General features: G+C 39.0%; 2 protein-coding genes across 12 annotated transcripts in view; one reads left to right on the top strand and one right to left on the bottom strand.

Moving 5' to 3' along the window:
* The window catches only part of gpr160 (G protein-coupled receptor 160), a 9,284-nt gene extending 204 nt beyond the window's left edge, over positions 1-9,080 (top strand). For 2 of the 6 annotated variants that reach the window (XM_031901611.1, XM_031901610.1), the window contains exon 2: positions 7,431-9,080. In XM_031901611.1, the coding sequence (XP_031757471.1) occupies positions 7,467-8,525 (1,059 nt within the window). In that variant the 5' untranslated portion in view covers positions 7,431-7,466 and the 3' untranslated portion in view covers positions 8,526-9,080. 6 annotated transcript variants of the gene reach the window in all.
* A 5,411-nt stretch (positions 9,081-14,491) lies between these two features.
* phc3 (polyhomeotic homolog 3) lies at positions 14,492-65,077 on the bottom strand. Of its 6 annotated transcripts, none has more exons than XM_031902334.1 (15): positions 64,755-65,077; positions 61,201-61,340; positions 60,626-60,784; positions 59,501-59,575; positions 58,118-58,276; positions 53,731-53,832; positions 52,616-52,853; positions 50,697-51,565; positions 49,463-49,616; positions 47,787-48,028; positions 36,168-36,327; positions 29,660-29,777; positions 19,152-19,296; positions 18,842-19,067; positions 14,492-17,992 (listed from the first exon to the last, which is right to left on the bottom strand). In XM_031902334.1, the coding sequence occupies exons 2-15, from the start codon at positions 61,315-61,317 to the stop codon at positions 17,838-17,840; spliced, it is 2,919 nt and encodes a 972-aa protein (XP_031758194.1). In that variant the 5' UTR covers positions 61,318-61,340; positions 64,755-65,077; the 3' UTR covers positions 14,492-17,837. The 6 variants fall into 6 exon arrangements, with proteins under 6 accessions (XP_031758194.1, XP_031758195.1, XP_004914480.1 ...); XM_031902335.1 differs by having other exon boundaries at positions 29,660-29,774; XM_004914423.4 differs by having other exon boundaries at positions 18,842-19,070; positions 64,755-65,076.
* Between the last annotated feature and the right edge of the window lie 7,012 nt (positions 65,078-72,089).

Genomic DNA, 72,089 nt, shown 5'->3' with positions numbered 1-72,089 from the left:
ATTTCTTAGTAGCTTAAATGCACCGAATGTCTTAATGTTCTATATATTGATAATGGGTGAGTGCAGAGGATCTCTTGTTGTTGTTTCTATATATATATATATATATATATATATATATATATATATATATATATATATATAGCGATGCACTGTTTTCTCCTGTTTTTTTCTTGGTATTTTTTAATTTGTGCTTTATCCTTTAAATACTGGATCTTTGCATGACATGTTGAGCCTATAATTAAGTGCCATGTGGGCACAAACTGCGTAAGACTGCTGTTTTTGATGGTATAAAGATGTTTGTACTTTTTATCACATTTTTTTCTGATGGCCTGTTTGTCGACTTATGTTACGCATTTCCTTCAACTTTATAAAGGAGAATTAAACCCTAAAAATGAATATGGCTAGAAAGGCTATATTTTATACACTGCACCAAACTTAAGTATCAGCATCTCTATAGCAGCCATATACAAATATTTTTCCCCCTGCCTTTGTGGGGAAAATCAGAGGCAGCTTCAGCTGGCTGGGCCTGCCTCTAAATTAACTAATACACAGGATTTAACTCGGACAAAAGGATGAAGTTAATGGACCTGTCTTTTATCAACCTTAACTTCATGGAAAACACTGATGAATTACAAACAAAAAGGAAAGAATGCAAATCTTGTGTAAAGGAGCAACCAAGGAGTTGCCTTTTCAACAAAAACATTTCCGGGAATGGATAAACCTGAAGAACTTGTCTGACCATGTTCGCTCCTATGAAAAAAATGGTAACCTTTATACTAAATATATACATCTGTAACCTGATACAATATTCTTTGTACTCTCTATGTTTAATGCAATTTTTATTTCTTAAAAATGTATAAAAAATTAAGATTAACCACTTGTATGTGAGGCAAGGCATTATTATCGCCCTTTTGTGTTGATCAATCCAGCAGTCCAGAGACCATGAAACTGAAATCGGGTGTATTGCTAAATACTTGCAGCTACAGATAATTAGGTTTAGTGCATGGAGATACACTAACAAATGTAGCTCAATGAGACGTTTACTTTAACTTGTAATTCTATACCACAGCTCTGTATACAATCTGTCCTACAGTATAAATATAAAATAAATAGCAGGAATTAGTGCCCGAATGCCCCTTCTGGGCTGTTTTCATGGCACATTAGTGTTCAAGTGACTGGCATATATTGCCTCACAGCAGTCCCCTCTGTAACACCGCAGCCCAAAGGGCAACTACTGCCTTACATACGGAGCCCACCCTGAGTGACTGATATGACGCAGTTTGTGACTTAGAAGTTAAAAGGTGGCTTTGCCTCTGCCAGTGTGTGTGTGTGTGTGTGTGTCGCTACTGCCCCTGTCAGGTGCACTACAAGCAGGAAACAGAGGATGAGTTTCACCTGAGTCCTAAGTCCCTTCTTCCTCCTCCCCCCGGAGCCGCCCCGTAGCTGTCTCTTGGTCTCTACCTGCTACGCCTTTCCCAGGAGTAGTTCCGTGGCGTTCGGTAGCGTCGCCGTTTGGTTAGTTGGCGCTGTGCTACTCATGCCGGGCCGACACCGTCTTCTAATGCGCTTGGGAATCTGTCAGAATGTGAAGTCCTGAGGAGACTTACAGGTCAGTGCGCTTAGGATGAGGTTGAAGCTATAGACAGGCGAAGGGCGCCGGGGAAGTCGAAAGAGAGGAAGGGAGGGGGTGGTTTGTCTGACACTTTTTTATTTCCCAAGAACCGTCTGTGCTGTAGCAGCTAAGGCTGCAGGGCGCAGGGCGCTGGGGTCCGGCCACAGGCGATGAGCCAACGTGCACGGCTGCAGGGGGTTCTCTGAGTTCTACATCAGCAGTCAGTCAGGCAGATAGTGCTTTGCTTTTGATTTTCATGAAATCTTAAATTAATACCTCAGAGAAGATTGCGTTATCCAAGGGTAAGTGAAGTTCTGAAGAAAATCAGTTGCTGATCTGCAACCCCCATTATTGTGTCCCACATGTGCTATTTTTCTACAGGACCCTAATGCCTCAGTTTTGGATGAAGCTTCTGTAAGTAGAAAGCAGGGGAGAGAGTTCCACATTGCCAGCATTGAGGCAGGATCTAAAGGCTTTTCAGTAAGGATGCACCAAATGCTGGAGTTGGTTTGGGATTTGGACTTTTTCAGCAGGATTTGGATTCGGCTGAACCTAATATCACGTGACCTTTTTGTTACATACACACGGAGGTTTAAGAATTTTCTCCATTTTGTGTCCTAATTTTCATATGTAAATTAGAATCAGTTCAGAGTTTTGCCGAATCCAAAAATAGTAGATTTGGTGCAACTCTAGTTTTCAGTTGGACTGACCATAAGGCTAGTGCCAGACGTGGCGTTTGGCGTATATTTTCAGCAAGCCGAAAATTGCTTGCAGAAAATAGCACCATATCCTCCTACCTGTGCCTGCACCCGAATGAATGGAATACGCTCGGGTGTAGCCGCCAAAACAAAAGGCTTCATATCTTCGGTGGATATTGGTTACATGTGCCTGCATCTGAACGTATTTCATTTATTCGGGTGCAGGCACAGGTAGGAGCATATGGTGCTATTTTCTGCAAGCGATTTTCGGCTTGCTGAAAATATACGCCAAACGCCACGTCTGGCATTAGCTTTAGGCTGTATCTGACAGCCCATCAAGTGACTAAATACCTAATTAAAGGTGCGTTTGCCCAGGTGCACTAACCCCCTAGCCACCAGCAAGACCAGTAAATGCTATCAACTGGTTATAGGTGATTCACATTTAATTACATGACATTAGGGTTTGCAGCTGCTATTTCCCATTGCCCAGCAAGTGGTAACAGTGCAGGGGGATACATGGAGTACACAGGTGGGAGGGAGTCTTCACATGTACGAAACATGTTTACTCCATCATTGTGCCATAAAGAGGAGGAAGAGCACATTCCTGATGGGTTTTGTTGGCTTCAAGTGGATCTGTCGTCAAGAAGTGCTCTCATTTATACACACGTTACCTTGTAAGGATCTGAGAGATGGAAGTATGAGTAGTGGCTGGGCTCCTTGGAGCAGCACTTTGCACATTTAACATTACATGCTTCTGTAAGGGTAAATTAGTTCTAAAGAGATCATTTTGAGAACTTTTTTGACTGCCAGTAAAAGCAGAAAATTAATATATATACATGCACTTCTAGTAGCTGTACATTTGCAGTGACTGCTGTGGCAGTATGACTGGAGATCAGTTGATCAGTGAGTGAGACTAATTATGGGAGTGTAGGCTTGTGTACGTAATGGTGGTAAACGTTGCACCCACATTAACAATAAAGCTTTTCACCCACATCAGTTGTCCAGCTTGGTGGATTGCAACCCTTCTCATGGTTTCCTACAGCAGTCGCATAACGGTGTCTCTCTTGTTATTAGGCGGAAGGGCTGGAAGGTGCTTAGAGTAATCACGTTCACAGTTAAATCCATGGCTTTGTGCACCTGATATACAAGTATGTAACTATATTTAATAAAAATTGACTATGTATGTTTCTTGTAAAATCTGATATAATTCGATCAGCAGTATTTGTGCTTTTTGGTGATGCTCTTTTGGTGCTATTGGAGTGCTGGGAAGCCAATGTCGCTTGCTATACCATGACAGTACGTTACACTGCTACACTTTCCCACAGCAGTTGCCTATTACACTAGCTATGCCAATGCCAGGTGCAGAGCCTGCGGCATCTCATAGGGCCACACTGTGTGACTACCTCTATGTTTAGCTGTGATTAGAGTTTAAGCCTGTAACCTGCTTGCTTTGTTGCATCTAATCATCGTGTAAATTTCAGACTTGTTTTCCACATTTCTGAATTATATTTAGTATTTATGTGTCACCCTGTGCTGCAGTTGCAGCCACTGTCAGGTGATTGGAGCATTAATATTCATGTTCATATTGATGTTCTCTTCAGACTTCTGTGCAATTAAGAGACTGCACTGTTTATTTGGTGGGCAAACAGCAGGCATGTATAATATGTGTATTCCTATATGCACAGCTTGATCCATTCCAATTTAAAGGCAGAAATGCTAATTAATTCCTTGTGAGAAAGGGTTGAATGCAGAAATGGAAAATGTACACTTCAGCCCAGGGCTCAGCTACCTGTTGCACAATTCCATACATACAATGGCTGTCAGAGACTGTTGGGGCTGTAGTTGTTAGCTACCTTAAGTAGATTTAAATCAACATGATATATAGTGCCTGTGGAGCTTCTCCATCTTTTTAAAATGTTGTGTATGCTGTTCTGGGGGACGAATACAAATTAAGTTTCAACCAGACTCCCCATAAATTGCTGCTTGAAACATGGGGTAATGTAATAAAAAATCTTAAGTTTGCCCACATATAGAAACACATAACATACTTTTCCTGACCTCTGCTGAGTTTACAGTATTAAGAGCAAAATGTGGCTACAGGTAGGAACCAGGGGTACTGCATTTCATCTTTATTTTCAGCTAGGGGCAATAACCTTGGGTGCAGTGGGAGTGATCAAAGAGGGTGGCGCACCATAGCTACACCACTGTGCTTGACCAATTTGTGGCTAGCAACATGTAGGCTTGTTTTTACTAAGAGGCATAAACCCCAGCTTTTCATCCATGCACAATAGTAAACAAAATCTATTCTAGCCAACAAAACCTGGTTTATATAGTAACTGGAAATGTAGTTTAGCCATCAGGGACCGGAAGAGCCAGCTGCCAGTGTCACAGCCATTCATCTAAAAGAACAACCAAAAGTGCTTTGGAACGGCAAGCATTTTTTTCATAAAAGTAGAAGGGCTATATTGAAATGAGATCCCTGATTAGAAATGCATTAGTGACTATTGACTCATGTTTGGCCAATCGTACAGTTTACTCTAGAATCTGATTAACAAAAGGATGTTTTAAATAAATTCTCTTTAATATTAATTTGTCATAGGAAATAAAATCTGTATTACTTTGTTATATGAAAGTAGTATGTTGGACTTTGTTGGTAGTGGTGGCACCAGCATCGGGCATGAAAACATGCTGTGTGCAGTGCTAATTCTATACTCAGTTTGGAAATTTAACTCTGGCCAACTATAGGGCAATAGGAGGTATGCCCAGACTTTAAAGTGTCAGTGTGTATAGATAGTATAATGCTAGGAATGAGTGGAATATGCCTGCAGGACTGTTCCTCTGCATAAATGCATGCCAAACTTACAGGAAGTTCTTTTGTGATTATTAAGGGAGGCATCAGAAATTTTGACACTTTTTTTTTTTTAGCAGCACTGTTTTCATAGGGGGCAAGACGCATGTAGGCATATCCTCCCTAATTTTCACGTCATTTAAACTTTATAAGTTAGGCAGTGGGATTGATGTAACGCGGCCCTGTACTTACCATTGATGCTTCACATTGCGAGCTGGATAGTGCAGAGTTCAGCAAAACACAGGCAGAATCTCTCTGTGCCTAGACACTGAGGCTAATGCCACAGGTAGTGTATTCTCGGCAAGCCAAAAAATGTTTGCCGAGGATACGCCCCTACTCTTGAAAAGACATAACTTGTGCCTGCACCGGGAATCATTGAATATGCTTGGGTGCAAGCACATGCATCCGCGGGACTTCACATTTTCGGAGGATATCAGCTACAAGCATTTTTTGCCTTGCTGAGAATACGCTACTTGTGGCATTAGCCTAAGCGTTGTGCTCTTGCACCTCTGCCCAGGGTAATAGTAAATGATCCCTATGGTGTTCCATAAAATAGCACTGACAGCAATATACGTATATGCCAGCTTATATGAGATATCTGCGGTGATTCCACAGATTTTGTAAAGCAATTTTCTGTTATTCTACACTTTCTTTACAAGGAGTGTCAGGAGTGTGAGGAAAAGCTGTTCATACAATGGCAGATGGGACACACCCATTTAATCTCCGGTGGTAAAACATATGCATCTCATATACATTCTGTCACCCTGTGAATATTATTGTATTTTGAATGCACAACAAACACGCCCAACTGAAGCATGTTGTGCCTGATAGATGCATGGAATCACTTTGGTCATGCATTAGGTGCTCTAAAAACTGCATGTCAGATGCATGAAGAAAATACTGATGTTTAAGGGCCACAGAATCTTGTCCCCCTAGCAGGAAAATGCAAGTTGCCACTTGGGTTGCCTGCTATTGAAGGTTCTGGCAACCATCTGATGCCAGGCTGTTGCCATTAAAGTCTCTGGCAGGCAGCTCAAATGGTGAGGGTGTTTCTCCGCTGGCGAACCCATACTGAATGTATTGTCATTGTTTCTTTTGTTTTGTGGAATGTGCATCTTTGTGGTGTTTGGGCGCCTCAAGGTGATCCTACCCTCAGTGACATCACTCTGCACCGCTTGACCTCTAGGCCTCACCCTCTTCTAGCTGATTGTCAGGGAATATTCCATTACAACAGGTTATGGGGAGGGGATAGAGTTAAAGAAACCAGATATCTGTGGAAATTATGCACAGTTTTTTCTGGGGTAGGTTTGGTGGCAGACAGGAAAGCATTGGCTTGTGTGAGCCACTTGCACTCTGCACACACACCCACACATAGAAACCTGCAGCTGAAAGACATTCTTATTTGCTCGGGAATAGGTGACTTAAGATAACTGACAAAGAGACATATTTATCAAAAGGTGAAATATAGCTTGCTAGAGGGAAATTCCACACTATAAATGGAGTTGTATGGGATTGTTAGGTACATATTTATCAAAGGGTGAAATTGAGACTTCTACCCTTTGCTAAATGTTCTACTAAAAACCCTATACATGTGAATATAGAACTGTGGTAAGCTTTATTTCACCTCTTGATAAATATCCAAGTGCCACCACCCAGCTACCGCAATATGTTGCCACCTTCTCTTTCCCCTAATGCTAATGCAATAGGACATTTTTCTGTTTCCGTCTCTGTTTTACAATGCTTTAACTTTTTTATAATTAACTGCTTGCCCCATAAGGTTCCCCCGTCTGGATTAGGGGGCCTCGGACTCCCCTCCTGGACTACTGTAAACACAGAGATAGGCAGCAGTGGGTACAAAGCATCAGCTAGGCCAGCATGGCACTGCACATGTCCCATCCCTGTATCACTCATTTGCACAAATACCATTAATACTATTGTCAGTCAGTAGCTTGAATGCAGTGCAAGTGAGTGCGGACAATGAGCACACGTACAGTAGCACCCTTTATCTGATTTACTTATCTATAAATAGTACTTGGTAACACCTTGTCAAGGAAATACCCTTAACAAATATATATTTATTATATGAAATGATGAAATGTTATCGGTTATATGCCAGCGTTTGTAACTCCACCAGGTGCATTAGTCAGGTACATCTCAAGCCTATAATCCTGCTTTATATTGTCTATCCCCTGCAGTCTCCTACCATACAAACTATAAATATATATTTAAAAAAAAAAAACAAATGAAACCGTATCCATCTTTGAATTTTCAGGAGGAAGAAAAGAGGTTGAAATGCTGTTGCCTCCTCATGGCCTACAAGATCCAAGAGATTAGTCTGACTTCTACTGAGAGCATGCCAGAGCTGGATGCAGGGGAGGGGCCTGTGGCCCTGGAGCCACACATGGATGTACATCTTCTTGAGCCCAGCTGTATGCTGATACTGATCATCACTGGCAAGATCATATTGAACATTTTCATTTTTGGGGCCAGACATAGGAAAGTCCACACAAGCTTCCTGGGATGCTTCTGTGTCTCATTGGGTGTTTTGGACTTTGCCCTGTTGCTTACCATTTCGGTAATCCATTATTTTGAGGATTTTGCTATTCATGGCATAAGGTTCACTAACTATCACATCTGCCTGTTAACTCAAATCATATCCCATGCATATGGCATTTTGCACTATCCAGTGTTATTGACAGCAGGGCTAGATTATTACATTACTGTTGTCAAATCCGTTCATCTCCCTAGGTTTTGTCTCAGCTTCCTCCATGTCATACTTACCTTGCTCCTGTGGATGGCAGCACTGGCTTTTGCCCTTTATTCTTCTGTTCCTCCTCCAGCCCCAGAACTGTCCTCATTCCAGTGTACTTTTTACGTCAGCAGCCAGACTTACTATCTATCAGCCGGTGTGGTATTTGCCATTGTTCTGATTTTGGGAATCTGTTGCTTTGAAGTGGTGGCTTTTATAAAATCCATGAAGTTCATCTCCTTCACCAACAAGACTGTTTTGCTGTTTTCCTGTGGAGACGAGTGGCCAGTCCAAGGAACCAAACGTCTCTTTACTGCTCTTTTGTTCTCATTTCTGGGCACTTGGGCACCATTTGTCCTCCTTCAAATAATTCTCCTCATTTTGCATGCTCCGATCCCAGGGTACATGGACATGAATGTGGCTTGGCTTTATTTTATGAACAGCTTCCTTGTGGGAATGGCCTATGGCCTTAAGTATCCTTGCATTCACCTGACCAGAGAGACACTTTCCATAGACCCTTTCATCAGCTGGAAGTATTGCATTCTGCCTTTTATTGACATTGACTACAAAGTGGAGGATTTTTTAAAGGAGCAGTTACATCCAGTTATGATTGTTTAAATCACTGTGCGTTCCAGGCTACAGACTGTCAGTTTTATGTGAAACAATAAAACTCCTCTCAGGTTCTTTTGTTTACTAAATGTTTATAAGCATGGTGTCTGTACTTAGGTATATTGTTTATGCCATACAGAGGAAACTTTCTTTTGCTCTTTCCATTGCCATTTGTTTTTCTTTAGGGGAAATAAAGGCTCAGTAAAAAAAAAACAATGTAAATAGGCACAAGACATCCCCTGAGCATCTTTGCTGTTTTTGTTTAAGGAGTCTGCAACTTCTGATCAGAAGCCCTTTGCATAGGGTGCCCATGAAACAGCATCCCTGTGCCCAGCGCAGTGTTTCTCACCTGTGCACTTTCTAAATGGGCATGATTAATTTGCTTCTCTAATCATGCCAATTTGTTTTGTTTTTTTCCCAATAATGTTATTGCCTATTTAAAAAAAAAAAAAAAAACACTGTTGCCACTAGGAAGCAATGACAGGGTATTTTGTTATATTTTATAGGTGTGTCATGAACTATTGTTTCATACAAAATGCTATAAAATTAACTTACTTAAAAGATGCCAACGAGTCTTTTTACACCTATTGTTATTGCAAGTGATACTGAGGCTTGTACACTGACACTGTAAATGAAGTTTCTATACTGTGACTAAAGGAGGTATGAAATGACGTTTTACGAAACCATGCAAAAGTGGAAAGCACTTCCCTCTGCTGATAATAGCTCATGTATTGTTTGTAGTACAGTAACACACATACAAAATGATGCAATATTAACGCACCCATCTTATTTAATAGATACAATATTGTAAAGAAAACTTGAAAATTGGTTTACATTTATTTCTTATTTTTTTTAATCTGTCTTGAGTTATTTGCCTCCCTTTTGTGTCTCTTTTCAGTTTCCAGGGTCTCTGTAAGGCTTCCATTCTGACTTTCCAAATTGCTAGGGTAACTGGGACTCTAGCAACCAGATAGCAATTAAAGGGATGGTTCACCTTTATGGTAACTTTTAGTATGTTATAGAATGCCTTATTCCTAGCAACTTCGCAATTGGTTTTCATTATTTTTTTATAGTTTTAAAATTATTTGCCTTCCACTTCTAAATTTTCCAGCTTTCAAATGGGGGTCACTGACCCTGACAGCCAAAAACTATTGCTCTCTGGGCTTACAAATTTATTAATATTGTTACTTTTTTTTTTTTTTTTTTTTTAACTTCTCACTAGTCAGGCTCTCTCCTATTCACATTTCAGTCTTTTATTTAACCCATTGCCTGGTTGCTATGGTAAACACGGCCCTAGCAACAAGATAGCTACTGAATTTCCAAACTGAAACTAAAAGCTAAATAACTGAAAAACTAGAATAAAAATCAATTGCAAATTTCTTTAGAACAGTGCTGTCCAACTTCTGCGGTGCCAAGGGACGGAATTTCTCTCGCATACATGGTGGAGGGCCGCTAATGGAAGCCACTTTTGACCACTCCCCTTTTTTAAACCACACCCACTTCAAACCACACCTATTTTATCACAATGGTGGTAGTGCAGCAAAAAACCCAAATGCTTGGTCCTTACTACGGGAATATCTACCGTCATTCATATTTAAAAGAATTATATTATGTCATATTAAGATATACCCTTAAATCCATATGCCTCCTTCTCCCCTGTGGATAGCACAGCAACCCCCAGCACATAATTACACACCTTAGGGACCATTTAATGGCAATTTCCAAGTGCTAACAAACTCCCAGAACAAACCCCTGCCATGTTCACCTCCCACAGGCAGCATAGGGCAGGCAGAGTAAGGCACACACAGGCAGCACTCTGTCTGCCCTACCCTTCCTGTGTGTGCCATACTCTGCCTGCCCTACCCTGCCTGGGTGTGCTATACTTTACCTGCCCTATGCTGCCTGTGTGTGCCATACTCTAAATGCCGTGCTGCCTGTGTGTGCCATACCCTCCCTGCCCTATGCTGCCTGTGTCTGCCATACCCTCCCTGCCCTATGCTGCCTATGTGCCATAATCTGTTTACCCTATGCTCCCTGTGTGTGCCATACACACAGGCAGCATAGTCCAGGCAGTACCTACAATGTCTGAGGTGTGAACAATGAGGGTGATTACAGTCTGAGCCTGAGGTGTGAACGCTGCAGGGGGTGAACAATGCAAGGATTAAAAGGTGTGAACAACACAGGGGATTACATGTTTAAACAACACAGAGGGATTACAGCCTGAATCTGAGGTGAGAACCATGCAGGGGGCCAGTTAATCTCAGTACTGATACCATTTAAAGCTTACTCAAAGGTAAGCCATCAAAGCAGCCAGACAGGTGGGGGGGCCACACAGAGGGGAGTCGCGGGCCTCCAGTTGGACAGCACTGCTTTAGAATATTAATGTCTACATCATATTAAAAGTTAAAGGTGAACAACCTCTTTAAAGCTCCAAACTAAACAGCTGCAGAAGAAAATATGTAATTGTTTACATTTTTAAAATAAAAAAGGAATACTAATATATATTTGAATTAGAATATATTGTCAACACGGTGCTAAGTTTAAGACACAATAGGGTTGATTCACTAAAGTGCGATAACGTTTATCACATGCTTTTTTGTGTTAAAATAGACACGAAAAAACGTGCAATTCGCTAAAGTATTATCGCATGCGCTAAGTCGCATGCATTAATTTTACCGCATTGCATTAATTAGCGCACAGAAATAATACTAACGCATGATTCACAAACACTTAGACGCGCTAAATATTGCATTAGTCTGTGCGAAAATTAACACCTACTTGGGGCAGGCGGTAATTATAGAAAAGTACAGTTCATGAGCTTTTGGCAACACAATATGGACTTAGCAGTGGGATTCATTCAAGTCTGTGTTGGCCCTAGAGTGATGCAGCCTCCAGTTTGCAGGGAAATGGTCATTTTCCAAAAAAAAAAGTAGTTTTACGAACGTAATGCTGTGTATGGCTAATATGGTGTGCGCACGATAAGTAGCACACGTGCGTCAATTAGTGCGCGCAACAAGTAGCGTGCTGCTTTAATTATCATGCGTTGCGTCAAATACCACATGAAAATAGTCTTTTAGTGAATTGTGCGTTAAGACGCAAAAAATTAGACGTGATAACATTTTTAACGCATTCTATAAATAGTGCTCGTTTTAACGCACTTTAGTGAATCAGCCCTAATGATTCTATTTTTAAGTGTTTGTTTGCCTTTGTCTCTATGAAACGGGGGCCTGAAACAAAGACATGAAAAGCACTGGCATAAAGAGCAGTCTCGAAGAAATACCGGTGCGACAGGTGGCTGTCAGGTTAACGGTTGTTTTGCATAATGTCATATTTCAAGTAGGTATATCCTTGCTGGTTAAGTGGCCCCTGAGGACTACATAAAAAAATAGGCTCTAAAGCGTATTTAGCTGACCACTTCTCAAGATTACTTACTGCTACCAACTAAAGCCTTTGAAGGTGCTTGGGAGTAGTGGGGGCATAAAGGGGACCCTGCCACCTACACATAAGATTATTATTATTATTTTTTAATAAACAATCCATACTTGTTATAAAGGTATTTAAAAATCTCAGCTGTCAGTCAAATAACACCTGCCATACTTTGTTTTTACACTTCCTAGATATTACTGCACTCTTCACATTCCCCCTTCCCTCCTTATGGTCTATAATTGTGTAGCCTGTGCATAGGAACAGACATAAGGTCCCCCATTCTGGTATATATACACCATTTTGGCATGATGCAAAGCTTGTCTTAAATGAGAAGGAAAGGTAAAAACTAAGTAAGCTTTATCAGAAAGGTCTATGTAAATACAGCCATAAGCACTCACAGAAACGCTGCACTGCAAACAGGATTTGTTGTCTCTTTGTTTTCCTAAAACATGCAGCTCTCTCCTCTCCTGCTCCCCCCCCTTAGGAATGTGTGATCTGCGCCAATCAGTAAGAAGCTTCCTCATAGTCTAACACACTGCGCATGTACACTATGGGGCGTATTTATTATGCTGTGTAAAACTAATTTGCCGAAAAAAACGGAGTAAAAAGCTGTGTAAAATAATAGAAAAGATCGCCATCTGAACGCCGGATATTACGCCATTATTTTCCATAAGTTCCGGTGGAAGAAAAGACGCGTAAAACAATTACGCCGATTTTACATGACGAAGCTTCTCGCCGTTTTTTATACAGCATAATAAATATGCCCCTAAGGTCTTGGTGCAGGAGCAAGGCATTATGGGAACTTTCTTTACAGAGCTCAGCATTTATTTTTCCTATGAGGCTTCTGATCATCTGAACGGGAGAAATATGGGGAGACTTAAGGGCACTATTGAGAGAACTGAAGGTATGCCTGTAGCTTGAGATGAACTCTTTACTAGCCTTTCCTTCTCCTTTAATAACAGTGCTCACATAAAGGGTGCATATCTGCTTGCTGTGATTGTGTAATTCCATGACTGAAGGGAACATGATTCATATAATTTAGTGTAAGTAAAGTTTATTTTGCTTGACAAACTATAGAAAAGTATTTTGAATCATTTCTTAGGGTGACATGTCCCCTTTAAGTTTCCAGGCCTGATATAATGTGTCTCTTTGGGCATAGAAGTACACAAGTGCCCCACCCCGACTTCACCAGTCCATGCAACTCATAACACTATGATTGAAAATGTCAGTTTATATGTGATTTGCTACCACCTCAAGTAGTCAGCTAATATTTTCATATAAAATATGGATTTATGCATTATGAGTGACCCCACCAAGAGAAAGGCATGACTTGGGGGCTTTGGCCACCCTTTGCTGTATTACTAATTCAGAACCACTTTGGCCACTGGGCAACTGGGTTTAAATGTTTCCTTCTCTCTGGTTTTGAAATTCTTTTTTTTCCAATTGTGAAAAGAGGAAGTGAGTGCAGAGAGAGAGATGGAGACAACCTGCGCAACCTGTTAGTGTTCCAGGGCTTTCAGCTCACAAACAGACAAGGGGGTAATGTAATAAAAGGTGTAAAATTTGCTGCCAGGCAAGAAACCCATAGCAATTCACAGGAAGCATTTACTGATTAACTCATGTTATATTCTCATGAATGGTAAAGGGACATTTAAACTGCCACTGATGGACAAAATGCCCTGTGTGCCACAATGCAAATGGAAATGCCTAATACTGCTACTAGACATCATATTGTAAGGGTATAAGATAATGGAGGACACCTGACAATGCAGGACTCTGCTGCAAATTAGTGTTTATTAGTGCGTTCCACTACATGTTTCGGACAAAGCCCTTTTTCAAATGGTTCACTGCATCCCAACGCACAGATTACGAATCCCTGATTTAAACTTTATTTATTTATTTATTTTTTGCAATGAGCCTGGCTTTAGGCTTTCTTTAGGGGAATGAAAATGCAAAAACTAAAAATGATTCAATTACTCATAGCAGTAATGTTATAATGCCAAGAAAAAGACTGGCATCCTAGACCCTAAACTAAAGTCATTCTTTCCCCCCACATTGCCCTACTTGCTACCAATAAGTCTAATGGAATGATGTCTGTTCTATTACGAGTGACTAGACAATGCTGCCTTCATGCCTGTTTTGAAAGCCAGTCTGTAATGATGTCAGTGTACTTATATTAAGCACAGTGTCCTTAACATTTACTGCAAATATCACACATTTACATATGTATCTGATGCCTGAAAAGTGTCTTACCCTGCTCACAAACCTCAGTAATAAGTTTTGTACTACATACTTTATTTTTGTGGCAGAGAGCAGCATTTAGGACTGTAACCAAGGAAAAAGTGGGGTTGCCCTCTCCAAGATGATACTTTGTCACATAGTGTGGTTTATAGATCCATTTTGAATTGATAATTTTTTCCTGTGCTGGTGCTCCTTTAAGGAAAAGACTACACTAGGCCGGGGAAACAGCTAACAGAGTTGCACAGCCATCTTTCCTTCCTGGGTATTACCGGCTTAGGCTTGCACAGCAGAGCAAGATAAAGACAACAATGACTGTAAAGTTTTATTAAGCAGAGCTTTAATAAGGTCTCAATTGACCCTCTTGCCAAACATGTAACAGAGCAAATCATCACCAGGTCAGTGCTATGGTCACTGTACTTATTTATGAAACCTCTATCAAGAAACTGAAAGGACTGTAACACTTTATGAGAAGAATGTTAATCAGTATTGGGGGTTCCATTCTAAATGTTAGGTGATGCTACTTTCTGGACCCCTGGGAACGCCCTAGTGTCAACGTGTAGTAGAAATAAGAGCTGCACACACCAATAGTTATTGTGGATGCTTAACCCATTTATTAAACTGTTACCAAGTGCCTTAGTAAATGGTTTAAGCACCCACAAGGACCAATAGTGTGTGGTTATTTCTACTATAAACTACACCCTGGGTTCCATTAGTATAGAGTTCAATATTCTACATAACAAGGGGGCTAACAGATCTAACAATGATCACTTTGCACCTTGTTTAAATACAATGTGCATGGGAAAAACCTTTTTACCTTTTTTTAAAAAAAAAAAAAATCTTCTTTGCTCCATTCAGAGCAACACAGTAATACAAGGCCGAGGCCAGAGTACATTAGATTACAATATACTACTCCATTTATTATATCCTAAAACCTTTTGTGGTGGAGTTAATTCATACCCAAACATAATGCCCTTCCATAACCACTGAAAATATAAGATTTTTATGTATGATATTTACAACGGTGTTATTTATTCTGTTACTACAGCAGCACCATTTTCTGGCACTTTCCCTTTTAAATACTCGTGGCACCCACCCTTTATTAAAATTTAGATACAGATATTCCCCAACATGCCACTGCTTAGAATACAATAACAGTTATCAAGGGGTCAACTACAGCCTGTAAAGTGCAGTGGTTTGGGGAGACTTCCTAAAATATTTCACAATAAAGGAAAACTGTCACTAAAAAACAAGGTGGCCATACAGGGGCAGATTTAAGCTGACGATTTGAGTCCTTCAGACTGATTCGGCAGCTTATCTGCTTGTGTATAACGACCCCAGATGGGCCTACCCGACCTATACCTGGCCAAACATTGTCATGGTGTCAACCATGCAGGTTTGACTTGTAGGATTAGGGACCATATCAGCTTATTGATGTGGCCTCACTCCAATGGCTCCTATACCAGTTGCAATTTGATCATTTGGCCCTAGGGTCAAATGATGAAATTGGCCCGATATTGGGAGAAAGATCTGCACCTTTGGCAACCTTGTCAAATAGGATGTATGTCCACCTTAACTTGAGTTTGATACATTTAATGACTTACTGCTTACTACAGTGCTGTCCAACAGGGAATATTAATGTGATGAAATTATCTGACCCACAGCTTCCAGCTGGACAACCCTGTATTTGTATAAACTAAAAGTGGTTCATTAAAGGTCAGTATCTAATCTACCAACAGAAAAAAACACTGAGCATGCACAGTTTTCTACCCAGTAAATCCATCTGTTGAGTCTTAAAACTGTATATTTTTTAAACCACATAAAAAAAAGCTTTTCTGAATGTTTATATGCTAGTAGATGCATTGTTTATTTATGTACCTTATACCTACGATAAGGATCAACTCGAAGGAGAAACCTTGACAGAGGCACAGTATAGTCCAGGTGTTACTTAGTTAAGCAGTTGATGAACTACTACTGTGTGGAAAGTGTCTGCCTATCGTTCCCCTTTGTATAAACAGAAGGAGCAAAAAATGCATGTTATGGTTCAGTTATACATGAACAAACACACAAGCAATAAATCTATATACACAGCCATGATAGATTAATGTATCACTGCAATAGGAAATAAATACATGCACAGCACAAGAAAGCTTTTACCTATAATTAGAGAGATTTGGAGTGGTATTTGGCTAGCCAAAAGGGCTGGCTGATTTATTTTTTCCAACCCCATGCTGAGGGGCTAAAGCTCATAATTCAGGTCTGTTATTTTTTGGGGTTCCTTAAAATATGGGATATGGAGGATTCAATGTTATGTTTTAATGGACTGGAGTACATTTGGTCACACATTACAGCCCTAGGATGAATGTATAAGCATTTGACTCAATTCAGTTTGAGTCTTTAATAACCTTTCAATGTTTCATATAAGGTGACTGCTGCATGTAAAGAAAGGCAAAGAGGAATGCATTAGGAGAGAGGAGCTCAGGGACCATGGACCCCTGTCCTTTTGGAGTGGCTATTTTTTTAATCTGGATAAATCTGTGATTGTTTTGTGCACGAAATCAAACCAAATGTGTGAAACTGCCTGTATTACAATCACGTTCATTCAGGGTCTATGGCAGTATTTACATGTATAGCAGGTGGCTTGCACTTAAGTTCTTGCTATAACTGATTGTTGCTATCTTAAAACTCTGCGGAATTTGTATAAGTGCTGAAATATGCTGACACTTTAGGGGAAGGTCTTACTGGAATGCACAATCCTGGCAAATAATGTCCAAATTTGGATGGAAGGCAGGAAAACACATCTCTGTAATGAAAAGGATGACAGTTTTACATTATTTCTACCCTTGCAAAGCACAAGTTTGTTTTATATAACCCCTTCTAGGTGCCCTATTCAGGTATGGCATCTCTTATCTGAAAAGTACAGAAACATTTTTCTCTGTAATAATAATAATACAGTACCTTGTACTTTATGGTAACTAAGCTGCATAAACCCATATTGATGGCAAAACAATCCTATTAGATTTTTATATAATGTTTAAATATTTTTGCACTTAAGGTATGGTGATCTAAATTACAGAAAACCCTCTTATCCAGAAAATCTCTGGCCCCAAGCATTCCAAATAATAGATCCTGTACCAGATCCTGTACCTGTACCAGATTTATGGATGTTTTTCCTACTTTTCAAACTTCTCTTGTATCTTTGCCACTAATTTAATTCTTTTAAGGCCTATGCGAGCTACAGTGGCGTATATTACACAAGCACAATGTTGATTAATGAACTTGCAATAAGGCATTTGTACCCAGGTTGAAACCTTTCTGTAATCTGTGTCCTAAAGCAAAACATGGCTGCACTGCTACAGTAAGAAAGTAGAGACAGGCACAATCACAAGGAATTACACTTCTTCACACAAGCATACATCTACTAAACTTAATTTAGGAACAGAACACAGTTTGCACAACTGCTTAGCTTATTTTGATGACAGTATCCCTTTAAAACAATGCAGATGTTTTTGGGGCTGAAAATGCCCATTCCTGCACAACTTGCCAAAATATGTGATAATGCTAAACACTATCAACTTTATATAACTATTCTTACTTGAATATGTTGCTATTTTACATTATTAGCATTATCAGGTCAGTTCTTACACATCTTACACATTAGGACACCTTCAGGGAGTTAATCCAAGCACAGATCTTCAGGGCTGGTCCTAACTTAATATTCATGGTACCCATGAGATGGTCTTCCTTTAGTAAGAGAAGAGCCTGCCCATCAATTTCCTGGGTCCTGAATTCGTCCGCAATGTCATGACAGCCTACAATACAAATCTTGAAGTCAGCAAAAGGTAGCATAGACAAACATCTAAGTCTTAGGACTGGGTAATAACAGTAACATTGAATTCAATGAAAATGAACCCTTATTATCTCTGCTTTTCAAAGAGAACTAATGTTTAGGGCCTGTGCACTATGTCAAGGCCACCACATCACCATTTTCTTTTCTACTGACTCACAACACTTGATCTGATGTTAGTTACCTGAACTTATAGAATGACTCAAAATATACATTAGATATACACTATTAACACAGAAACTAGAACATTCTACATTGGCCTTGATTAATTGTCAGGCCTATAACATCAACTCCCTAAGATTAGTTTCTGGAGCCCAGAGCATTGCAGGGCCACATTGCAGTTTGACTTATCCTTTCGGCTACTAAATTCAGACAAAGCTATCAGTCAAAATATTCAGGCTCACATACTTTTCCAGTAAAATAATTCTGAGGAGTGGTGATATATACAGCAATTATGTTATTGCCATAAATAAGCATTTACACGAATGACATTCCAATGGTTCTAGGTATTGTGATTTTTTTTTGTAGCTAAGTATGATAGCCTTTCCACCTGGGAAATGTTGCCCATTGTTGTTAACTATTGTTTACAACTAGGTGGGGTCTTCTGACCTTGGCAACTTGTTTTGATTTTCCTGGCCTAAATTTAGATTATGTGTGTGTCTCCTCTGCAGCTCTACATCTCAGTGAAAATATATTATAAAGGAAAATTAATGTTAAAGGCTAATAGGCTACTGCAACTATAAAAATATAATCAATTTTATGTAAATGAAGAATTAGATTGGAAAACAAAGGAGAGAGAAAGGCTGAGAGGTACCTGGTAAAGCATGTATAAAAGCCCAAACATCTTCAACAGTCCATAGGGATGGCTCTGTCTGTGTGTCAGGTGATCGCTGGCAGGGGGGTTTTCTCATTTGGCGGCGCTGCCTCTCTTCCCTCTCTCTTTCACTCTGACGACGTAAACGTGTAGTCATAGTAACACGAGTGGAATCTTCCTGGGAATTCTCTAAAGCTTCACTTGTATACGAATAAGCAGTTGGCAACTGCTATAATTATAAACACAATATATTGTAAGAGATAAGTACACATAGTAAGAAGTATAAGGCAAAAGCCTGTCTGGTACAGACCTGTCTAAGGTAGTGTTCTCGGACTGACCCTGCAGAGCTAGAGGGTCTTCCACGCTGTCCAATACTTCCGTCAACCTTTCGGCTCCATCTGCTTGTTTTATTGGCTTTGAAGAGTCCAAGCTGCTTTGTGCTGTTTGCATTGTACCTAAAAATAATAAAATAATAACTAGTGGTCCCCTGGTTAAATCGCTGCAGGACAATACAACAAACAACTAATGCTCTCTACATACACATGCATCATGCTGCCCATCCGTATAAGGGCAATGGCGCACAGGTAGATTCCTAAGTTTTGCCAACTCGGGCCACAGTCAGCAAAACACTTGAAATCACCCCCACTTCGACTTTAGCAGTAACTGCTTGGACCATACTGGGAATTGCACTGGCAAGGTTCAATCAATAGAGGTGCTAGCACATTCATTTCTCCCCAAGCAGGACATTGCATGGATGGCAAAATTCTGGGAATCTTTCTGGTGTGGGCTGCATTATTAATGCTGCCTATTGCTATAAACATGAATACAAACAACCACATGAATATAGATATGAACCCTCACAACGTACTTTCTAGTGCCTGGCACAAAGATAAGTTCTAATGCAAACATCCATTTATCTTGCATCACTTTAGCAATGAGGAATTTAACACTGATAACTTTCACTCTATTTTCCCATCTGCATAACATCAAGCTGGTTTCACATAAATGGATACCATACCAGGAGGCATTGCCCATTATTAGTATTGGAGTTACAGTGAAAAAAAAATAGATACATGCCATATAATGTCAGAGGCTTAGTTGGAAAACTTGCTATACCAACAGGGAAGCTGCACTGGAGAAAGAGCAAGCTCTGTAGCAATCAAGGGAAATCACTCCCTGGAGACAAACTGACAATAATAAAGCTTCACGGGAAAGCTCAGAACGGAGTATGATTATCTTTCTTCCTGTACTTGGAGTACAACAGAACCTGCTAATAGGAATAACAGGAAATGGTTTATTCCTTGATGCACGTTTCCCAAATACTATTACAGGTGTTTTCCATAGATAATTCTCACAAATCTGTCTTCCAAATTTTTTCGGCAGATAACAATGGCTTTCTGTGCTAAGTACAATTTTATTGTCACTTTGTATTGCTTATGTTCCTACTTAGTCCTTCTCCTATTCATTTTCCAGTATCTTAATTACACCATTGCCTGGTTTCTAGGGTCTTATTAACCAGATAGCTGCTGACATACCAAATCGGAGAGAAGCTAAATAAAAAGCTAAATAACTGAATAATAATAAAAAAAAAAAAAAAAAATGAAGACCAGAATATCAATGTCTGCAAAATACTAAAAGTTAATGTGTCAGTCTCCTTTTAAGACTTTTTTTTATTGCTTTTATACATGAGTATCCAGACCCCTACACAGGGCTCTTACCTCAGGCTGACCTTCATATTTACAATACAATAATGATCCATTAAATTTGTTATTTTTTAATCCAGAAACTAAGGTCATTCTATTTTTAACTTTTCTAACATAAAATGTCAAAATGCTTACATTAAAGGAGAAGGAAAGGTAAAAACTAAGTAAGCTTTATCAGAAAGGTCTATGTAAATACAGCCATAAGCACTCACAGAAAGCTGAACTGTCCTCTATCAAAACAAACAGGATTTCTTGTCTTCTTTTTTTGTAAACATGTTCTTTGGTATCTGACTTCCTCTCAAAAAAATCCTTCATTCCCAGAGCCATAGTCTGCGCAGTTCTCTCCTCTCTCCCGCTCCCCCCTCCCATAACAATTCATAAAACTCACTCCCCCCAGCCTTAGGAATGTGTAATCTGAGCTAGAACAGCTAAAACTGCAGCAGTTATGAAGACCAAGCTAAAATGGCAGCTGCCATCTTAAACAGAGAAAATGTCTAGCTCTTTACTCAGGTATGATAAAGCTTTTACTTCAACTTTTTGTTTAGGATAAACTTGATGGACTGAAATTTTACAAGCACAGTTATGATTATAGACCGTGTAACCCTTTTAGTGCCATACAACTTAGAATCTATTGCACTTACCTAGAAAAGGCTCTAGTGCCAGTAACATTGATTCTACATTTGCAGTCAGTTCTTTAAGCTATGACACACATTTTGCAAGGTACAGCAGCAGAGCAGGCCAAGTGAATGCAGTAACAATCTGCACTAGTTTAACTAGCCTGCTGCAACATTTTGTGGGCACGCCATTTTGTCAAACATACAGATTAGTGGTTGATAGTAATTGTGAATAAAGTGGACCATGATAGGGAACCAGAATGGCAACTTGGTAACGCTACACATTATAAAAGAACTTGATAGTGACCCTGCAGTAAGAATAAAATAAATATATTATGATATTAGAAGAACTATACCAGTTACTATTATGAAAATCCCACATATCCTGAGAATCTTATACCTGTATTTATGTTTTTAAGAATGATAAAATACTCTGTTGCTAACCAGGAAGGAAATTTAAGAATACATACGGCACAAATGGTCTTCTTTATTTCAAATTAGAGACATTTCGGGGGCGGGCGTCGCTAATTTGAAATAAAGATGCAGAGTTAATCCCGCTGCTTGAAGACCAGTTGTGCTGGCGGTTTTCTCAAATTTCCTGGATTATTAAGGGGTGCCATTCCCTCTGGCTGTGCACCAGGTTTCCCATCCTTGGAGAGGCCAGGAGTGCTGGTGATTTCTTCTGCTTGCCAGGAAGGCCTATAGTATCTAATATTGGGTTTCTTTGGCAGCCATTAGCCATTTCTATTAATATGTTCTTCCTCAAAGCAAATCTTTGACTGACACTGCTACATTTTAAACAGGCTAGATAGGATAGAACCCCTGTCTGGCGAATTGTTACTATGGTCTTTTGCTCTCGATGTTAAGGACATTTTCAATTCTGTACCTTATAATGAGGGAATTAGATGTATATGCATATATTTGTCCTATGGTAATCTCCCTAATTATAAAGTTAACTTTAGCGTGTACTTTTAGAAATGGTTTATGTACCAAAAAATATTTATAATATAAGTATCATCGCCAACTGCAAAGCTGTGTGATGGGTGCTAACATGGAACCTGCTGATTTTTAGAGAGTACTTATCACTTCTCTATTAATATTACAGTCCATTCATCTATGCATAAATGTGCTATGTGGATAAAACATTTTCCATTTGTTTCATCTGACACAGTGATTGAATTTCACACATGTTTAGGGTATCTGAATAAAGAACACTCTACAATTATATTTATGTTGCAGTCCCACCCACAGAACTGCATTTTCTGGTGTTACCACACTTAACAAATCAAGAGGCAGAACCAACTGATTAAGGGCACATGGCTTTCACTTACCTTTACCTAATAGCCTACTGACCATATTATTATATTACCTGAACATAAGCTCTATCTGACCAGGAATCATTAAAATGGCACAACCATTTGTTGAAAGGGGTTATGATATGATTGACTTAATGTAAATATCGGGGAAGAAGTATAAAAAAAAAAAAAAGTTCCACAAATACAATACAAAAAATGCTCCTTACCACCATTTTATTTTTTAACAATTCTGTTTATTGAGAAAAGTGCATATATTGAACATATATGTAAACAGAGTAATCATCATGGTTGTACAAATTTCTCATGTTTGGTTTTATACAAAAACTGAATAAACAATAAACATGACATTATGCACTGAAACATGTTTACAGCATATTAATTTCTAAAGGTCTAATAGTGCGGGGTGGTAAGTTGAGCTTAGTTTATTTAGATGCGGGATCCCCTATGGGGCATAAAAGAGATGGCATATACTTTTATTACAAGCTTTGATATGAAACCATGGAAGGGAAGGGGGGATACTTTACATAGAAAAGAGGTGCATTGTGCCCTACCAGGAGTTACCTCTTCTACTTGGTTCAAAAGGGTTATTGTAGAGTTTAGGGGTATTAAGAGAGATATCTTGCTTTGGATAGTCTGGAGTACTTGCCTCCAGAAGTTGTGTATCACTGGACAGGTCCAGACCATGTGGAAGTAGTCTGCCTTTGGGGCAGAGCATTTCGGTCAGGCTTGTGGAATATCTGGGTTTATTACATGTAGCCTTTGTGGGGGTGAGGTATAGTCTATGCAAGTATTTGTACTGGAGTACTTTATCTCTGTTGCATATCATGCCTTCAAAGCAAGAGCCTAGGACATATTCCCATGTTTCAGAGTCTAATGTGGGTGTATCCTTTTGCCACTTAGTGAGAGCTTTGACAACTGGAGATGGTCCAGCAGAGACTAGATAGCTATAGAATAGTGATAAGGGCTTTTGGAGTTCTGGTGTGTGGGCATAGACTTCTAGTCTCCTGGGGGTGGTGTCTACTGTTTGGGACTGAAATTAATAGCTAGCTGTGTGCCTCAGTTGTAGACATCTAAATAACATTCTGTTGGGCAGTGAGTATTTTCCTTTGAGGTCTTGGAACTGCATAAGTTTGCCCTCCGCATATATTACATTGATATACTTGATGCTACAGTTGGCCCAAGACTGTGGATCCGGGACAGTGCTAAAGTGCTTTAATTTTGTATTACGGAAGAGAGAGAGGAATATTTGGAGCAGCAGGGGAGGGGGGCGGGGTCTAGGAAAAAGGTTGAGTGCTATTTGCCATGCTCTTAATGTTGTGGACATAAGCTCTTGAGCTCCTCAAGGGAGCCAATTACTTGTGCTTCTAGGATTGTGGAGGCGTTTTGTGGAGAGGGGGAGACCCAGCACCACGCAACTATTAATTGGGCTGCCAAAGAGTACAAAAATAAATTTGGTTCAGCCAGTCCACCTTGTCTCACTGGGAGTTGGAGAGTGGCTAGAGCAACTCTTGGTTGAGGGTTATTCCAGAATAATGTTATTTTTGGCTGCTGAGAATTCTAAATACGTTTTTGTTATTTATTAGGGGGGATTTCCTAAAAAAGTATGTCAGTTTTGGAAATAGGACCATTTTAAAAAGATTTATTCTACCATAGAGGGAGAGAGGTAAGGGTGCCCATACCTTGATTTAGGATTCAGTGAGTTTAAGAGCTGGTGCAAGGTTCAGGTTCACAAATTTCTTAAGGTCTATATGGATCCAGATCCACAGATATTTGAAGGTATCGGACCAGGTTAAACCCTGAGTTTGCTCCAGTTTATCTTAAGGCCGGAGTGAGCCGTATGAGTGTTAATGTTGGTTATAAAGCCGCTCTGAGCTCTTTGTTGGGATTCGCCAGGTAGAGATGGGTATCATCAGCAGAGATTACCTCTGTATTGCCCCCTAGTTTTAGTCCCCACCCTCATTATCTGATCTCACCCAACATGCCAGGGGTACCATGGTGAGGGAGAGAGAAGTGGGCAGCCCTGGCAGGCCTCCCTTTTTATAGGAAAGGGCTGTGAAATCTTGAAACTCTAGCTAATGGGTTTGCCATAGGTCAATTAGGCCATAAATGGAGACCCAGCTGGAAAAGTTTTGCTTGGGAGCTCTGGAGGGTCGTAATTGGTCTAGCTCTGGTTCTGGTTAAAGTCACCCATCACCACAAGTTGTGCTGGGGGTAACCTAGGACTTTTCCCATTATCTCATACAGCAGTCCAGCCTTGAATGGAGGTGGGAAATATCTTCCAACAACTGTATGTGATATGAATTACTTATCCAGGGTTTTTTCAACACAAGGATTTTACCTTCCAGATGGGTCTTCAATAGTATTACAATGTGAGGTTTCTCTTCTGTAATAAAATAAAAAAAACTAGCCAGAGTTTGATAGCTGAACCCACCCCCCGCACGTTCCAGAACATCACCTTAACACTTGTACATAGTAATGGTTCCCTTTGGGGTTTGAGCACACCCATTAATATAGCTAAAATGCATTGTCATATTAAACTTGCAATAAACAATTAAATTATCCCAACTCCCTCACGTGTTCCCTCCCTACCCACAAAAGCCCCAACAAAACTGCGTGCAGGTTTCCTGTCCGTGTCTGGGACAGTCTGTGTGTTGAAGGTCTGCGATTGGAGGTGGGCTCCTCTGTTGCTAGGGAACCAACTGGAACCGGTTTCAGGTTCTGTCTCCAGGGTCTGTAGAGATCAGTCCAGAGAGGTATTCAGGTCCCCAATGCGTCTATTGGTGAGGTGGGGGGCCCTCAATCCATGAGATCACCATCTCTGGAGATTCAAAGAATTGGGTCTTCCCGTTGTCAACAACTCTAAGTCTGGAGGGGAATAGCATTGTGTACAGAATTTGCCGTTGTCACAGCAGACATTTAACTTCAGCAATAGTTTGCTCCCCAAATTTAGTTTGAAGCCATTTTTCCAGAAATGCATCTGCATCGTTGCCTTGCGATCTTTCAGGCATTCCAAGTATGCGTATGTTGTTCGGTCCGATACGGTTTTCTAAATCATCTGCTTTAGCCTCCAGTATATTTAGTTGTTTGGATACTGAATCTATACAGCCTGGTATGGGGGAAGTCAGGTCTTCAAGATCCCCTATTCTCCTTTCTGCCTCCCCTTATTTTTTGCAGATCATGTTTTAGTATAGCAAAGTCAGTGTGTATCTCATCAGCATGGTTATCAGCATGGAGTGGTTGTTCATGATTATACGCAGCATTTCTGCCAGCGTTGGTTCTGCTGAGGGGGAGGGCTGTCCTGGGGCAGCTAGGGGTGAGGCAGTTTCTCTATTGCAGGTGTAGCTTCTGGTGGGGGAGACATACCTCACGGTTGCTAGGGTGGAGAAGGGTGCTGAACAAAGCTTTCAAGTTTTTTTGCTGCTGTCTCCCCTGTGTTACTGTTGCGGCACTATCTGCGGGGCCCACATGGCATGAGGGTGTTGCGGCGTCATCTTTGTTGCGCTGGTCTGTAGTAGGAGTCACAGCAGAGGGTTTGGACGTCTGCCTATTTTTGCCCATTGTGGCTGGGTGCTGTGCTGGGGTATCCCCCCGAGTGGTGCAGTACCGTGTCCGGTATTTTAGTTGCTGTGAAGGCAGGATAATGAAGGCTCCCGGCTGGAGCTTAATGCAGGTGTGTCCTACCCGTCCAGCATGCAGACCACGCACCCCTCTTTACCACCATTTTGACACCAGTTCTAAATCAGTAAAACAAGTTGTTTGGTGGGACTGGGAGATCCTATGTTCTTGTACAAGAAAGGGAGAAGATTGGGAGATCTCAGTAAACCTAAACCTGATATATCTAGGGAAGGCCAGGTTAACTTAAGAAAAAATCTAGTGTTGCTTATCCATGCCGAAACCACTACAGGGTTCTAAAAATCCTATGTTTATACTTGGGATTGTAAGGTACTTTATTGCATTACATGGCTATGTCACCTGGCCTATGAAGGCCAGACCAGCAGAAGCATAAGGTTTGCCTGAATTAACATAAATCATCTATTTGCAGTTATCAAGTCCCCACAATCTACCATAATCACAAAGTTCTGAGGAAAATCAAAAAGAAACCGCTTTTTCTATGAATTTGTAAGACTGAATATCCCAATTAAAGGGGTGGTTCACTTTTAGGTAAATAACAGTTCTATAACATACTAAAAGTTAACACTATTTATTCTTTATAGTTTTTGAGTTATTTGCCTTCCTCTCATAGCTCTTTCCAGTAGGACCCCAGCAAACACAAACTATGGCTATATGAGGCTCCAATTTTCTTGCTTCTTTCATCACTTATTTACCTATGTAGTCCTTTATTCAAACCATTGTCTGGTTGCTAGGGAAAATAAGACTCTAGCATCCAGATATTTGCTAAAATACCAAACCAGAGAGCTGCTGAACAAAAATCTAAATAACTGAAAAACCATAAAAACATAAGAAATGGAGACCAATTACAAACTGTCTCAGAATATCACGGTCTACATCATACTAAAAGGTAATATAAAGGAACAATCCCTTTAAGATGGGAAATACTGGAGAGGGTGGAAAATAGGAAAATTATATTTCTAAAGGGGGAATGCTATTCGATTTGGCTATTACAAACAAAGCACCTTTGTGGTTTAAATAATGAACTTAATGTGTCATGTTTCTTATAAAAATGATTTGATGAATGAATTTCTTTTTATCAGAGAAAAAGTACAGTTTTCCCTTCCCCTACTTATAGAGTACAGCTTGTATGATTATCTATGCAATTTGTTTCCCTTTTGGTTCTGTTTCCCTTGTGGTGGTTTTCCTCAATGTAGGGCTATGTTGCCAGGGATGTAGATTTACTCTTACAACTACAGGTATGAGACCTGTTACCCAAAATGCTCAGGACCTGGAGTTTTCCAGATAAGGGATCTTTACATAATTTGGATCTCCATACTCAAAAATGTATTAAACCCCAAAAGGATTGTTTTGCCTCCAATAAGGATCAATTAAATCTTAGCTGGGATCAAGTAAGATATGCGGAAGCGCCCTGGGGGGGGGATCGGCCCAGACTGACGCTGATTAAAATAAAGTCTATGGACTACCCATAATTTGGAGCTTTTGGATAACGGGTTTCTGGATAACAAATTCCATAACAGTATATTAGTCATATTTGACTAATTGTCAATTGATTTTTAATAATTAATTAGTTGGGCTATAAATTGGGGTATAAATGCTGTGTAATGGGTGAAAGGTGATTTCTTTTTTTTTTTTGGGGGGGGGGCTAAAGTTGGCCTGCATGAACTAACATAAAGATGTCAGATTTAGCAAATTCTGTGCTAGTGTAAAACCTCCCCCATAATTACCTCCCACGGCTCCCATTAACTTCAAGAGAAGGAGCGTTTTTTTCCCCCAAAATGCTCTTGATGGGACTGCTTTCACTCCTGCACTTCGGTGTCTTATTATAAGGGTTCTTTTAGGGCTTCTCACTCCACAAGTAGCCATGCTTCTGCCTATGTATCAAGTACCATTGATTTTATCTCATTTTCCATATCTCCCATTCAATTCTGCTCTCCTATTCTCTGTAACCCTCTCTGATCCCACTTCATTTGTCTTCTTTTGCCTGTTTTTCTTAATTTCTATTCTACCAATATCCCCCATAATCTACTACTCTGTGTTTCTTTCCTCTTTTGTGGCCTTGTAGTGGAAACATCTTCTGTCAAAACTACAAACATCACACTACTGCTTTTGCCTTTAACGTTCAAGTACTGGTACAGCTGTGCAAGTATTGGCTAGAGGGAGTACACCTTTCAGCCAGCAATATGAATTCTTGCAAGCACTACAATATATGCTTACACTTTGTTCAATATAAGGGGAAGGAAACAGAAAAAGGAAATAATTGCACCTACTTCTACCCCCTCTCCTTTTTTAAAAAGTATTAGTGGTTTGGGCAGGCTACCATAAAGAATGTTTTTTTTTATAGAAGGGTGCCAATCCTTTCAGCACCAAGCCTGGGTGCACATCTATAGGAAATACAAGGGCGTGCTGGCAAGCTTTTAACTGGTCCTTGATATGCAAAGAACAAGCAACTGACTAAGTATTCTTTTCACAAACAGGTTTTTGAGAAACATATTGGTCATTAGTGTTGTATGTCAATAGTGCATTGCAAATAAATGACTCGCCTTGGAATGAGCCAGTTAGAGCAGAGAAATCTGTCAGTGACCAAGCACTGGTGTGCTGTTTGCAGGCCAAAAAGATGTCAGATTGAGGCACTTACAAGTTAACTGATAAATACATATGACTCCAAATATTGGATCCCATATCTGCATTTCTACAAATGCAAAGCACTGTACAATAAAATCAGTCATCAGCTACACCAGTGATGAGAAGATAATAGTTAAAGTGAGATGATCCTTTCTTTTGTTGTGAAAAAATCACGCATCTGTCCTGTGTAGATCACTGTGACATAAAAAAATGGGAGCGGGCCTTTGCACAGAGGGGGCCTGGTAAGGACCCGTGCCTCCTGCCACTGCCTGTGATCCCAAGTCCTGGCTGCAGCAGCCTCTACAACCATTCCACCCACCCCCATGGAACCCAGCTCCTGTACCAGACTCCAACCCTGTCCTTCAGCTATTGTTCAGCCCATCTTCCTGAATGATTGGAATATTAAAAAGGTGGCCACACTGCGTATGGCCCTTTGTGTGCTATCTGTCGTCATGTGAGGTTCTCTGGTGGGCCCTGGTAACCCAGTCCTACTGAGCTCAAATAGCCTGGCTTAAAGTCTTTACTTCCATTCTTGCATACAGAAAAGTTATTCTTGTCATGCTAAGGCTCCAAATGTCCATTATTTGCATATAAATGCACTAATGTATGCCTCTGTATGAGCAATTTAATACCCAGTGAGTAATGGCTCAATGCTGAGCTTAGGCAGCTAGGGGAAAGTGAAGCAATGCATTCAGATGTCACTTGCACCAAAACATGCTGCTATCTGCTAAATTTGTGTTTGTCTTCACTGAATACCATATTCAGCCAAATTCCCCTTTTAACAAATAGCTTTTAATTTGAATGCAAGTGCAATTAGGGCTAAAAACCAGAGAAATCACACAATTAAATGCATTATAACAATAATATACATCAGCATTATAGAAATAATATTCATCTCACACATGTGCTTTTATTTTCAAATCTTGTTACCTTTTTGCACATGACAAAGAGCAGAACCTTTCTGACTGTCGGAACTTGTTGGGATACCCTGTCTTCCCACAAAATTCACAGGCCAAAAGTTCACATTCTAGCTCGTCCATACAGTCTGCTGAAAAAAATAACACTTTGAGTATGCAGTTGTCATTTCTTCTTTCCAAATAATGGCATAAAATATTCACTGAACCATTTTATTTACTGTTCATATTCCATTGCCATATAAAAAATGCAGACAGGGCAAAAGCAGATAAGCCTCACTGTGTGTCCCAGTCTATAAGTGTGAATTTACAGCCTGGGTGCTACCTTAAAAGAGTCTGTATCCAGGGTATCCTGCTAAAACTCTGGTTTCTTCCCCTAACTTCAAACATTATGTATTTTTGTGAGTAGATGTTGTTCTTAATATTTAAAAAAAAATTACACTATTATGTTCTTAATTTTCTGATGCTGAATATGACATTGGCTGTATTAGGAGACTTGTGGCTGTTGTGATTACCTAAAAAGATCAATTAAGTTATACATTGGGTATATCATGGCTATTAAAGGGGTAGTAAACTTTTACATTAACTTTTAATATGATGTAGATAGTGATATACTGAGACAGTTTGCAACTGGTCCTCACTTTTTTACACTCACTTGTTTAATTTTTTTTTTTTTTTTTTTTAACTATTTAGGTTTTTGTTCAGCAGCTCTTCAGTTTGTAACTTCAGCAGATATCTGGTTGCTAGGGACCAATTTACCGAACAGTGGTTTAAAAGATATGTAATCTAGTAAGAAACAATAATAAATTGCAGCTTCATAAAGAAAGACCAATTGAAATAATGTTAAGAATAAGACATTCTATAACATACTAAATTGGTGAACTACATCTTTAACGATTAAAATGTAGTAGTTGTTTTGTTTTATATGGCATTACACTAGGTAAGGCTTTTTTTGTGCAGATAAGACATAGCATAGACAGCATTACATGTAATTGTATTATTAGTTTTAATCTCAGATATTGTTACTATTGCAGACTTTCACAATATCTTAAAAAAAAAAACTTGCACCAGTGAAACATGTAGAGTGAAAAAAAAACAAAAACAAAAAAAAAAACCTTGTGTCAGTTATCTTCTCTGTGCCCCAAACAGGGTCTGTGGGTTTAGACAAGATTCCTGGCCTGGATCCTTTTCTTCTACACAGTTTTACAACCAATATGGTTTTTAATGCTGCTCTTTATATTTGAGACGTATGAATGTCACATATATGTCACATAATATGCTTTTTTATGTATATGCTTTTTTATGTATATAGAAACTGATATTTGGAGAGAGAGAGAGAGAGAGAGATACATTAAATTATTTGCTGTGAATTAAAACTGACCTTTAATTATCAATTTATTAGTAATATGTGTTTCCTTTTGTATTTAAATAAATGTGAGCGCTGTTGTCTGCTGTTTTATCAGCATTTTTCCAGAGCCATTTTTCTTTCTCCCACACCAGGATAACTGGTAGCTCTGTTGTTCCTCAGAGCTGTACGTATTATTATTTAGGTAACAATGAGAATTGCCCTGCAGATCTTAAATAATTTTGGTGCCTGAGGGATTATATATTCACAAAATACAGGTCCTTCTCAAAAAATAAGCATATAGTGATAACGTTCATTATTTTCTGTAATGTACTGATAAACATTAGACTTTCATATATTTTAGATTCATTACACACAACAGAAGTAGTTCAAGCCTTTTATTGTTTTAATATTGATGATTGTGGCATACAGCTCATGAAAACCCAATATTCCTATCTCAAAAAATTAGCTTATTTCATCCGACCAATAAAAGAAAAGTGTTTTGAATACAAAAAAAATCAACCTTCAAATAATTATGTTCAGTTATGCACTCAATACTTGGTCGGGAATCCTTTTGCAGAAATGACTGCTTCAATGTGGCGTGGCATGGAGGCAATCAGCCTGTGGCACTGCTGAGGTGTTATGGAGGCCCAGGATGCTTCAATAGCGGCCTTAAGCTCATCCAGAGTGTTGGGTCTTGTGTCTCTCAACTTCCTCTTCACAATATCCCACAGATTCTCTATGGGGTTCAGGTCAGGAGAGTTGGCAGGCCAATTGAGCACAGTAATACCATGGGCAGTAAACCATTTACCAGTGGTTTTGGCACTGTGAGCAGATGCCAGGTCGTGCTGAAAAATGAAATCTTCATCTCCATAAAGCTTTTCAGCAGATGGAAGCATGAAGTGCTCCAAAATCTCCTGATAGCTAGCTGCATTGACCCTGCCCTTGATAAAACACAGTGGACCAACACCAGCAGCTGACATGGCACCCCAGACCATCACTGACTGTGGGTACTTGACACTGGACTTCAGGCATTTTGGCATTTCCCTCTCCCCAGTCTTCCTCCAGACTCTGGCACCTTGATTTCCGAATGACATGCAAAATTTGCTTTCATCCGAAAAAAGTAATTTGGACCACTGAGCAACAGTCCAGTGCTGCTTCTCTGTAGCCCAGGTCAGGCGCTTCTGCCGCTGTTTCTGGTTCAAAAGTGGCTTGACCTGGGGAATGTGGCACCTGTAGCCCATTTCCTGCACACGCCTGTACACGGTGGCTCTGGATGTTTCTACTCCAGACTCAGTCCACTGCTTCCGCAGGTCCCCCAAGGTCTGGAATCGGTCCTTCTCCACAATCTTCCTCAGGGCCCTTTTCCTTCCCACAGACTTCCCACTGAGGTGCCTTGATACAGCACCCTGGGAACAGCCTATTCATTCAGAAATTTCTTTCTGTATCTTAACCTCTTGCTTGAGGCAGTCAGGTCGGCAGTCTTACCCATGATTGCGATTTTGAGTAATGAACCAGGCTGGGAGTTTTTAAAAGCCTCAGGAATCTTTTGCAGGTGTTTAGAGTTAATTAGTCGATTCAGATGATTAGGTTAATAGCTCGTTTAGAGAACCTTTTCATGATATGTTAATTTTTTGAGATAGGAATTTTGGGTTTTCATGAGCTGTATGCCACAATCATCAATATTAAAACAATAAAAGGCTTGAACTACTTCAGTTGTGTGTAATGAATCTAAAATATATGAAAGTCTAATGTTTATCAGTACATTACAGAAAATAATGAACTTTATCACAATATGCTAATTTTTTGAGAAGGACCTGTATAATCCAATCCAAGAATTGAATACTTGAAAAAGGGGTCAATTTGCCCCGAAACGTTGCACCTCCGCAATAAAGGTTTTTAAAGGGCTTGTCCCTTTTTTGCAGCCCTTTGAGTGCCATTTGCTTTTTGTTGCTACATAGGTTTTCGGGAGGGTGCCGATCCCTCCAGCAGTGTGCACCGGGCGTTTGAATTTTGGAGAGCCAAAGGGTGTGTGGCACTGGTCTCTGTTTTGCATTGGATTTTTTTTTACCATATCACTGTTACGTGTATGCTCCTACTGAGACCATTCTATATTATTAAAGTACTGCTTATATAGTACTGTATAGTGCTCTGCTTACACAGACAGTGCTGTGTTCCTAAAGCAATTCCATTTACCTGGCAGCGCTGAGCAACACTTCACAGAAAAAACTCCAGTGCTACCTGCACTGAAGGAGATTTAGTACAGGCGAAAAAACACACTGTTTGCCATGACCCTTATGGGATGTTAATGGCTTCCAGTCTGCACAATAATTTTATATCTTCATTTGTAAGATAACATTATTTTCAGTATTTTGCTATGGTAAGCTGCCTCAGGTTACCAGGGGTGGCAAAAGCAGTTGCTGGTGACTTTAAGAGCCGAATTTCCAATTTTAAACAGGAAATTCAGCTCTGCTAGTGCAATAATTGCCTGTTTGCTAGGTTAAATTGTACCCTAGCAACCAGATAGATGCTGAAATTCCAAACTGCTGAACAAAACGCTAAATCATTTAAAAACCGGATATAAAAAATGAAGACCAACTGGAAATCGTGTCAGAATGCCACTCTCTACATCATACTAAGAGTTAACTCCAAATCCTTTACTAAGGGGCACATTTACTAATCCACGAACATCAGAAAAGCATCCAAATGCGTTTTTTTCGTAATTATCGGTATTTTGCGACTTTTTCGCGAATTGTCGCGACAATTCACGAAAGTCATAATGGCTTTGAAAAAGTCGCGACAATTCACGAAAGTCATAACGGCTATGAAAAAGTCGCGACAATTCACGAAAGTCATAATGGCTATGAAAAAGTCGTGACAATTCACGAAATTTGTAATGGCTATGAAAAAGTCGCAACAATTTGCGCAAGTCGTAAAGGCTACGAAAAAGTCGCAACGTGACGAAAAAAATCGCAAAAAATACGAAAAAGTCGCAAAATGTTAGTTTCCGATCCGATTTTTTCCCATTTGGGATTCGGATTTGTGGATTAGTAAATCAGCCCAAGTGTAGAACATTAGCTTGTAAGACACATTACCTAACATTACATAACACAGATATATATACATACCTACAACAATATAATATGTGATTAGAACAAGAACAAAAAGCTGAAATAATTAAAAGCCTGTTAATTAAAAGCCTGTTCATTATTTAGGAATGAAATAAACCTGTACACTATTTAAAATCTGTCAGTTTTGCAGTGAGGCCTGTTGCAGGGAAAAAACAGTCTAATCTGTGATACATTTGGTTGTGTAAAATAAAACTAAATATGTTCATGTCTGTGTGGGTGTGCCCAGACATTCAAGTGACATCTTATCTTGTTATAGTACCCAAAATTATTGTAAGTTATACACAAAAGTTATCACTGGAATCTTGTTTAAAAACAAAAATGCATTAGATTGGGATGAAACATAAATATATTTACCACCATTATCTTTTTCCCTGTAACTATAAATATGTATATGACACTTAAGCATATGCCAGGTTTTGCACAGGTTAACTTGCCTTTATCCGTATCCTTAAACACAAGCCTGAAAAATAAAACAATATAACATAGCCCCTGTCTGCACTACCTTTTTATTTTCCAGAGGGATGGGATAAATACCTCCCTGCACCTCACCTGCTAAATTCCACTGTTAGATCTTCAGGGTAGGAGCTCTTTGTCCGGGGGGGCCTGGATTTTGAGACTTCTGTTTGGGGGTACACCAGTAAAACTGGGATTAGGTAGAATAATTATAAAAAGAAAAAAATGCCCCAAAATATAACTTAGAATAGCACGTAGAGTGGAACAGAAAATGTTTGTTGCTAAATAAAGTCAAATAAACCATTAGAAGCAGTAATAACCACATCTATGGAAAATACTGTATGTTACTTGATCTATTACACATATTAAAAGGACAGGGAAAGGCTTAAATCACCATGAGGTACTAATTTGTTAGGAAGCCCCAGTGATTATAATAGATACCCTCAAACCCTGGGCCAGCACTCCTCTTTGCTGAAAACTTCACTGGCCTGGGATACTGTTTTAGAAAGCAATGTGCCAACAACTGACCTATTTTCTCTAGAATCCTCGCCATTGCTCTAGGTTGCGCGCACTTTGACTTACAGTCTCTACTGCGAATGTGCAATGCCGAGGGAGGATCACATGGACTGGAAGCAAGATGGTGGCTTAGCCCTCCATACAATCATACAGTGCAGTTTTCAGAGAAGAGAAGCACTGGCCCAGGATCTAAGGGTAACAATTATAATAACTAACTAATTGGCAACCCCCTTACCCCCACTGATGATTAAGCCTTTTTCTCGTCCTTTAATAAACAAAGCATCACAAATAAAATACTGGTATAAGCAGTGGAACAGATATATAAATAAAGGTTTCTCTAGTGCGAGGATATATGGAACTAATAAATCCGATCATGCCATACTACAAATTATTTCACATGGACACGTACAGTGTTCATGTCAGAACAAATACACCTCTAAACTTTCCATATTTTCCATACTCCTTCACAGATACATGGGATGTACCATAGACTTAAAAGAGCATGGCCTTAGAGCAGTGATCCCCAACCAGTGGCTCAGGAGCAACATGTTGCTCACCAGCTCCCTTGTATGTTGTTCCCAGTGGCCTAAAAGCAGGCACTTATTTTTGAATTCTTGGCTTGGAGGCAAGTTCTAGTTTAAAACCAGGTGTATTGCCAAACAGAGTCTCCTGTGGGCTGATAGTCCATATAGATGCTACCAAATAGCCAATAACAACCCTTATTTGGCACCCACAGAAACTTTTTTTATGCTTGTGTTGCTCCCCTACTCTTTTTACATTTGAATGTGGCTCATTGGTTAAAAAGGTTGGGGATCCCTGCCTTAGAGGATCAAGGGATGTTGATGAATATAGCTGGTTCACTATTTTAAAATGGTGGGAGGTATGGGACTAATAATACAAAAGTAAAAAAAAGAACAAACTAAGATTATAACAACAACAAAAATGTCCATGCCGTGGCCTTCAGCTACAGTTGAAGTGCCATTCAGAGCACTCAGTAGATGATAGGCCACGGGATGGGCCTCCAGTTTTTTTTATTGCCTGATCATATTAAGTATAAATGCTTGCAAAAGTCTACCAACCCTCTGCAGTAAGGTCCTCCATGTCTGTGTCTGTGGAGTTGTCAGGAAGTTTAGCTGAGCTTTGAATGTCAGATTTCATGTCAGCAATATTCAGATTTCCTTCATCCAAAGGCGACAGAGGTTTGACTGCCTGCTCCACTAATAGGGATGAACGATTTACCTATAAGGCCATATAATATTTCACTTAATGGTTTCTTAAAGTGTGTAAACCACTCTTTAATTACAGTCACTAAAATGTATTTATATAATCACTTTACTAAAATGGTGTTTGCTTACATCAATAATTTAAAAATATTTTAAAGGAGAAGAAAAGTCATTTTGGCATTTTACTGCCAATAGATTCGCCACAATAGTGCCACCTAGAACAATATATTTATTCTGCAGAAAACATTACTATACCTTAGTAAACAGCCCTAGAAGCTTTCTCCATTTGCTTAAGATAGCAGCTGCCATTTTAAATAGCTTCCTGTTTGCAGTCTAGCTAGTTATAGCTCAGATCACATATTCCTAAGGGAGGGGGGGAGGGAGTTCTTAGCATTCTTATGGGAGGGGGGAGCAGGAGAGAACTGGGCAGACTCTGGCCAGGGGAACTAAGGATTTTTCTGAGAGAAGAAGTCAGACACCAGAGCAACATGTTTAAAAAAAAGGAGACAATAAATACTGTGTTTCTTTTGATAGAGGACTCAGTGCAGAGCTTCTGTGAGTGCTTATGGCTGTATCTACATAGACCTTTTTGATAAAGTTTACTTAATTTTCCTTCTCCTTTAAGCTACATATCAAGTAGCAGGCTAATTATCTACCATACCATATTCTCAAGGGCCAGAGAATAATAAAAACATGATGTAATAAAAAGAATTCACTGAAGCCCTTGAGCAGGCTTTGCTAAAACAGCTTTCACTTGGCAAGAAGCCTTATATTGTACAATGATATGGCATCAAAGCTTATTCATAATTAGTTTAATGGCTAAATTCTGAAATTTGATGCCAAGTGGAACTGTATAAAGTACATTTTATGCCACAGATTAATGATAACTTCGTCTGAACTGTTACATTAGTTTTTTTCTGAAAAAGGGCAAATAAGGACTAATTGGCTATAATGCAACAGAATGCTCTGGTCACTGTTACTCGCCGCTTGTAAAAAGAGGCAGATCATCTTATAGCATAATATGGCCATAATTACCAGAGACATGAAGGATCGAGTTAGATTTAACTTGTTAAAGTACATGTCAACCCCACACACAAAAATGTAATCAGTGAACAGCCTCTTTGAAATCTTTCAATGCATGCCAGAGGTTAATAGTAAGACTGCAACATCTCCTTCATCACTTAGATTTCCTTCTCCTCCTGTAACCCACTTACCACCCCCCTCTCAGAAATTTGCTTTGATTTCTGGCTTGTCAGGCATGCTCAGTTGTTCTAAACTCAGATTACTAAACACGACCCCCAGTCTAGCAGCCAGTGAAGAGATGGCATTGCTGGTTCCCATAGAAACTCAGCTCTAGCTGTCTGCTTTCATTTTTTTCTCCCAACCTCCCCTCCTGAGCTCAGCTCAAACAAAGCAGAACTTTTATCAAACCTACAGTAGAAATAACCTCGCACTATAGCTTCCTAGGGTGCACTTGAATGTAGTAAGAAACTAGTTTGGATAACAAGAAGGCACACACTTAATCAAGGCACACCATCTAATGGAGTAAAATAAAATAAAATAACTATACTTTATTGATTTATTTCTAAAAGGTTGTTAAAACCATATACACGGGGAATAGGAAAGGTTAAAAGAAAGAATTCCTATGTTTGTTGGAATTGGAACTGTTTCACTATTTATAATGCAACATTGTAACAGTGTCGCAATTAGGAATTTTAAACTGTGATTGTTACTAGAGGACAGTTACATGTATCGCACTATATCAGTTGCTAAATAGTCGCATATGCTGGTGAGGGATCAAGGGTTTCTGCAGTGAGTGGGAATTAGCCTCGATAACCACTCAAGAAACAACACTTATCATGTGTCAATCACGCTTAACTAAATATTTTAGTAGGTTCTAGTTCTCCCTAGATAAAACCCACCCAGGCCTTCGACTGACTATATTTCTACGACGTAGATGGAGATTAATTATTGCAATCGATACACATGAATTTGGCCTGTATTTGAGGACAGGGCTGCAAAAGTAAGATGCTGCCCGCCAAGCGGTCCTCCTTATGCTGTTTATTATACTACGGATAGGCGGAGATGATCATATCAGTGGCTGTATTTTAGGGCTCAAGGTAAGTATCGTTACTCTCCAACTGATACGTATATTGCCGAAAGCTGTTTACCGAAAATGGCAACTGGTACTGTTCAGTACTGTTAGTGCTTATGCACCTCCGCAATTAAACATTAGAGTGTTATCACTGCCCAATACCAACTGTTTACCCAGGGATTGCCGTCTCTACCGCCCGTGCCGGCCGGCAGCCTACCCAATGACAAGCCGTTATATAGTTATCGCTGCCAGGGCCGGCCCACGGATTAATATCTCCGCCACTTACGCGGATCGGCACCCCGCCTATTGCCTAAAAATAAGGCTAGATCCCTGCTTCGGTATTGGTTTCCTACCTGCGAGTGCTACAGTCTAATTCGACAGTCATGCAGGAGAGCCGATATGAGCCGAGTTAAGATACCTCGGTGTCTCACAGTGGCGCCGCACACATTCTTGCCTTAGTAGTTCTGGCCAAATCATGTGCAATTACCACTTTTCCCATTTGTATTTTTGTACCAACCAGCAGCGGCTATTCATATCCCTTGGCAGCCATAAATTGGTGCCGTCAACATTAACTGTCCCTATCTCATCTAGAACCTGCTATTGCCTTTGATTTCAGCAGGACACAGAACCAACAAACATAAGGATTTAAAACGCCGACGCGCGTTTCGCATATGATGCTTTATCAAGGCGAACATCAGAGCCTCCGTGGGAGTTGTTTAAATATATTCCCCCACCAATCACAGACGTTCGTCAATTTCACGTGAGCTGAAGTTACTCTTAAGAGATTCTTGTTAGCGCAAGAACAGGAAGAGCCATAACGTTCATATATAACTATATATATATGTAGTTAGATGCTTTATACTTTATGTGATTATAGGGTATACGCAATTGGGTCCCTAGTATTTAAATTCTATTGTTTATTTATTAGTGTTCTTATATCGGGAGGAATGAAATTTCCTCTGCTGATAAAGAAGAATTTATGGAGATTTACTAATCTACTCGACTTAAGAATTATAATGAGTATTTTATCTTGTTTTACCAACAAGCTAAGTAAGGGAAGATCATGTGATGATGTGCATGTAATTGCTATATAGCTAAAGATCTGGCATACTGCCCCAAGTGATGTGATGTGAACCTTGAGTGCTCAATTGCTGTAGTGACTATAAGTGCAGTGAGTCCCATTATGTAAATTATGTGAGATAGTGGGTTAGTGCACCAACAATAAAGGGTTGTGCACACTATCTGTCGATTTTACCTGTGTTGAATGTGGTGACCAAGGTGATGACACATTTTAAGATTTTGAGTGAAATAAACTAATTCAATAAATAAAGAGTGAGCGTGTAATTATTTTGTGTGATTGTGACTTACACCAACATTAAGTACTAGTGTAGGGGATTACTACAAAATAATAAATAATAGATAATTATGTGATTATGAAGGGTTTCTGAGTTAGTCAGATAATCATCTTAAAAAGGTGGAGAAATCAATTTTCTCATTTAATCCTACGGGGGCTAAAGTGTTTAGTTTGAAGATCCATTTGCTTTCACGTTTCAACAGAAGTTCCGAGATATTACCTCCTCTGATGCCAAGGGACACATGTTCAATTCCCCAAAACTGTAATTTTTCCGGATTTGCATTATGATACCTTAGAAAATGACTTGCCACTGTGCTAAGGATTTTATTCTTTTTCTGATCTTCCTTTGCCATATTAATGGTGCTTACGTGTTTTTGTATCCTTTTGTTTAGTTTTTGTGTTGTCATACCAACATACCTTGCATTGCAGGGACATTCAATGCAATATATCACGTTTTGTGTCCTGCAATTAATGTAGTCATTTACATATTGGATATTACCAAAGCGGTCAGTGAATGAACTTTGATTTTTCACCATGCTACAGGAGACACAACTGCCACATCTAAATGTTCCCTTAGCTAGGGGTTGGCGTTTCCTTCCAGAGAAGTGACTTCTGGTAAGATAGTCTCCTAAGTTTTGACATCGTCTATAGCAGAAGGAGACTTTTTCTGGCAATGTAGATTGTAAATCTGGGTCTTGACGTATTATTGGCCATAATTGCTGAATTAGCTGTTGTACCTTATGTGTTTGTGGACCATATGTGGTTATAAATCTTAGTTGTTGATCATCGTGAGTTTTCGCCGGTTTATTTTTGAGGAGGTTGTCTCTATTTGTAGTAAGTGCTCTATGATAAGCTTGTCTCAAAATTTTATTAGAGTAACCTCTATCTTTTAATCTGGTTTTTAACTGCTCTGATCTTAAACGAAAAATTTCGAAGGATGTGCAGTTGCGTCTAAGTCTCAAAAATTCACCGGTTGGGACTGATCTTTTTACTGTATTCTTATGGTAACTCTCAAAGTGTAAGATTGTATTAGTGGCTGTTTCCTTTCTATATAGGTCAGTGGTAATATTTAGTTTCTCATCTATACCTATATTTAGATCGAGGAAAGGAACCATTTTTTGGGAAATATTTTGAGTGAGTCGAATATTTAAATTGTTCGTATTCAAGATACTAATAAAATCATTAAGGAGGTTTAATGGGCCCTCCCACAGGAACAGGATATCGTCGATGTACCGGATCCAAAGAGGAATATAATTGGTATAAAAACTAAGGTCATCTCCAAAGACGACATCCTGTTCCCATTTTCCCAGAAATAAGTTGGCATATGTCGGGGCGCAGGAGGTGCCCATCGCGGTTCCTTGTATTTGCAAATAAAAGGCATTATTGAAAACAAAATAATTGTGATGTAGTATAAAACTAAGCATTTTTATTATAAAGTATCCAAAATCTGTATTTACCGTTGGATCTGCATCTAGGAAGTATTTAACTGCCTCGATACCATCTTTGTGTCTAATTGACGTGTAGAGTGCTTCTACATCTAGTGTTACCAAATAAGTGTCCTGCATTACATGAATACCATCAAGTCTAGCCAGCACTTCCATTGTGTCTTTGACAAATGATGGTAATACAGTGACATATTTTCTGAGTAATCGATCAACATATTTGCTAGAATTTTCAGTTAAATTACCATTCCCGGACACAATAGGTCGTCCTGGAGGTTTTACTTTATTTTTGTGGATTTTTGGTAAAAGGTAAAAGGTGGCTACTCTGGGACTATCAACTAATAAGAAGCTTTTTTCTTGTTCAGAAATTAGAAGATCTTTGGAGGCATCATTTATCAGGTTGTTGTGTATTGCCAAAAAGGTTTCAGTAGGATTACTGAACAATCTTTTGTAAGTATCTGAATGAAGTTGTCTTTTTGCTTCTAAGACATACATCTCGTTATCCCAGATCACGACATTACCTCCTTTGTCTGATGGTTTTATCTGGACATCCTCCCAAGATTTTAAATCTTTTAATGCTTGTCTTTCTGCTTTACTAAGATTGTCAGTTTGTCGTTTATGATTGAGTTTTAAAAGAGCATCCGAGGCCATGTCTCTAAATACAGAGACATAATTGCTAATACCGTACCCTGGTGTGAAATCAGATTTTTTCTTTAACCCTGATCTGTTAGTTTTAATATCCCTATTGTCGGGCTCATTTTCTTCTAATAGACTCTCTAAAATCCCCAAAGTCTCTTGATCTTTCTCAACAGTATCAGGTTCTCTTGAATGTCCTTTTTTGAAATGTTTTTTCAAGAGAACTTTTCTGCAAAACAAATTTAGGTCTTTTTCTAATTCAAAATAGTCTCCATATGGTGTGGGACAGAAAGAAAGTCCCTTTGTGAGTAGTGTCACATGATCATTGTTAAGGGTGTGTTTAGATAAATTAATAACTTGTAAGGCATCATTCTCTACATTCTTCGCTGTCTCTCCCGATATTTGTGATTGTAATTCTGCCTGGTCAAGGGTCTTAGGGATTCCCTTTCTCTTTCCCTGTCCCCGCCTGATTTTACGTTTCGGGTATACCCTATCGATTGTTCTGCTCGATTTCTTTTTAAACGAGGTCTGTCTTGCGGAGTGATACTCTCTAAAAAGTCTAGTTGATCTTCTTGGTTGGATTTCAGTGTCAGTGTCAGAGGTGTCTAGTTCTTTATCTAACTTCCTGGGGGCATGACTAGTTTTGTGAGGCCAGATGTATACTGAACCCATTTCAAAGTCCTGTTGGTCCCTTAGCAGTTTCCGTTTTTTCCGTTCAATGACTATAGATTCATATTTGTCTATCTCTATCATTAGTCTATCATAACTTCTATGAATTTCAGTATTCTTACTGTCTAGCTCTTGTTGGATGTTCTCTATTTTTCTTTCTAATTTTTCTAGTTTCTCATGTTCATTAATTATTAGTATATTCATTAGTTCTAAGGAACAGGTAGTCAGAGTTTCTTCCCATTTTTCTTTTAAATCGTTGTTAGCCAACTCAAATGACGGAAAAGTGTGTATTCTCAGACCTCTGGGGACTAAGCCTTGTTTCACATATTGTTCAAAAAAACTTTTATTCCACCACGATTTTGTCTGTTGTAACAGTGTATCTTTAAGATTCCTTAAAAGTTCTTTATTGTTAGATGACAAAGAGGATAAATTTGCTGTTATAGGGTTTGAAAATATCTGGGTTAAATTTTCTTTTCTCCGTTCATTGCGTTCTCTTACATTAAACGTGTGGGGTTCCCCCCCCATTTGTGAACCTGTGCGAAATGACATATTCTTACAGAAGCTATGTGCTGAGGTAAAGGACGCAACTGCACATCCTTCGAAATTTTTCGTTTAAGATCAGAGCAGTTAAAAACCAGATTAAAAGATAGAGGTTACTCTAATAAAATTTTGAGACAAGCTTATCATAGAGCACTTACTACAAATAGAGACAACCTCCTCAAAAATAAACCGGCGAAAACTCACGATGATCAACAACTAAGATTTATAACCACATATGGTCCACAAACACATAAGGTACAACAGCTAATTCAGCAATTATGGCCAATAATACGTCAAGACCCAGATTTACAATCTACATTGCCAGAAAAAGTCTCCTTCTGCTATAGACGATGTCAAAACTTAGGAGACTATCTTACCAGAAGTCACTTCTCTGGAAGGAAACGCCAACCCCTAGCTAAGGGAACATTTAGATGTGGCAGTTGTGTCTCCTGTAGCATGGTGAAAAATCAAAGTTCATTCACTGACCGCTTTGGTAATATCCAATATGTAAATGACTACATTAATTGCAGGACACAAAACGTGATATATTGCATTGAATGTCCCTGCAATGCAAGGTATGTTGGTATGACAACACAAAAACTAAACAAAAGGATACAAAAACACGTAAGCACCATTAATATGGCAAAGGAAGATCAGAAAAAGAATAAAATCCTTAGCACAGTGGCAAGTCATTTTCTAAGGTATCATAATGCAAATCCGGAAAAATTACAGTTTTGGGGAATTGAACATGTGTCCCTTGGCATCAGAGGAGGTAATATCTCGGAACTTCTGTTGAAACGTGAAAGCAAATGGATCTTCAAACTAAACACTTTAGCCCCCGTAGGATTAAATGAGAAAATTGATTTCTCCACCTTTTTAAGATGATTATCTGACTAACTCAGAAACCCTTCATAATCACATAATTATCTATTATTTATTATTTTGTAGTAATCCCCTACACTAGTACTTAATGTTGGTGTAAGTCACAATCACACAAAATAATTACACGCTCACTCTTTATTTATTGAATTAGTTTATTTCACTCAAAATCTTAAAATGTGTCATCACCTTGGTCACCACATTCAACACAGGTAAAATCGACAGATAGTGTGCACAACCCTTTATTGTTGGTGCACTAACCCACTATCTCACATAATTTACATAATGGGACTCACTGCACTTATAGTCACTACAGCAATTGAGCACTCAAGGTTCACATCACATCACTTGGGGCAGTATGCCAGATCTTTAGCTATATAGCAATTACATGCACATCATCACATGATCTTCCCTTACTTAGCTTGTTGGTAAAACAAGATAAAATACTCATTATAATTCTTAAGTCGAGTAGATTAGTAAATCTCCATAAATTCTTCTTTATCAGCAGAGGAAATTTCATTCCTCCCGATATAAGAACACTAATAAATAAACAATAGAATTTAAATACTAGGGACCCAATTGCGTATACCCTATAATCACATAAAGTATAAAGCATCTAACTACATATATATATAGTTATATATGAACGTTATGGCTCTTCCTGTTCTTGCGCTAACAAGAATCTCTTAAGAGTAACTTCAGCTCACGTGAAATTGACGAACGTCTGTGATTGGTGGGGGAATATATTTAAACAACTCCCACGGAGGCTCTGATGTTCGCCTTGATAAAGCATCATATGCGAAACGCGCGTCGGCGTTTTAAATCCTTATGTTTGTTGGTTCTGTGTCCTGCTGAAATCAAAGGCAATAGCAGGTTCTAGATGAGATAGGGACAGTTAATGTTGACGGCACCAATTTATGGCTGCCAAGGGATATGAATAGCCGCTGCTGGTTGGTACAAAAATACAAATGGGAAAAGTGGTAATTGCACATGATTTGGCCAGAACTACTAAGGCAAGAATGTGTGCGGCGCCACTGTGAGACACCGAGGTATCTTAACTCGGCTCATATCGGCTCTCCTGCATGACTGTCGAATTAGACTGTAGCACTCGCAGGTAGGAAACCAATACCGAAGCAGGGATCTAGCCTTATTTTTAGGCAATAGGCGGGGTGCCGATCCGCGTAAGTGGCGGAGATATTAATCCGTGGGCCGGCCCTGGCAGCGATAACTATATAACGGCTTGTCATTGGGTAGGCTGCCGGCCGGCACGGGCGGTAGAGACGGCAATCCCTGGGTAAACAGTTGGTATTGGGCAGTGATAACACTCTAATGTTTAATTGCGGAGGTGCATAAGCACTAACAGTACTGAACAGTACCAGTTGCCATTTTCGGTAAACAGCTTTCGGCAATATACGTATCAGTTGGAGAGTAACGATACTTACCTTGAGCCCTAAAATACAGCCACTGATATGATCATCTCCGCCTATCCGTAGTATAATAAACAGCATAAGGAGGACCGCTTGGCGGGCAGCATCTTACTTTTGCAGCCCTGTCCTCAAATACAGGCCAAATTCATGTGTATCGATTGCAATAATTAATCTCCATCTACGTTGTAGAAATATAGTCAGTCGAAGGCCTGGGTGGGTTTTATCTAGGGAGAACTAGAACCTACTAAAATATTTAGTTAAGCGTGATTGACACATGATAAGTGTTGTTTCTTGAGTGGTTATCGAGGCTAATTCCCACTCACTGCAGAAACCCTTGATCCCTCACCAGCATATGCGACTATTTAGCAACTGATATAGTGCGATACATGTAACTGTCCTCTAGTAACAATCACAGTTTAAAATTCCTAATTGCGACACTGTTACAATGTTGCATTATAAATAGTGAAACAGTTCCAATTCCAACAAACATAGGAATTCTTTCTTTTAACCTTTCCTATTCCCCGTGTATATGGTTTTAACAACCTTTTAGAAATAAATCAATAAAGTATAGTTATTTTATTTTATTTTACTCCATTAGATGGTGTGCCTTGATTAAGTGTGTGCCTTCTTGTTATCCGAACTTTTATCAAAGACACTTCTGCCTGTGTGAGCCTGAAATCTTGATTAAATGTATGCTGAATAAGGGTCTGTGTGTGTGTATGCTGCTTGCAGATTTAAATGTATCTGATTATGTATCAGAGAAAAAATGGCCACGGGGTGAAAGCTCTTATTTGCTTTAGGAAAATGTTATGGTGCTGGCAAACAGAGGGGATATATGCAGTGCAAATGATGCCATTTGGGTGGGGGAGACATGCCCAACTGATATGTAGGCAAATATAGGCTTTACATGTCCTTTAACATTAAAGGAGACATATCCTATAAAAATTAACTATGTACCAGGGAATTATACTCCTCTAGATATAGAAGGAATGTGTTAAAAAAGTTGTGTTTTGGACTGATTTATTGAGAAAAACCCTGCTAGCCCCGCCCATCCGTTTCACTTCCTGCTGGCTGAATTCTCTGGATGAGCTGGGGAGCCGGCGGCCCTCCGTACACTGCACTGTAGGATAGGAACCAATCAGCAGCTAGACTGACCTGATATGGAACTGAAGCCTGTCTGTGCTTGTGTGACTGCAGGGCTGTGATTGGCTCTCCCCCTCCTACTGTGCTTCTGGCAGGGGCTGTTAGGACACGCCCACCCCTCATTTCAAACTCTGACAGAGAAGTGATATGATCTATAGGGAGCTCCAATAAAGGGGCAATTTTTACAGATAGGATTAATTTTTAGCACAAAGTGAAACCAGCACCGTATATTATTCATAATTGCCTACAAAATTAGGGTTTTTCCCATTTATTCAATATGTCTCCTTTAAGATATAAAAATGCACTCTTGCTTGTTATCACTTTTATCCATCTCAACAACATTTACAACAAATTCTTGCCACAAGAACTATATAAAAAACTTAACACTGCCTTAAAGGAGTGGTCCACCATAAAGTTAAATTTTAGTATGTTATGGAAAGGCCAATTCTTAGCAACTTTTCAATTGGTCTTAATTTTTTTTTTTTTTTTTTTAATTATTTGCCTTCCTTTTCCAGCTTTCAAATGGGGGTCACTGACCCTGGCAGGCACAGAACTATTGCTCTGTAAAGCTACAGTTGTATTGCTATATTTTATAACTTATTTTTCTACTCAGACCCTCTTCTATTTTTATTCCAGTTTCTAATTCAAACCACTGCCTGGTTGCTATGGTTATTTGGGCCTTCGCAACCAGATAGCTGCTACAATTCCAAACTGGAGAACTTCTGAAGAAAAAGCTAAATAATTCAAAAACCACAAATATTAAAACATAAAGACCAACTGCATATTGCTTTTAGAACAGCACCCTCTACAAAATATGAAAAGTTAATGTAAAGGTGAAGAACCCCTTTAAGAATGGAAATCCCCCCAAAAATACTTCAAGGCTATGAAATGGCAATAGATAGATCGATAGAGCCACTATAAAGGGACTACCTCAGTTCAACATGGTGGCTTTACAGGTTTATGACCATAACTACAATACATTGTTAAAATCCCTTATAATACACAAGGGACAATGGAATGTGCTTTTATTTTTTGTGTTATATGTTAGCTGTAATATTTGGCAAAATCAATAACATTTCAATTTAATACTTAAATGATATTTACTTGCACCCCACCATATTTCCCTTGCATCTGAATTAAAGTACTGTTGTGAGGAACAGTCTGGCATAAGTGCAAGGTGGCCAGAATCAATTTATTATTTCCTTAATATTTTATCCAGATTATTTAATCCAATGTTACTTGGCAATATATACTGCATTCACAAAAAGAAATCTATCTGCATATACTTACAGGAAATGGTTCTACTCCTTCTTGAATTACAAAACCCTCTATAACGTGGGTCAGAATCTGCGGTTTCACAATGGCATGGGGTAGTTTATCTAGTCCTGGAATGCTGTTAGGCTTCAGAGTTCTATTGCTTCTTGTTGTAGCAGCTGGTAAAAGTAGTGGAGGTGCTGGTATAGACATATGTGAAGTGTCAGATGGAGACTTAATTACTGAGGCACCGACTGAAGATGTTATGGAAGGGAGCACTGTGAAGTAAAGAAACAAACCCTTATACAATCTGATGACAACCTGCAAACCTTCCGACTTGCACTAGCTTCAAGCTACCTCCTCCAAATCTTCAGCCAGGCCTACACAATCTGAATAGGCCACATTTCTTCTACTTCTTTTGAACTTCTTAACTAGGGATGTCTCCCACATCCATCTCCTAACTTAGCTACCTCTGTTTACTAAAACACACTTACAGCTGCCCTTTATGGGCTTGTCGGTAACACACAAAACCCACACAACAAGAACCTGAGCATCCAGTTAAAACCAGAGCTAATGACAAGCCTCCCCCGACCGACATCTGGCCTGAAATCGGCCAGAAATTGATCTTTGATTTTTATGAACGGGGACCGCAATGTCTTGTTGATGGGGTCCCAAAACCAACAATGCCTATGTCTGACATTTTTGGAGACGATCCACTTGCTTGGCGACCTTGCAAAGTGAGAGGATTTTGCAGTGTATGGCCACCTTAACTCTCTACTGCTTGGCCCTCCTCACACTTGGGCTAATTTATCAACACCGGGCAAATTTGCCCATAGGCAGAAATCTATAGCAACCAATCAATCATTGGCTTTTTTCAGCCAGCTGCATGTAAAACAATGAATGCCACAATTTGATTGGTTACCATACGTTACTGCCCATGGGCAAATTTGCCCAGTGTTGATAAATGACCCCCACAGTCACCTCTCCAGCTCATAATAAATGCTGCTGCTAGACTTTACACCTCACTGGCAGCTCTTCCTCTGCCAATCTCTACATTGGCTTCAATAACAATTCAGGATAAAATTGACTGGCCATGACATTCAAAGCAGTCATTATTTCTGCCTCATTCTATTTCTGTGGACATAACAAGCATTCACCAAACCGTTCGTTGTACTCTTGATCTACTACTCAACACCATACTTGTTGATTCATTACATAAAGGAATTCAGAATAGCACTGCTTGGCTGGAACTGCCTTTCACATTCAGTCAGGCTAATTCCTAAATCTTTTAACATTTACACAATGCTTAGAGCAATTTAGATCACTCTAAATTTGCTTCCCCTACCAGAGGTGCAGGCTAAACAGTCCCCACCACCGCTGCCCTCTAACCTCCCACCCGGTGCACGTGGCCATGTTATTTAGTGCGCATGCGACTTGTTATTTAGCCCTCTTTATCTTCTGTTTTGATCAGAAGTTGTACGTTATCCCTGTGTTTCATGTACACACACCTTTAAATACCACCAAAACAATCAGCAAATCAGTAGACATGTGTTTATGTCTAAAAAATGCTTGAAAGTCAGTCTTATCTTTTTTTGTTAGCTGAGCAGTTAAAGTTGCTCTTCATATGAACATGCTTGCAAACCTTTCCTTATAACAAATGTAAGGTTAAATAATACACTATAGCACAGTGCATAGATGATTGCAGTTTCTACCTCGCAAAGTGGGGTCTGGAGGAAGACCTTCTCCACTACTTTCAGGAAGATCAGAAGGCAACATCGTAGGAGGGGTGCGAGTCTGTGTAATTACACCAACGCAGTCTTCCTGCACCACTGCCTCTTCCGGACACACATTCTCTACTTGGTAAACCTACATGTATTGAGAAAATACAACATATAAACATACTGTTCAGCAACTCTCCAGTTTATAGTTTCAGCAGCTATCTGGTTGCTAGGGTCCAAACTACCTTAGTGACCAGGGAGTGGTTTGAATGAGAGACTGGTATAAAAATAGTGAAAGACCTAAATAGAAAAATAAGCTATAAAATTTAAGAATAACAATAAATCTGTAGCCTCACAGAGCAATGTTTTCTGGCTGCTGGGGTCAGTGACCCCCATGTGAAATCTGTAAAAAGTCAGAAAAAGAAGGCAAATAATTTAAAAATCATAAAAATTAAATAATGAAGATCAATTGTAAAGTTGAATTGGCCACTCTATAACATACTGAAAGTTACCTTAAAGGTGAACCGCCCCTTTAACATTTTTATTACATAAGTTTTAGGGCCAGGCAATAAAGACTCAACTGGAAAGTGAGTTTTTGTGTAGGTAACAGATAACAAATGACTATTAACAGCTAAGCAGATAGCAAACACATCATAATAGGAAACTTCTGCTTCAGAGGAAACATTTCCATGTACCAGTGTAACCGGTCTTAATAGGGCAATGTCAGGCATAGCGTACATTAAGTAAAACACTTTACATGAAGTGACCCAACTTCATTGGATAAAAACTGGAATCTCTCCAGTCGCATGTAAAGTGTTACATGCATCAATCCCCATTCTTTTAGATTACTGTATTTTCAGACACTTTGTTGCATGCGGAACAGGTAATCTCTGGTGAACAATAAAGTGCTATGTCTGACATTGACCTTAAATAGTGCAGTGATCCAATGTGTTACAAATATCTTGAAATTGGTTGTATACAAATATTTTTATATACTGTATTGTGTTTGAATGGAAATATAGTCCACGTTCAAGTTTCTGTAAAAAATAAATTCATTCAAAATGACAATTATTATATATACAGTATATTAAAAAATTGAACTACTGTTTTAACATATATTGTTATTTTCAACACATTTTGGGGTTATTTACTAAATGTAAATATTTTGATGCCACATTTCATATAAACCCATGTTACAATTTCTTAGATATTACTATGTTTTGCTTACCACAGGTGACTCCACTGCTGCTGGTTGTATATGAAGGTTTACCGCAACAGTCTGAGGTGGTGGAAGAGTCTGGAATGGCAGCTGCACTAGAGCTTCTGCAGCAGGCAGTTCTTCTTCTGTTAGCAGAGCATTTTGCATCAGAACCTGGCCTGGTGTTAAAATCTCAGGCTGCACCGGTATTGTTTGCATGGACTGTAAAGGTAGCGCTTGAAGCTGGGAAGGTGGGGTTGTTGGAAGATGAGGAGAGGAAGCTACTGTTGGTGTTGGAATGGACTGTATTTCAGGTTGCTGTGTTTGTGATATTGGAGATATTATTTGTGGACTAGATGAAACCAAAGCATGTTGTTGGTGTGGGCCTGAAGACAAAGTGGGTGGAAGATGCGTTGAAAGAGACATTTGTGGAGCTGAATGCAATGTAGTTTGAAGGGGATGATGTAAATTGTCTCGGGTTGGAAGAGTGGACTGCACAAGCAGAGATGTCTGTGGCTGTATGATGGCTTGTGGATGAATGATTATAGTTGGAGACTGACATGGAGAGTGAGGTGGAGGAGGTGACACTACTACAGATGGCTGAGCTGGTTGAGAAATAGTTGGTGGTGGAGACAGAGCAGTAGTAACAGGTGTACAATGATGAGAATGAGCGCTGCTAGGGATATGTACAAAGCTCTGACTTTGCATTGGTACACAATGCTGAGTAGATGGCGGTTCTAATGCTGAATTATGCAAAGTAATGGTTTGGATTTGATGCCTGTGCTGTATTTGCTGTTGCTGTTGTAGTATCACTTGTTGGGGCAACTTTGGATGATCTGGAAGTATTGAGATAGCTGGATGTTTACCCAGCGAGTGTGAATGAACTGTAGAATATGACACTGCAAAAAGAGAAACAAGAAAAAATATGTATACTAAGGGTAGAACTACACCAACTACACCAGTATTTTACTAGCATGGCCAGTAATATATGTAATTTTAGCTTAACCCTTTAAGCTGTGTTTTTACCACAAGGCAAGTTTAAAAACTTGAATTAGGTGATACTTTACTAGGGGCAGCAAATAGGAAATCTAGTTCTTTCATCCACTGATAAACACTTTTAAAAACCCCATTATAATGAACAGAACGTGGGTGAGTTTTTCTGTACTAAGCTCAAAATTCACATTTTGATAAGTCTACAGGCCCGGACTGGCAATCTGCCCATTTGGGAAAAAGCCATATGGGCTGCTCTATTTAATATCAAAGTGGATCACTAGGTTGGGTCATAAAATCCAATTACTTGCAACACATAGAAAGGAAGATTGAAGTAGGAGCAGGACACATGAATTATGGCTAACATACTCCTTTCATAACCTATCCTTGCTTCTGCAGCTTCATACCGTATTATTTTTAGTCGCTATTGCCCAACAGTTCCTTCACTCTGCTATGCTGTAACATCTCCAGCACGTATTGGCTGTGAGATCAGGAAAGGAGTACGTGAGCTATAACGCATATGTCCCTCTCCCACTTGAATTAGCTGCGCCGTGCCCTGCACTGTTTATCTGCATCCAACACCAGCCAGCAAACAAATCATCTTAAATCATCTGGTCATGCTTTCAGGAGGGTTGTCTTGTCTTGTTGTTTCATGGAGGTAGCTAAAAAGGTAGAGGGGTTTAAATCTTCTTTTTCATTCAGTGCTGGCATCTATTTGGTCTATAATACATACTTTCCCAATGCTACAAGTCTATAATCTTTTTCTGCCCTTGTCTAAGGGGCAATTTAACAGGACCCTATGGCAGCAGCAGTTATACGTATTTAAATTAAATTCTTCAGGTGGACTTTTCCCTTTAAAATCTAAATGTATTGCACCCATGCTTAAATACAGCTTTGTTGACTTCTAATTAAAAGGCTTTTAGCGATTTGTTTTTGCAATACATATTTGAACATCATACCTGGTGCAATCAGCTGATGTATATTTGATGTGCGAGTTACAGCAGTGCAACGAGAATCAGACATGGAACTATCATTTTTCTGGTTATTTTCCATTGTAGCATCAGTATGAATAGTTTTTGAGCTTGCCACAGTAGTTTTATGACATATAGCAAGGGGCTGATCTTGATTGCTGGGTTTTGGTGGACTGTTGTTGGGAAAGGACATCTCAAGCATTGGTTGGCTCCGTATTGTTAAATTCTAGACCAAGTAAAAACATAAAATATAAATTATTTTTAACTGGCATTTACAACTCTAAAAAATATGTTACTTATATACTTCTTAATAAGTAACTTAACTAAAAGCATAGCAGATTTGGTTCATGGTTCCACAGTGCTACTAATATGGCCTAGTTCGTACAAGTATCTGTCAGGTCAGAGCAATGATCTGAACCTTAGTGGCTGTGACCACAAGAGGAGAATGGAGTTGCAGCTTATTAAAATTATCATAGCCACACGTATCTTTATAACATAAGCATTTTGATAGTGTTCCTAGAAAGATGGGAATATGCAAAAAAGGACACAAGTTTTTCTCCTTTCATTAGCTTTGCACTTTTTCTTTTTTTCACATTTTGTTTCATTAAATTATAAACTCCAAAGGGGAAAATATTGCTGCTCCACAGTGCAGTGCCTTGGTTTTGATTATATATGCATGTAGTGGCATCAGCCTAAGATCCATCAAGGCAGGGATTTGCGAAAAAGATTAATTTTCTATTAAGTTCTTTATAACATACTGGCACTATATATATATGCAGTAGTAATGTGAGCACATTCTTCATTCACTCAGGAAGAAAATTGTTGCATATCATCATTGCTTTCCATTTCTAAAACTTATCAGTACAAGGCCACATTAACTGGACTATCAGTGGGAATCAATAGGCCCATTCAATACTATTCTGTCTCCAAAATATTTCCATGTCAGAATACAGAATGACAGGACATGATAAACACGCAGGAGAACAAAGAAGCTGCACATGCATGAACAACGGTTTTAAGAAATGATTGCATATGATTTTAGCAAATGTGTTTTGTATTTTATATGTTATATAGCATTATTTGATGCCTTTGGTTCTGCCTACCTGAGTTGCAGATTGACAGGAAGAGGAGGAAGATGAGGATGATGATATAACAGGAATATCAGACTGCACAGCAGCAACTGTAGCAGCAGGTGTAAAGATAAGCTGTAAAGAAAAAGGAAAATATTCATCAGGACTGCTTCTAGGCATTTAAATTTTTTTTGTTTAAAGATGTGACTTTTCTTCTTGATCAAGAGCACTGCTACTAGGGGATGCCTCCTTTACATGTAGAGTCTACCCAAACGCAGTTTTTGCAAAATAAGATAAAATGTAATTCAACAACGTTCTGATTTAGATTCTGATTAGTTTCAGTGGTTTTAAGGTTAGTTGCATAAGTATTAGCAATTAAAAGCAATATCTGCCTCTTCCTTCCTCTTCTCTGCTGCACTGGCTGTTACTTTTGAAACACTATAAGAGGTACCAGCTGGTTAACAGACCAGGAGGAGACCTGACTTGTGCTACATTGTTTTAGGAGTTATAACCACAGAACAGAAAGGCATAAAAAAAATCTCTAAGATTTTAAAGCTTTGCATTGAAGGGACCTCATTCCTCTTGTGTCCGTTATTGTCTGTTTATTGCACTGTTTATTTCCTCTTTTGTATTAAAAATGTATTCTAAAAATATACAGAGCTGTGTTTGCAGGTAGACCTATATAAAGACATACATAAAGGTGGCCTTAGCTTAATTATGGCTCTCATATTTATCTGACCGATTCCAAAATGAACATTTCTGACCCCTAGTGGCACAGATGCAGAATTAGTTTTACACAGTTGATTCAACTTTGCACTTATTAGGCTAAAAAAAAGTCAATTAAGTTTTGATGTCAGAAGAATGAGCTAATAGCAATATTATCAGTGAAAAAATAATATGTCTGTTTTAAAATTAGCTAATATTTTATATAGCTAATATTTTAGATGTATAGTGCATTTATATAATAAACAAGAGCCATGAATAGCCTGTAAATTATTTGTTTATAAAAGGTGCTTAGTAACATCATTAGTTATAACTGCTGCTTAGTTATATAAATGTGTGCCACATGACTCACTAAACCTGCATGTTATAAAGAATAATGTATCCTGTGTTGTAAAATATGATATAATTATATATATTGGAAATCACCTTGTTGTTCCATGGCCTGCATAAAAGGATGTAGCCACATTTCTAAATTAAGGCCACATAGAAGATTTGTCATCAAGGCCATTAGCTTCATATGTTGCTTAAATTACTAATCTAGATCAGTGATCCCCAACTAGTGGCTCGTGAGCAACATATTTCTCACCAATCCTTTGGATGTTGCTCCCAGTGGTCTCTGAGCAGGTGCTTATTTTTGAATTCATGGCTTGGATGCAAGTTTTGGCTCCATAAAAACCCAGTCTGCTGCCAAACAGAACCTCCTGTAGGCTACCAGTTCACATAGGGGCTACCAAATAATCAATTATAGCCCTTATTTGGCACCTCCTAGGAAATTTTTTATGCTTGTGTTGCTTCCCAACTGGTTTTACATTTGAATGTGGCTCATGGGTAAATAAGGTTGGGGACCTCCAATCATTAATAATAAAAGCTTTTAGCTGTTGTTGATAAAAGAAAGTTTTGGTAGAGAATTTTTAATGGGTTTATATTGCAAATGTATTTCATTTGGTCTAAATAACACACACAAGAATTGTGATTTTTGACTTCACATCCCCTTTAAGAGATGGGGAGGCATAGCTGATAACAGTGGAACCTAAAAACTTTTAACAAAAAATAGCAGAACACAATAGCAATTACAAGCTGTTTTGTTGAATTATAGATGACAGGATAGACATCAGATTAATGACAAGTTGATTTCAAATTGTTTCCAAAGATCTTTATTGAATAGAAAAGAAATACATCTCAAAAGAAAAACAACAAAATTGATTTATCATCACTTCCAATAAAAATGACCAATAAAGGAAAGAAGTCAAGAAAAAGATCAGGGCTTACTAAGGATGAAATAATCCCATGCAATTCCTATTTTATCAATTACATGAATTATACAAGCCTCATAATGGAACCATTACAGGAGAAGGAAAGGTAAAAACTAAGTAAGCTTTATCAGAAAACTGCACTGAATTCTCTGTCAAAAGAATCACAGGATTACTTGCCTTCTTCTGTGTAAACATGTTCTTCGGTATCAGACTTTCTCTCCTTCAGGGCTCCTTCATTCCTCGTGCATGAGTCTGCGCTGCCCTCTCTTCTATCCCTTTCCCTGTCCCTTTTTTTGCTTTCCCTCCCATAAAAATGTGTGATCTGAGCTACCAGCAGATAGAGCTGCAGCACGGAAGCTAATATGGCAGCTGCGATCTTAGACAAACAGAGGGATCTTTGAGTGCTGTACTCAGGTATGGTAAAGCTTTCTGCAGAATAAATAGTGTTCTAGGTGGCACATCTATTGGCAGTAAAATGCCAAAATGACTTTCCTTCTCCTTTAATGCAAAAAATCTAAAAACTTGCAAAAGTGCAATACAATGGTATACATTTAAATGCTGAGTTGGGGTGCAATGCTAGATCAGGGAAGGTCAGTGTGTAGCCAAATCTGTCCTGGTTTTTAGGATATTAGATGTTTGGAGGGATAATACACAGCACTTCTCTACAAGCTAAAAACACCAGCGGAGAATAGACCTCTGACCTAAGAGATAAATTCTGAATGGCAGTGGATACAGTGATGTAGACAGCAGTGATCCCCCTCTGTAGTTTGGAAACAACTTCAGGCAATAAACTCTCAATTGAAACTCTGAAAACAAGAACTGCAACATCCAGTCAACTTACGGAGCATCAACAATTTTTCTGCCTCAAATCCCCAGTAGGAAGTGTGCATCAGTACTTAGACAAACAATCTATAAACTGCATATTGAAGCAGAGTCTTTGGGAATAACTTCACAATGCAATTCTTTAACACTGAATCTATAGCAGGGAAATTTACCCCAATTTATTGTCTGTGTAAAAATGCACTGGGAGACCTGGAGATGTAGCTTGCAGTATTCACTATAGATCAGCTTTGGTTTTCCATGCTGAGAATCTGCTGCTGCAAGTAAGCACCATGCCAGGCCCTTACGGAGTACATTGTGCCAATCATATCAGAACTTTGAAGCTATCACTTGCAGGTAAAGAACACTAAATTGAAACTGAAAATGCACATTTAAATTTATATTATTAAATTATATATAATTACACTTATATGCTTTTCTGTGGGTAAACCGCAGGTACCCAACCGGATACAGGACTTTTTATTTTAATAATTAGCCTTTTTATCCATTCCAGCCTTCAGCTGAATATGGTCTGGTTGTTGAGGTCTGCTAATAAGAACAAGATACCACATCATTAATCCTTCCATAACACTGGCTCCCTTTTTAAACCTGGTGCCTTAGGGCTGTGGCAGACGGGGAGATTAGTCGCCCCAATACAAATCTGCGTTGTCATGGGCGACTCCTCGCAATGCCATCCCACCAGCTAGAATGTAAATCGCCAGTGGGATGGCATACGCATCGCTACGATTTCCCAAAGTTGTCTTGAGAGGAAACTACGGGCGACTTCGGGATGCGTATGTCATCCCACCGGCAATTTACATTCTAGCCGGTGGGATGGCATTGAGGGGAGATAAATTGCCCGCAACAACAAAGATTTGTCACAGGGTGACTAATCTCCCAGTCTGCCACTGCCCTTACACAGGCTTAGCAGGAAACTCACAGGAGCATGTGGGTAAGACAGTGAACCAGAGTACAGGCACACACAGGAACTGGACTTGTAGAAAATAAACATTTGCTAAGGATTAACACAGCACACTGCAAAATGGTGGTTTAGTCTTCTAGACACTGTGCAGGAACAGGAAGAAGACAACATGTGACTAGCTTAAGGTGACAGCGCTATATTTAACACTGATAAACACACACTGCCGCGTCACTTAAGAGGTTAAACAGACTACATGCTTTGCCACATAAGTAATCTGTTATTACTATTACTATTATATAGATATGAAGGCTTTGCAATTTCATGATCATAATCTTGTGATTTTCTTTTTTTCCAGAAACATTTTTTATTTTTACAGCAGTGAGACATTTTGCACTTTTCATTGTACATCGAACAACTCCCTTTATTATTTGAAATCATAACAGAGACTGCCTAATTTATGGGCAGTGTTATCTTTGTTAGCATTATAAAAATGCTAACAAATTTTGAGGCTGGAAGAGAAGGAGAAATAAGAAGCAAAGTCCTATAACCAAAACCCTAACATCAAACATGTAGGCACATGGCTTTCTGTGTGACTTTTATTATTAAAACAACCAACTAATCCTGAAAACTTTGGCTACTTAGCAGTAGATAGATGGATCATAAGCTACAAATATTTGTCTGAGAATTAAGAAAATATACTCACCATCTGGGCTCTAAGATACATCTGGGCCTGGCTTGCACTTAAGGTTGGAGATGTACTTCCCAACAATACAGTTTTTTGTGTGATGCTACTGCTAGTTGTACTTGATGTTTGCGATCGACTTAGTAATTGTGGTGGTGGAGGGGAAGTAGACAGTTGAATCTAATAGAAATTAGAAGAGAAATTGCTAAGAGATTAGCAAGGTTATCATGGTATACTCTTTGCTGGTACAGTACATTCACTATATATCATATAGCATTTGCAGCCACTCATTTTTAGGCTGTACTTCTCCTTTAATCACTATCATATTATTAAAACAGTGCTAACATGGTGACTGTAATTTTTCATTTAGTTAATTATTAGGAAAAGTAATTTGCTTTCATGCTATTTGGTTAAAACGAAAAACCAGGCTGATAGAAGATTTGTATTGTGTGTAGCAGGCCACTGGCCCAGAAATGCCCAGTTCCCCCGAAGTGGCATAAATAAATAATGCAATTTGGCCCTCCCCATGGGCGGCAATATTGTACTAAACTAAATATTTTGCACCTTGGCCTTGTGAAGCAAGCTTTAGGGCTGGCTCCAATTGCAGACTGATTCTAATTTCTGTGAACTGAATCTATCTACACAGATTGGACTATTGGCTATTTGGACCCCAATATTCCATTTTCTCAGATGTAAGTTCAGCCTATGGGATCATGTACAGTCCAGCTGGGATTGAAGTTTCAAACATGTACCCATGTGGACAAATTACATGAGAACAAATTGATCGACCCACCAGCTAAACAAAACACACACACTGGAATAGATAACTAGAATCCATTCCCACATATATAAGTCATTTACAGTGTTGAAGACAGGGTGCAAAAATGAAAAAAATGGGGACAATCTGCTGAATTTAAATTGCTGTAGGCCTCTGTTTTTCAGTGCAGAGATATGTGCAGTCACTAGGGATGCACCGAAGCCAGGATTAGGTTTGGGATACGCCCAAGTTTCAGCCTTTTCCAGCAGGATTTGGATTCGGGTGAATCCATGGTCACAAAAACACCCGGCATCCACCAGCTGTGTTTTCATAAGGGGTGGAATTGACCTCTTCCCCCAAGCAAAGGTGACATTCAGACAGGTAAGAGAGTGTTGTTGGATGCAGGCTGCAATTGGGGCCCATTATCACTGCTTGCCCTAAGTGATCTCCACATAAACTCTATAGTGCACAGACTTGTGCTGCTTAGTGCTCTTGTACTTCTCTTAAGGCTCATCGTAAATTACACTTATTGCATATATACATACACATTGAAAACAGAAAATCCTGAGCACTTTTTTAAAGCAGTCCTACAGTAGTACTCTTATCAGTATTTATATTAGAGAATAGGAGTAAGATGTGGAACTTACAGATGTCTGAGGTGCATTTGATTGCTGTGTGGTGCTAACAGATGAAATAGATGGTCGCTCTCCAGTCACATTAGACTAAAACACAAAATATGTAAAATTATATAAAAACTTCTAGTAAAGTTGAAACCTGCCAAACATCTGAAAAAAACTCCCCACTTTTGTGGGAGCCCTACAAAACACTTTATACAGGACCCCAGAAGCAACATGTCCGATCACTGGTGCAACCATTACAACTCCAGGCCTTAGAGGTTTACTTATATAGTTAGAGGACTCTGATGCTGCACAAAGCTCTCACCCATCCTTCTGTTCAGTGTAGTTGCTCGGCTCCACAGGAAAATCTTTTTTTATTTATATAAATATAACAGTATTTTAGCTCCCAACACAATATTGATTAAATTCTACCAGGGTAGAATAAAATATCTCCCATACATTTCAAAGATATTGTGCCACAGAGAACACATTTCCATGATAAGAAATGTAGAAGGGGTAGTTTACCTAAAAACTAACTTAGAATGTTGTGGATAATGGTATTTGCAATTGTCTTAATTTTTCAGTTTTAGTGGTTTTTGAACAAAGGATCACAGACTCCCTTGCAGTGCCTAACATTTATTGCTAATTTTCTTCACTGAAAATAATACTAAAAAAAGCACCGCCAAGAAAAAAAACATGGAGGTCCCTAACATATCGACACCACCCAGTGGAAGACCCATGGAAGAATGCTACACAGGCATGATTTGAATGGATGCAATTCAACCAACATTTCTGCACCTTGCTGTCCATCAACATCATAAGTTTGTAGTGCTACTGTGCAGATAGCATTGCAAATTTTATAATGCAGTAGTAGTAAAAAAAGGGGGAACAAAGAACAGTACATAAAAATATATATGCACTGTAAAAACATTCAAGATAAGTGTCACACGTAAAACACAGATGTAAGAGGTCCCTGTCCTGTAGCGCTTTTAGTCTATGTGGCTTTAATAAATCTGTGTAAGTCCTGGAAGTAGCTTCCAATTATCTCACAGCACTGTATTCAAACATTTGGAAGATTCCTAGGTATACTAGGAAATACTAACCTAAATATTCTAATATCCAATTATGTTATTGACAACATTTAATTGAATGTACCTGTTGAACAGAGGAAATTGTCTGCAGAGGACTGCTGTTTAAATGCTGCTGATGTAAGGCTGCCGTCTGTAGCATTAAATGTTGTTGCTGAGCAGAATACATTTGTTGTAGATACTGAGCTGCAGAGCTTGTAGGACGATTTAATGCCTGCTGGATGACCTATAGTATGTCAGAATATACAAAAAGAACAACTTTATTTGACTCAAATAAAAACTATAGAAAAGTTAAATGTTACAGAAAAACTAGTCACTGTAATAAGATAGTATGATCAGAATAATGAAAGAACTACAGCCCAATGATTATTCACAGCACTACACTTTCAGGTGAGGCCTTCTACCTAGTCAGCAGCAGCCATCAAAATGTTTTGTGTCATAGTTCTTTGACCTAAGGCACGCTAGGGTTATTAGATCTCATAAGAAGTCTGTAGCAGCAAATAGCATACATATTTGAACTAAATACTGTATCTCAGGGTAATTAGGATACACTAAAAAAAAAGCCAGAAAGAAACACTGTGGCAATTGTTTGCTTCATGTGATTTTCATTTTAACAATCCTGTAAGGACAAAACGGACATACCTGCACAGCATGGCGATCTGAGCTGCCATACACAGATATGGGAGGGGGGTTGGCTGAAGAGCTGGTGGTAGTGGTTGCAGTTGCAGAAGATGTTGTTATAATATTTTCACTTTCCATGGTTCTACTCTAGTATTTTGATCCTGCAATAGAAAACAGACATACAAACTTACAATTTGCAGTTGTTGTTGATGGGGGTGAGCATGCCATTGTTTAATGCCATGTTTTCAGACCTAATTGTGCAGTGAATTTCACACTCGGTGACTTTAAAGTAATACTGTAATGCGAAAACATGTTTTTTTCCAAAACACATCAGTTAATAGAGCTTCTTCAGCAGAATCCTGCATTGAAATCCATTTTTCAAAAACACAGATTTCTTTATATTTAATTTTAAAATTTCATATAAGGCAAGCTATATTCTTCATTTCCCAGGGTGCCACAGCCATGTGACCTGTGATTTCAGTCACACTTTACTGCTGAGCTGCAAGTTGGAGTGATATCACCCCGCTCCCAGCAGCCGATCAGCAGAACAATGGGAAGGTAGCAAGATGGCAGCTCCCACTAGATATTAAAATAACACTCAATAGTAAGAAATCCAAGTCTTGCTTGGGACTCCTCCAGTCCACATAGGAGAATAAGAAACAATAGGTTACCTGAAAGCAGTTCTAATGTATAGCACTGGCTCCTTCTGAAAGCTCAGACTCAGGCACAATACACTGAGATGGCGCCTACACACTAATATTACAGCTAAAAAAATGGTTCAAGAATAAATTTTTTTATTGTGGAGTGAATTATTTCTATGTAAACTGTAATTTAGAAATAAAAAGTATACCATAAAAATCATGACAGCGCCTCTTTAATAAGTCAACTGTGACTCCCCAGAGGCTGTTTGCTTCAGTTTAAATATTTCTGAAGTGGAATGTCAAGTCCCTACTTTGAAAGGACAGGGCAAAATCTAATACAGAAGCCTTATAATTACTCACCTCTCTGAAGGCCTCATATGAATTGGTGGTCAATAAGCAACATGTTGCCTGGGCTGAAATTCTGTAAGGCGTTTTAATTGACAACCACTGTGTACTGTTGGATCTCTCTCATCTTCCCAGTTTCCCTAGCAAGCGGTTTTGTGTGTCAATAGCTGCATTAGTAATCTTAGTAGTCTTTGTGCATTAGTAATGCAGCACATTTTCTACCAAATATATAAATAACTGCATGGACATTATGTATGTTTCAAATAGGGCCGTGCCACCTTTTCTATAAAAAAAATAAATAAATAAATAAATACTGGCCTTCCTATATTTTTTTCCTATTAATAACAGTGAAATCAGGCATCATTTTTACTGGCCAGCTGGCAACCCTACTTTCAAAAGACAAACACACACATTATTATATATTATTATATATACATACATATACATTATATATATATATATATATATATATATATATATAGTTGGATCTCTCTCATCTTCTCATTTTCCCCTAGTAAGCGGTTTTGTGATGTGCTGGGTAAAAGAGCAATGATATTGAATTATATGGTTATTAGGGAAGACCACTGTGATAATCAATTCATAGTTGCAGGAGAAATAATATTTGATGATATAGAGATGCATGAGAGAAATACTGAGATGGCTCATTACCTGAGGAATGGTATAAGAAAATATTCTGTCCTGACAAATTAAACTGGATACTGTGGTAAAAAGGTTATACTAATGCATTATAGTTGGCTGCTGGCATATAGAGGCTTTGCTGTTCCATTATAATCAAGTGGGGTGATACGCAATATTAATCAAACATAGGGATGCTAATATAGTAAAAATCCTTTATATTAGGTTCAGGAGCAGAGACACTGTGTTGATCCTTTACATCATGGCTGGTAGAGTGAAACTGTGATAATAAATTATAGGGACCTATTGTACTTTGATGTGGAATTGACTGGTGCTATATTGACTTTCCTTGTTAAGGGTAGAGACTGCTAATTTTTTTTTACAGGATAATGGTGTAAAGAAGCTACGCTGATTTATTACAAAGGTGATGATGTTGTGCTGAAAAACTGTAGTTTGTTTTAGAACAAACAGACCAATTACCCAAATATACTTTATGGAAACAGCTGGCACAAAACTGGACCAAATATAAACGTGGTGCAGTTAAAACATATTCTTTATTTAAAAAAATATTTAAATCATAGCCTATGAATGAATGATACTGACTAAGTATGAAATGCATCAGGCTATTTTTTGTTTGAGATGCTTTTTCTTTAAATAAAGAATATGTTTTAACTGCACAACATTTATTTTTGGCCCAGTTTTGTGCCAGCTGTTTCCACCATGAAGTGTTTAAAAAAATTCCTGTGATCTTATACCTTTCAGCAAGAATCACAAGTACGCAGGTTTCAGGACATGCGAAGCAGCTCAAAGTGACGAGGAAAATAATTTTGTCCATGTGTATCTCTTGCTATATTTCCCAAATGCAAGAAAAACTAAAATGCCTTAAATTAGCAGTGGGATTCCTTGGGCTTCTATACATAGTAAATCTAAAATATGTACCAATGGCAGGGAAATAGTAATAGAAAAACTTCCAAAACCATAGTAGAATTCATAGGGGTCCTTCACCTAAACACTTTTTGTTGCATAATGCAACAACTTACCAATATGCATTCATTAAAAACATTTGTAGTGGCTTTAAGGTTATTTGTAAATGTAACGGCTACTGAAAGCAGCATTTGTCTGGTTGTTTATACGTTTTGTATAACTGGTTGATTTCTGAAACAATGTAGCAGAAACCAGAAGATTAACTGACCTGGAGTTGAACTCACTTGTGCTACATTCTTTAAAAGTCATAAATGGATAAAAAAAAAAACCTGCTTTTAGTTAGCAATTACTTTAACATATAACTATACAACAAATACATTTTTTAATTAATGTATAATGAAATACGGCTAAGAATAACATTTTCTTTAATTAAGGAAAAAAAAGATTTTTGGGAGGAGATCCCTTTGAAGCATACCACTAGCCAAACAAGCAAATAGTAATCAAAATGGAATAGTTTAAAAAAAAACAAAAAAAAAAGGGACCATATCCATGGCTGTAGAGGTCCTCACCCACAGGCATTTCTCAGCCAGCCTACTGATATCTTAGCAGACACCAAACTGATTTTAGTTAGGGAGGCCTTAACTTTGGCTCAGTACATGGGTCAATTACCTGTTGTTATGGTCAGGGGATTCAGCAGTCAATATGAATAAGACAGTGGTGCTTTTTACAATGTGAGTACACCCCCTTTCACACTTAATTAGGTGCAACTAAATACAAGCAGCCTAAGTAGTATAACTAGTAAGTGCACACAAGCTAGGCAATAAAATACCCTAGGGCTTGGGACCCAGTATAACACCGAATAAAAGAAACAAAACACAAAAATGTCCAAATCATTGTTATCACACTTGCATATGATACAATAAATTCTCTGGAGTTGCCCCCATATGGTTACAATACCAGCTTCCTCCAATTATGGTGTAGTAAATAAAACCTAGGCAGGCGTTTTCATCCTGGCTTATAACAACTCACAAGAGATCCATAAACTTCACGCACATAGTTGCAAATCCAGGCTGTTCATCTCGTCTCTCACTGCTACACTCCTCTGTACAGGCAGTCAGGCTTCCTGGTTAGCTGGCCACACGCTCCCTCTATGGATGCCTTATTGGGACAAACCTTTCAGAGATGCACAATCCCAGTACAAACGTGTTAGATGTCTTAAGCAACGATTAGCGAAGCAGTTCACAGCCCAAAAGAAATTCCAAATCAGCGATTATTTCAAACAGACAAATAACATATCCTACACATTAGTAAGCTTCGTAACCTGCGTTGCATGTACTTGGTACGCCTCCTCAGAGGCTCAAAATCTGCCCTCTACTGCCATCTTGTGGCCTCAATAGAGTAGTCCATTTTTCAAGTATAGGTAAATTATTCTACTCTCTGCTGTCATCTAGAGGTTTAAAAATAGAATATGGTAAATAGTCTATCCATGCAATAAAATATATGAATAGGCAAAAGATTCCCACAGCACAAAACGGAATATACCAATGTTTAAACAGGTGCAATCCAGGAACCTTAAAAAAAATAAAATTCAAGATTCTTTATTAAGTCATTCTAAAAATGTCAGGCCTTTTTAAAGTGACAAATAAAGAATCTTAATTTTTAAAGGTTCCTGGAGTGCACCTGTTTTTTCCTGATTTTTTGGATAACCTTGCATAACCTGGTTCCTATAGGAATATATAGATATATATTATATTTAAAAACAAGCACAAAGCAGAGGCTAAAATTAACTGAAGAAGCATTTTAGTTCAGCAAGATTATTAAGTCCTCTTTGTTGCAGGGCTTTTAGTTTGAAATTTCAACAGCTATCTGGTTACTATGGTGCAAATTATCCTAGCAACCAGGCAGTGGTTTCAATGAAACACTGGAATATGAATATTAGAGGGCCATAATAAAAAGATAAGTAATAAAAAGTAAAAAAACCAATAAAATTGTAGTCTCACTGAGCAATAGTTTTTTTTTGGCAGCTGGGGTCAGTGACCCTATTTTAAAGCTGAAAAGAGGCAGAAGAGGAAGACAAAATATTTAAAACTTCAATAAACAAAAAATGAAGACCAGTTGAAAAGAAGCTAAGAACTGACTCTTCTTTAACATACCAAAAGTTAACTTAAAGGTGAACTACCCCCGTTAACACTAGTTAACACCAGTTTACTGTACTCAGTGCTATATGAGTAATGACTATCATATCTCCTGTTCTAAATTATTTAATTAAATTCAGTTTGGGCACTTTAGTCACATGTGATTAAGTAACTACCTATTCACTCAGTGTTGTCCGTATCTAATATTAATAATAGTTTATTTTTAGCCAAGCGCGGACAAGGTTTAACACATATCTCCTGTTCTAATCACTTCCCTTTTTGACCCACATAACAGATTCCTTTCATCTTGAGTGTCTATCTTCATTTTACTATTTGAATGATATCTTCATTAAAGCCTTTTATGCATAATTTATAGGGTAGGCTCTCACATGCCATTTCATAATCTGCCAGTTCTGTACAGGAAAGGGAAACAAAGACATGAGACCCAAAGCAAAGGGGTACAGACAACTAAGATCCAAAGCAAAGATGAACAAAAACCAGTTCCAAAGCATTTTAAAGAAGGAAAGGCAAAAACTAAGTAATTAGAAAAGTCTATGTAAATACAGCCATAAGCACTCACAGAAATGCTGCACTGACTTCTCTGTCAAAAGAAACAGGATTTGTTGCCTCTTTGTTTTCCTGTGCCAGAGACATGCAGCTCTTTCCTGCTCCCCCCTCCCTTAGGAATGTGTGATCTGAGCCAATCAGTAAGATGCTTCCTCATAGTCTTACAAACTGAGCATGTACAGCAATCTTGTTCTTGGTGCAGGAGCAAGGCATTGTGGGAACTTTCTTTGCAGAGCTCGTGGTTTTTTTTTTCCTATGAGGCTTCTGATCATCTGAACGGGAGAAATATGGGGAGACTTAAGGGCACTATTGAGAGAACTGAAGGTATGCCTGCAGCTTGAGATTAACTCTTTATTAGCCTTTCCTTCTCCTTTAAGGTCCAAAAGTATGGAAATGAGAAAAACAGAAAGAAAGTAGACCTGTGGGTAGAAAAATGAAGTTTCAAGTCAAATATTGTCCTTAAAAAATAAAGACAAAATGTTTGTAATACGGTTATGTACCTGTATTGTACTTTAGTACATTAGGATTGTTTTGCCACCAACGAGGGTCAATTTTATCTTTATTATTACAGAGAAAAAGGAAATCATTTAAAAAAAATGTAATTATTTGATAAAAATGGAATCTATAGCAGAAGTCCTTCCTGTAATTTGGACGTTTTCTGATAACGTTTCCAGATCCCATACCTGTATTAACAGAAACCTAGTCTCAAAAACTAAACATATCAGAAATGTTTGTTTAGAGGCTCCAGGTACTGCTGTGTCCAGTCACAGCCAAATGTCTATAAAAGAAATGGCAGCAAAGAAAAAAGTAAAGGACAATAAAAAGAGCCATCTGTACATTAAACTTTGAAAATGACTCACCTTCTGCTGTCCCACGAGATGCGTTTATTGGAACGAAGAGTAGAAAGTATAACAAATGAATGCTATATATTATCTGCATCTACATGGAAGGGGGTTAAACTGTATAATCAAAGAAGTACTGGCAGCAGACTTAACTCCTGCTGTGTCTGCTGTCAGTCTGACACTGCTTCCTGTGCCTGTGACCGAGTGCTGCAAATTACATAACAGTACTGTATGTTAGATTCCTGATATGCTGAGTCTGTTTGCCTATGCCATTGCAAGGGAGAAATTAACCAACCACATTTTAATTTATGCAACTGGTTAGAGTGCACAAGCAACAAATGAATTGGTCCAATAGGAAAAAAACTAAGGACGGAAGTAGAAGTGGTGATGTAAGCATATAGGAAGTTCTTAGTGTGTCAAAAAGTAGTTTTTACAGAGGCCTTTTTACTTTTTATTATGAAAAAGGATTTTCTGACATGCTGAGAGCATTGTTGGTGGTTTAAAATTATTTGGACATTGAAGATGAACAACCACTGGAGGGAGCCAAGTGCAATGATTAGGTTCTTCATTGCTTACTAAAGGTATGTATGTATGTATAACTTTATTTATAAAGCACCACAAGGGTACGCAGCGCTGTACAATCTTGCAAAATACAAAATTACACACAGGGAGGACAAGTGATATAATAAATACAATAAATATATATATATATATATATATATATATATATATATATATATATATATATATATACAGAAAAGAACAGAGCACACCCTAATAGTAATCAAATGCCCCAGGTGCTTGCAAAAACCATGTATATAGCAAGACAATGAGCCGCACACGCAGGGACTTTTTTAGAAAACAAAAAATTTCTTTAATGAAAACGATCCAACGTTTCGAGCACCAACTGTGCTCTTCCTCAGGGACAAACCAGGTTTGTCCCTGAGGAAGAGCACAGTTGGTGCTCGAAACGTTGGATCGTTTTCATTAAAGAAATTTTTTGTTTTCTAAAAAAGTCCCTGCGTGTGCGGCTCATTGTCTTGCTATATATATATATATATATATATATATAAATTCACAGGGAATAAGTGCCATGTGGTATGAGACACAGTAGGAAGGAGGTCCCTGCCCCGTAGAGTTTACAATTTAAGTGGTTGGGTAACATACAGGCACAAACTGGAAGGTAAGAGTGCACCAGGTATGGGCACTTAAGCGCAGGACTAGGAAAAATAATGTTTTAGTGCCCCAGAAGTAACAGCTGAGCTTTTTCTTAAAGAGAGTGGGTGAGTTTTCCCGACGGAGGGATTCAGGGATGGAGTTCCAGAGGTAAGGAGCAGCGAGATAGAAAGGTTTAAGACGAGAGAGCGCAGTGGGTGTGGATGGTGTAAAAAGATGGAGGCTCTGAGAGGAGCGGAGGAGACGACCAGGAACATGCAGGGAGACCAGTGAAGAAATGTAGTGAGGAGCAGAGGACTGAAGGGCTTTGAATGTTAGCAGAAGGATTTTGTATGATATCCTTTGCTTAACAGGCAACCCAGGCTAGAGAGCTTAAAGGACAATGAAAGGTTAATATAAATTAAAAGTAAGTCTAAAGGCATTGTTTTTAAGTACTTACTGCATATCTAAATTCCCAGATCCCTGCTTGCTTCTCTGAGATATGGTGCTGGCAGCCTACAGCAATGGGAAGACTACAGTGACATCACTGAAATCTCTCTCCCCTTCCTGTAGGCTGCCAGCGGCTGCCTTCCTTTTCTCTGAGCATGTGTGTAACTTGATCCTGTCTCCTGTTCTGAGCTATACATACCCACCAGCCAATCAGAAGCGGATCTGGCAGAGGGGATGGGGGAGGGAATGAAACACATGTGCAGTATGAAGCAAGGAGGGAAAGGAGGGGAGAATACCTTTTTAGAGATGGCTGCCTGTTCTAAAAAATGTGAAGTAAGTGTGACTGAGTAAATATTTGATTAGGTGAGCCAAATGTGTGGGGTTTTTACTAAACAATAGGAGGACTATTGGGCAGTATGCTTTTTTAAATTTTGACTTGCATTCTCCTTTAAGTAAGGCTGATCAGGTTCCCTCTCCGGAGAGAGCAGTAGGATCCTGGCAGCAGAGTTTAAAATTGATTGCAGGGGAGAGAGGTGGGAGTCTGGGAGGCCGGTTAGTAGGAGATTGCAGTAATCTAAGCGGGAAAGGATAAGGGCATGTATTAGTGTTTTAGCTGTTACTTGTGAAAGAAAGGGGCGTATCTTGGCAATACTGAAGAGGAAAAAACGGCAGGTTTTGGCAGTGTTATTAATATGGTTAGAGAAGGAAAGTGACTGGTCAAAGATAACCCCAAGGCAGCGTGCAGAATTTACAGGGTTGATGGTCATGCCATCAATAGTAATGGTGAAAGGAGGAAGAGGGCCAGGTTTGGGCGGGAAGACCATGAGCTCTGTTTTACTAAAGCACCATCACTAAATTTACACATAGCAGAAACCTCAAATTAAATTTTCCATGTTTTTCCTAAGCAGAGCAACATAAGAACAGTTACAAGTCAGTATATTACAGGTATTGGACCCCTTATCCGGAAACCCATTATCCAGAAAGTTTCGAATTACGGAGGCCATCTCTCATAGACTCCATTTTAATCAAAGAATTCACATTTTTGAAAATGATTTCCTTTTTCTCTGTAATAATAAAACAGTACCTTTTTCTTCATCCCAACTAAGATATACGTAATCCTTATTGGAGCCAAAACAATCCTATTGGGTTTATTTAATGTTTAAATTATTTTTTTAATAGACTTAAGGTAGGAGATCAAATTACGGAAAGACCTGGAAACCCCTGGTCCCGGGCATTCTGGATAATGGGTTCCATACCTGTACTAGTTAATAAACAGCTTAATTGCTTTAACATGAAAAAACATATCGTTTAAAACAGTGTTTTTCAACCTTTTTTGGGCAAAGGCACACTTGTTTCATGAAAAAAATCACGAGGCACACCACCATTAGAAAATGTTAAAAAATTTAACTCTGTTCCCAGCAGCAGTGCCCCCCTAGTACACTGGTGCCCAGCAGCAGTGCCCCCTAGTACATTGGTGCCCAGCAGCAGTGCCCCCCTAGTACATTGGTGCCAAGAGCAGTGCCTCCCTAGTACATTGGTGCCCAGCAGCAGTGCCCCCCTAGTACATTGGTGCCAAGAGCAGTGCCCCCCTAGTACATTGGTGCCCAGCAGCAGTGCCCCTCTAGTACATTGGTGCCAAGAGCAGTGCCCCCCTAGTACACTGGTGCCCAGCAGCAGTGCCCCCCTAGTACATTGGTGCCAAGAGCAGTGCCCCCCTAGTACATTGATGCCCAGCAGCAGTGCCCCCCTAGTACATTGGTGCCAAGAGCAGTGCCCCCCTAGTACATTGGTGCCCAGCAGCAGTGCCCCCAGTACATTGGTGCCAAGATCCAGCCCCCCTAGTACATTGGTGCCCAGCAGCAGTGCCCCCATAAGTCAGTGTGCCCCGTGGCCCCCCCTAATACATTGGTGCCCAGCAGCATTTTACTCTTCGGCGGCTTCAGCAGCATCTTCCACTCATGCGCGCCGCCTCTGCACTTCTGCCTACACGCGACCGCACACAGGCCCTTTTATAACGTTGCGCCCCGTGCGTACTGACGTCACCCGTACACACGGGGCGCAACCAATGACAGGGCCCGGATTTTTTTTTTAAAGTAAAAATTGCGGCCCTGCCTACGGCACACTAGGCAACATCTCGCGGCACACTAGTGTGCCGCGGAACAGCGGTTGAAAAACGCTGGTTTAAAATACACTGTAACCTGGCCCTAGTGGGTATGATGACCAGAACATGAGGGCACATTAACTTACCTAAACAAAGGATGCAAAGTGCAGTTTCAAGCACAATTGCCATTTTTTTTCCACAATGCAGTTTTTTTCTCCCCAGAATTCCAGCATCATTACAGATAGAAGTGGATATGTCTGGACTGAGACCCAAAATAGGCCCTGATATTTCCACAACACAGAGGCCCAATCAGCCCCCCACCAGCCCAATGAATAGCGACTGTCTATGGCATCTTACAGCAGCCCCTTTGGCATTTGCCAGAACCCACAGATTGCCAGTCCAGTCCTGCAAATGATCGATTCTCTTGACACAATTGCACACTCACAATTCATGTGCTATTTGTCACAAATCAGGTGCAAGTCTGCCTGCTGCCATTACAGGTGTTTGCCATGCATATGACATCAATGCCCAATTTATTAGGAGCAGGTGTGCTGCACCATAACATGTGTATGGTTGTTTATCTGTTTTAATAATTATACACTTTTGAATAAAAATCTCAATTTTTAAAATTGTATTGGTTTTCAAATAATAAATAAGTAAATCTTCTAACTGAATTGCTGATTTAATCACTTTGGTACAGGATTAATACATGATACTGATAAATTCTCTTTTGCTTCTAATTGATTCACTACACATTTAATGGAATCACTTGTGACACTGTTTAAATCACTTGTGACACAGGATTCACATGTGATTTTTGTAATCACTTGTGCAAATTGTTAAATCATTTGCGATATTAATACTGTACTGATGTATGTAAGTCTGTATGTTCAATGTATACACATTTTTATTGTACAGTGCTGCAGAATATGACAGTGCTATATAAATACATGTTAACAATAATAATCACTTATGATTCTAATTAAACCACTGATATTTACTTGTGACATTAAAGGAGAAGGAAAGGTAAAAACTAAGTTTATCAGAAAGGTCTATGTAAATACAGCCATAAGCACTCACAGACATGCTGCACTGAGTTCTCTGTCAAAAGAAA

Source organism: Xenopus tropicalis, chromosome 5 (assembly GCF_000004195.4).
Source record: "Xenopus tropicalis strain Nigerian chromosome 5, UCB_Xtro_10.0, whole genome shotgun sequence".
Lineage (NCBI taxonomy): Eukaryota > Metazoa > Chordata > Amphibia > Anura > Pipidae > Xenopus > Xenopus tropicalis.
Note: the sequence above shows the minus strand (reverse complement) of the source record. Positions and strands in the feature narration are given on the sequence as shown.

Bases quoted from the DNA above. Each gene is read 5' to 3' on its own strand.
- phc3 (XM_004914423.4), bottom strand. From the start codon at position 61,317: ATGGAAAGTGAAAATATTATAACAACATCTTCTGCAACTGCAACCACT. The intron at 60,785-61,200 runs GTATGTCCGTTT...GACATACTATAG, and splicing joins CAGATCGCCATGCTGTGCAG to GTCATCCAGCAGGCATTAAA. The intron at 49,617-50,696 runs GTAAGCAAAACA...CAATACATGTAG, and splicing joins CAGCAGTGGAGTCACCTGTG to GTTTACCAAGTAGAGAATGT.